The 72,089-nt window shown below is 32.7% G+C and overlaps 3 protein-coding genes and 1 long non-coding RNA gene across 8 annotated transcripts; 3 read left to right on the forward strand and 1 right to left on the reverse strand.

The window, feature by feature from the left end:
- Positions 1-16,527: 16,527 nt before the first annotated feature.
- Positions 16,528-18,141, reverse strand: LOC137835512 (B-box zinc finger protein 21-like). The gene is made up of 2 exons (XM_068644049.1): positions 17,300-18,141; positions 16,528-17,077 (listed from the first exon to the last, which is right to left on the reverse strand). Exons 1-2 carry the CDS (start codon positions 17,786-17,788, stop codon positions 16,898-16,900), a joined length of 669 nt encoding a protein of 222 aa, XP_068500150.1. The 5' UTR covers positions 17,789-18,141; the 3' UTR covers positions 16,528-16,897.
- A 924-nt stretch (positions 18,142-19,065) lies between these two features.
- LOC137835513 (uncharacterized) lies at positions 19,066-23,042 on the forward strand. Of its 2 annotated transcripts, XR_011085095.1 has the most exons (3): positions 19,256-19,793; positions 20,232-20,804; positions 22,665-23,042. It is a non-coding gene; the product is annotated as an uncharacterized lncRNA (long non-coding RNA). The 2 variants fall into 2 exon arrangements; XR_011085094.1 differs by lacking the exon at positions 22,665-23,042 and having other exon boundaries at positions 19,066-19,793; positions 20,232-20,857.
- A 13,970-nt stretch (positions 23,043-37,012) lies between these two features.
- On the forward strand, positions 37,013-49,289 carry LOC137835514 (G-type lectin S-receptor-like serine/threonine-protein kinase At4g03230). 4 transcript variants are annotated; one of them, XM_068644050.1, is made up of 8 exons: positions 37,013-38,349; positions 38,523-38,984; positions 47,402-47,530; positions 47,637-47,839; positions 47,929-48,139; positions 48,246-48,483; positions 48,590-48,740; positions 48,822-49,289. In XM_068644050.1, the coding sequence occupies exons 1-8, from the start codon at positions 37,089-37,091 to the stop codon at positions 49,122-49,124; spliced, it is 2,958 nt and encodes a 985-aa protein (XP_068500151.1). In that variant the 5' UTR covers positions 37,013-37,088; the 3' UTR covers positions 49,125-49,289. The 4 variants fall into 4 exon arrangements, with proteins under 4 accessions (XP_068500151.1, XP_068500152.1, XP_068500153.1 ...); XM_068644051.1 differs by lacking the exons at positions 37,013-38,349; positions 38,523-38,984 and adding exons at positions 45,219-46,495; positions 46,636-47,091; XM_068644052.1 differs by lacking the exons at positions 37,013-38,349; positions 38,523-38,984 and adding exons at positions 45,219-46,495; positions 46,636-47,091 and having other exon boundaries at positions 47,405-47,530.
- A 17,378-nt stretch (positions 49,290-66,667) lies between these two features.
- Positions 66,668-67,021, forward strand: LOC137834354 (calcium-binding protein PBP1-like). Its single transcript, XM_068642413.1, has one exon. It carries the CDS (start codon positions 66,668-66,670, stop codon positions 67,019-67,021), a length of 354 nt encoding a protein of 117 aa, XP_068498514.1.
- Positions 67,022-72,089: the final 5,068 nt, after the last annotated feature.

The raw sequence follows: 72,089 nt of genomic DNA on the forward strand, positions 1-72,089 counted from the left end.
TTATCAAATCTTAACAAACTCTTAATTGCATTTAAAACAGATTGGTCAAAGCATTTAATGACTGGAGCGTATAGAGTTAAAGCATTTAAAGCTCAGTCAAAGAAAACAGTTTTTATGTTATGGTTTCAAAACAAACAATCGATTGTTTCCTCGAATCAATCGGTTGTTTTGTTACTTAACAAAATTACCATTCAAAAACAATTTTCAAACTTTCTCAAAACACCTAAGTGTAAACAATCGGTTGTTTCGACAAAACAATCGGTTGTTTCAACTTAGTTTGAAAAAAATTTTGCTTTGATAAAATTGAGATGCTAATTGCTTTGAGATTTAATCTAAGGGTTGATTACAACATTGAACTACCCCAGAACAAAGCTTAAACCAGCACAACAGCATCAAGCAAAGCAGAGGCTTCATCATCCTTCAAAGGATTGGATTCTTCAAAACATTGAACACCACTTGGTTCAACAGATATCCGGTCTGAAACAGCCAGGGAATGATATTGATGCATAACTAAGTCCTCTAATTGAAGATTTGAAGTTAATGTGGGACCAGGGTGTTGAAGTATTTGACGGATTTGCTAATGAAACTTTCAAGCTTCATATCATGTTATTTTGGACCATCAATGACTTTCTGGAATATGGTAACTTATCAGGTTATAGTGTTAAGGGTCATAAAGTATGTCCAATATGCGAAGAAGACACTGCTTCTCAACAATTGAAACATGTAAGGAAAACAGTATATTTTCGGCATCGGAGGTTTCTTAGAAGTCATCATCCTTCCCGGAGGTTGAAAAAAGCCTTTAATGGACACCAGGAGGCTAGTGGTCCACCAACTCCATTAACCGGTGTTGAGGTTTACGAAAAGGTAAATAACATAGACCACACCTTCGGTAAGTAAAAAAAAAAAGTGATTTGTGACAAACATTTGGAAGAAGAAATCAATCTTCTTTGATCTTCCGTACTGGTCGAGGTTAGAAGTCAGACATTGTATAGATGTAATGCATGTTGAGAAGAATGTGTGTGATAGCTTAATTGGTACACTTCTTAACATTAACGGGAAGACGAATGATGGTCTAAATGTTCGTTTAGATTTGATTGAGATGAACATACGCGGTGAGTTGTCACCCATAGAAATGGGTAAGCGTACATATTTGCCCCCAGCCTGTTACACAATGTCAAAAAATGAAAAAAATTAGTTTTTGTCAATGTCTAAAGGGTGTGAAAGTGTCACAAGGACATTCCTCAAATGTGAAAAGCCTAGTGTCAATGCAAGATTTGAAGTTAATTGGGTTGAAGTCTCATGATTGTCATATCTTGATGCAACAGTTGTTACCGGTAGCTATCTGTGGGATCTTACCAAAAAATGTTAGACATACCATAACCCGTTTGTGCTCATTCTTCTCTTCCATCTATTGTAAAGTCATTGATCCCTCAAAACTGGATGAACTTCAAAATGAAATTGTTGTTATTTTGTGTGAATTGGAGATGTTTTTTCCTCCGTCTTTTTTTGACATCATGGTTCATCTAGTGGTGCATCTGGTAAGAGAGGTTAGATTGTGTGGACCAGTGTACTTAAGATGGATGTATCCTGTTTAGCGGTATATGAAAATTTTGAAAGGTTATGTGAAAAATCATTATCGTCCAGAGGCTTCAATGATTGAAAGGTACATAGCTGAAGAAAGTATTGAATTTTGTTCAGAGTACATGACAAAAGCAAATCCAATAGGTCTTCTAGCTAGTTCATGGCACCACAGGCGTTCTACAAGTAAATGTTTACGTGGTGTGAATATTGTAAGCAAATCTCGATCAGAAGTCTTGCAAGCACATTTGTACATATTGAATAACACAAATTAAGTTATACCTTACATAGAAGCTCATAAAGCCATTGTTAAGGCAAATAACCCAAGACAAGCAGAGAAATGGGTCTTGATGGAAGATAATAGAACTTTCATGCCTTGGTTTAAAGACAAGGTGTTCAAGGATTCAACGACATCAGAGACCTTGACCTGGTTGGCTGCTGGATGGATTGAAGTTTGATGTCATCTCATGTACAACGTACGAAGTGAATAATTTTATATTTTACACGAAGTCTATGGATGAAAAGAGTACAGTTCAAAATTCTGGTGTTACTCTTGAAGCCGAGTCAATGCAGTTTTCAACTTCGAAAGATACAAATCCAGTACTTGGATCAATAACATGCTATGGGTTTATAGAAGAGATATGGGAGGTTGACTACACTAAGTTTTTTGTTCCATTTTTCAAGTGTAAATGGGTTGACAATAAAAGTGGGGTTAAAATTGATGAATCAGGATTCACACTAGTGGACTTTTGAGCCATTTATAATGGTTCAACAAGCATCTCAAGTTTTCTACGTGAAAGATCCTACGTCAGAACATTGGTATGTCGTTTTACACGGGAAAAAACAAGGGGAGGCCATAGATGATATTGAAAATGGTGACCCCCGTTCATTCACACCAATGATAATTAATAAAGATGACGATGTACTTGATGATGTACATGCAACCCGTAAAGACCACAGTGAAGGAATTTACATATGAACTTTCAACCCACATGCAACCCGTAAATAAGCATTTAGAATTTTATGTATTATTTTTATATGATTTTAATTCGATGCAGATTAACTAATGTTTGTTACCTAATTTTTTTAACAGAGACATGGATGACGATCAGACCCCACTCAGACCTCGATCCAAACGAGGCAGCAGAGGACCTACTAGATTGAAGCGTCTCGCATTGAGACGTGCTACTGGTGAGAAGACACGTGTTGACATTGACGTCAACACTGGAGTGGCTTTTGGTCCTAAAGCAGATGAGTTTATGAGCTATCTTGGAGTTGTTTCTCGTGAGAGACTCTCCATTTTGATTAATTCATGGGATGAGGTGTCAAAGGTCGACCGGAACATGATCTGGGAGGATGTTCTGGTAAGCTTTACATTTTGATATAATGCTTTTTAATATTCATTGATTAATTTTAATTTGGTGTTGTTATTTTGCAGGCAAACTTTGAAATTCCTGATGTGGAACCGCTTCGATCAAAGATTATATCCAATATCGGACTTAAATTTTGTACCTTTAAGTCAAGACTGACTTCGAGATACGTTTTTGGCGACCTTAAAGACGAAAATCCATGTTTAAAGTACAAACATATTGATGAAGAGACATGGCGTCTTTTTAAAGAAAGTCGTCAAAATGACGCTTGGATGGTAAGTGAAGTAACTTAACTATTTTTGTTTATATAACATTAATAAGTTTATCTTATTTACTTCACTTTGTTTATTTCAATTATAACAAGATCGTCGGAAGAAAGCTCAAGAGATAGCTTTGAAGAATGTTACCCCGCACGTTATGTCTCGTTTGGGGTATCGAAAACTTGAGCAAGCACAGATGGTGGAAAAGGAGCAATCTAACCAGGAGACGTTGTCTGAGAATGTGGAAACAGGGGTCACTTCTCCTCCATCACCACCTTTTCGCCATGTAAAATGGAAGAGGGCCCGAATTAAAAAGTCGGGTGCACCAAGTTCTAAGCAATCCATGGTTATCATCGAAAAAATTGTAAGCTATTTTTGTTATTTTCATTTATTTTAAAGCATTAATTATATTAAAAATTGATATGATTTTTGTCTACTCTTGTAGGATTCCTTGGAATCCGACGATAAATTTGTTGTTGAAGGTCGTCAGGATATCCTGGTTGAAGCAATTGGACGAACTGAGCATTGTGGTCGTGTTCGTGCAGCTGGACAAGGGGTTGAAATTAAACTATATTTTGGAGTTTCATAACGACAGTCATCCTCCTCCTCCAAAGAGAACGAAACTCAAATGAAGACTAAGATACGTGAAGAATTAATGGAGGAGATGAGAAAGGAGACTGATTTGATGCGGCTAGAGATGAGAAAGGAGAATGATCGAATGCGACAAGAGTTTCTATCGCAACAACTTTGTGCTGAGCCGATGGAATCCCTTGTTAGTCCCACTCCCAAGAGCACAAAGGGGAGTTGTGCAGCTCCTCCAACATCAGGGGATGATATCATTGAGCAGACGAAGGATTATGAGCTACTGGTAGTGGGCGACAAACTTCCTCGGGTGGTTGCCCTTAGAAAAGTCTATCAAGACGCCACCACCTTACATAACGTTCCTCTCTCCTCTGATGTGGCGAAGGTAACAGTTGAAAAAGTACGATTTCCTGATGCTCATGTTCCACTACCTTCAGATGAGGTAACCACTGTGGCCGATGCATTTCAGACATTCGTTGCCTAGCCTAGAGACCTCATTCGATTTATGCCCGAACCTCGTGTAATAATTTCATTTCATTATATTAATTTTTATTTATATTTATATATTACATATAATTTAATACAAATGTTCTTTATCTTGTAGAAACCTTTTCGGGCACCAAGTCCGGAGAAGAAGCGTGACGTTCCAGTTGACAATCCTATAGCTTCCTTACATCTCATTGCTAGTCAGATTGGTAATGGACCTTTTGCAGTTCCGTGGGATGATACATTTTTCAAATAAACACTGAACTGCCACTGATGATGTACAACACAGATTTATTAGAATTTGTATATGGAAATCAGGAGCTCAATATAAATATAATTCAATTTCTTATGATGTAAGTATCTTTACCTATTATTCAATTTACTTTGTGTTAAATTATTATTGATTATGCTTTAACTAATAACTTGAAGGTTTTTGCATGGAGTCTGTCTCACCGAGGGGAAGGAAAATGTGTATGGATTCTTAGATCCTGCATATACTAATCCCGTTGGACCAAGATCATATGAGACTGAAGCATACATCACTATCACCCTGGAAAAAGAGGGAAAATAAATTTATTTATGCCCTTATATTAATGAGTAAGTTTAATTATATGTCATCAATTATTACTATTTCATGTTTTAAATATTTACTAACTCTTTTCATGGATGATATAGGCATCATTGGCAGTTACTTGTCTTATCAATGGTTGATAAGACTGTTGTGTGGTTCTGTTCCCTACACAAGAAGATACCCACAAAATTTAAGGATATCATTGATACGTAAGTACAGTATAAACTTAACTTTGTATGTTACTAATTAATCATCTACTAATGAGGTTTTTTGTATTAACCAGTTCATGGCGTGGATATAACATCCTAAAAGGTCGATCCAGTTCAAATAATTTGAACTACATAAGAATAAAGGTTTGTAATTTTTTTCTTTCTCTTATCATTGTTTATCAATATACTAACATATTACTTTTTATTGAATTATAGTGTAATAAACAACTAGAAAGCTATGAGTGTGGCTATTACATTATGCAATGGATGATTATCATTATAAGACTAGGTGTTAAAACTGGTTGGAAAGAGGTAATAACATGATATGTTAAATCATTTTTATAATTCTTGAACATATATATATATCTAAAAACTAATTTATGTCAACTATATTTTGCAATGCAGTTATTCACGGAAGAAACACCAATGAATTCGAAAGCCATTTCATATGTCAGAGATTCTTGGTCCACATATTTCATAAATTTTTATAACTCTAGGATAGCTGATCAATAGTGTAGGTTTTATTATGTAATTTGATTACTTGTAATGTACATTTTGATTCTCTCAATTTATCTCTATATTTCTGTATTTGTCTGGCTGGGTACATTTTGATCATTATGCAGGTTAATTTATATGGTTTAGGGACAATACAGATTGCACTGGAAAAAAAAACACTATTTACAAGTGCGGTTATTTACCAAAGTCGCATTTGTAAATAAAAAAACATGATTTACAAATGCGGCTATTACCAAAGCCGCATTTGTAAATGTGATTTACGAATGCGGCTATTACCAAAACCGCATTTCTAAATGTGATTTACGAATGCGACTATTACCAAAGCCGCATTCGTAAACCTTAAACCCCTAAACCCCTCATCTCATTCAGAAGAATATACAAATACGGCTATTTGAAATAACCGCATTCGTAAATCACATATACAAATGCGGCTATATAGCCGCATTTGTATCTCTCTGATTTACGAATGCGTGCTGATCAAATGCGGCTCTATAGACGCATTTGTAAATGTAAAATAGCTGCATTTGATTAGCATTTCTGCGCTAGTGTTTGGTAAACGATCTAATCGTGATAACAACAATTTTAGTTATGGTTGGAAATCTCAAGGTAGAGGTAGAGGAAAAAGTTAGGGAAGCGGTGCACATATTGTCACAAGATGAATCATATTGTTGAAGAGTACTACTCCAAACATGGTTATCCTCTTTGGATGAAAAGGAATAAGTATATTATCAATAATCTTAAAGCAGATATGAATAATCAGTGCATCATGCTTGAAAATAATCTCCAAGATAAAAGCAACCAAAATAAAGCTCAAACTTCCTTTACTATTGAGCAAATCCCACAACTCCTAAGAGTCCTCCAAAACTTCAAAAATAAAATAAATCAAATTAATGCTACCAGTGATTCTTCTCTTCCTCAAAATAAGATAAAAAAAATTAATTCTTGAATTCTTGGCACAGGTGCTACAGATCATGTTACACATGAAAAATATTTTTGTTAGTTTTCATAGAATCAAATATGTTTCTATGAAACTGCTTAATAATACTCATGTTGTAGTAAATTATGAAAGAACTATGAAATTTTCAAAAGATTTTGTTATTTATGGTGTTTTCTTCTTAATAAAATTTACCCTGAATATTATCCATGTTTAAAAGGTCATAAATGTTTTGAATTATCAATTCCTATTCTCACATAATGCTTTCCAAATACAAGATATGACTACATTGAAGATTATTGGACAAGCTAAACTATTATATGATCAATAGGTTATTGGACCGTCTAACGTGTATAAATACATTAAGGTAAATAACAACATCAACTACAACTTTGAAAGCTTGGACATACGACACTGTAAATTGGGTCATCCTTTAAATAAGGTTCTTGAACATATTTGTAAGGATTTTTAAAACAAAATTTACTATAATGAAACAATAAGTTGTGATTCTTGTTATCTTGTTAAACACCATAGAATACCTCAATAGGAAGAAGACACAAGTTAAATCTCCTTATTGAGTTTAATAGGTATTGATAATATATATTTGATTATTCTTCGTAAACCGGACAAATTTGTATTAGTTAACATAAAATGAACCAATTAAGATTTTAGATTGACCTTAGACTTCCATATAAATTCTACAAATGACCTAAAAGTGTCCTATATAATTGGGTAGGTCGATTCGTCTTCATCATCCACCTTCCTTGACTCACATTAGACCGAGTAGAGTTAGACCCACATTGGATTAAGTCGAGTTAGGCCTATGTTGGACCTACATAAAGCCAAGTCAAGTTGGATCGCCCTCGAGTCAAGTCATTTTCAGACCCACCTTTGGCTGAGTTGAGTCTGGCCCACCTTGAGACACAATCTATTCAGGCCCACCTCAAGCTCAATCAATTTGGCCAACCTCGGGTTGATTCGGGTTGGGTCAACCTTAGGTCGAGTCGGTTCAAGCTTATATCAAGCCGAGTCAAGTGGGGTCCACGTGGAGTCGGTCGAGTCAAACCCACATCGGATTGAAACGAGACACATACCCACGTCATGCTGAGTTGTGTTAGGTCCATATTGAGTTGAGTAGAGTTGGTCTCACTTCTAACTAAGTCAATTCGGACAACATCAAACCGAGTTGAGTCAACTCACTTCGAGTTGAGGTACCTACTTCAAGGCAAACTTAATGTGTTCATTTCGATCCAAGTTTAGATTAGATCATGTTGGTTCAGGTTAAGATAGGATCGCCTAAGATCGAACCCACCTTACATAATATTGAGTTGGGTTGAATCCAAATTTGGTTGGGTGGCTCGATTGGGTAGATTGATTTAAACTCTAACTTTCCGATTAAGTTGCATATAGTAAAAAATATTTAAAGATCAACAATTTGTAATTAATATAAAGTATTTAAAAATTAATTCACAATTTAAAATATTTTTAAAACAAATGTAATTTTAAAAAGTCTTTAAATTTTAATTCTAGTGGATAAAGCCACTTTGACCTAGCCGCTAACTCACTTTATGTTGGTGTTTTGAGAGTTAAAGGTTTTTTTAACTCACTTATTCAATGATTCAATGGATCAATAATAAAAAAATTATTTTAGGAGTGAGTTCATGTTAATCCTTAATAATGAGTGAAATTAAAAGCTATAATATTGACCTAGGAAATTGAGAGCTATAATATGTACCTATTAGAATAAAATTTTGACCTTTCAATGCATCAAAAGTAGAATGAACATTGGATGTTGTTTCTTAAAAGACTAGTTATATTTATCGTAAGCATCTTTTCAGATATGCACAAAATTCTTTTATTCCTGACCGTGCATTCAGTAACTTGAATCAAGGGAAGAAATAGTACTTTATTGAGTGGTAGCACCATTGCAGATAAAATTTATAACATAAATAAACAAATTGAGATTTCAGTCTATGTTTTATTATTGAACTTTAAATTTTGCAAATGTTACCGTCTATATTTCCAAATTATACCTATTTTATTGTGAAATTAAAAACTGAATAGTAAAATTTGTAAATTTTGTAAAATGACAAAAAGCTCAATATTTAATTTAAAATACAATGTATATTGTATCTTGATTAAAAGTTTCCTCATATTAGTCAAGTCCTTACAAAAAAATATTTATGTTAATAAATATATATATATATATATATATGTTCTATTATGTTACAAATATTAAAATTATGTTCCCTATGATGGAGAAATAAATTATTATTAAAAAATAATAAACAAGCCAGAAGCATTATTTTTTAAAGATTTAAAATATTTATTCATTACAAAACTATCTGATCAGAAAACTATTTTTGCAGCCATATTAAACAAGAATAAGGAATTTTCAAAACACATTAAATGAGTGACATAAATCATCGTCAATTATGCAAAACTAGAGTCTAGATATAGTTTTATCAATTAGATAATTATTCAGATTTTATTATTTTTGTTAAAAAGTTAAGAATATTTCTGTGAACAATAGTATAAAGATAAAAATCCACTTTTTTTCTACATCCATTATATAACTTTTATATCATTTAATTACAAATTTATTATTTATTATATTTTTCTTATGGAATAATATCATGAGTAGAAGAAATAATTAACAGAAGATTGACGTGGTAGTGGCGAGGAAATGTTGAATTCAACGTTTGTAAACAAAAGAAGGAAAGAAGCAGAGAGTGTTGTTAAAAATTGTGGTGTGGTTTTGGCGCCACGTGGTAATAGGTGAGCGGAAGTAAGGAGATTGCAATGCATGGATGAAAGAAGGGAAAATAAAGCATAAGAACAAGGTGGATAGTGGTGAACAAAATCAAAGAGAATGGAGTACAAACAAACCGCAAAACCACCACCACACAACCCAACACACACTTCACACAACCAACCATTCTCCACCACAAGATGCATAAGCTTCCCTTTACCCACATACACATACACATACACAACATATATCTATCTTTTTATTTTATTATTATTATTATTATTATTGTATAGTTTTTGTTCCTTCTAGAGAAGAGTAATTCTTTTATCATTTTTCCATATGTGGTTGCTGGTGACTTGATTACATCGCCCAAATTAAAATCACAAATTTAAGACCCATAAATTATGTGTGATTAGAGTAGGTTGCTTCCTCTTCAATCCTATGCATGTTTCTAAATTGGATGATTGGTTGATTTTGCGAGAGAACCTCCCTCAGCCACAACCTCTCCTGAGGCTATTAAAATAGCCTTTTCTAGCTTCGTACGACTTTTTTTTTCTGTGTTACTACTGTTAACTTATTATTACATTTTTGCTTTTTTATTATTCACTTACAACATTTTTGTATCTCTTATGTAAAAAGCAGTTCTGCCCCCACTTGATGTGATTGCCGGCCATGATTTCTTCTGCACACCATTAAGATCATGCATGCAAAGCGATTCAATATTTAATAATTAATTAATTATTAATCAATGTTTTATTGCATTTTTTTAATTTTGAAATGATGCTAGTGCTCATCCAGCCAACTAATCTTGGCCCAGGAAGACTCACTCCCAGATATTTAGCCACACATTTAATGAATAAAAAAATGAAAATATCTTTCTTAAAATAGTGTGTAGGCCATATCAAAATGTGGCTATGCGTAGACAGCGCAGTTACGACATTGACCATGTACGAACACTCCCTTGGGTTGGTGAGACTAGTCTTCAACCAACTCAAAATACACCACCTCATTAATATCATATTTTTCTTACCAATTTTATTTCAAGATATATATTTCCCTATATAACCCAACTCATCTCACAAATAAAAATCACATTAACACAAATATTATATCAAATATTAAATAAATCATTTTACTTTTAAAATATATTTCCGTAGGTTGAGAAAGTAAAATATATATAAATTATTTTCTGCCTCAATTCCTAAACAATATAGAATTATATTAAGCGATAAGAAAAATATACATGAATTAGATATGAAAGTATGTAATGCTAAAAGTAATTAAGTGAAATTCCTGAATAATAAGTATAGAAACAAACTTATAAGTTGAGAACGGGATAATATAATAGTCATATCTTTACTTAAAATCTCCTTAATTAGTTTCACCAACATGAAACTTTGTCAGCTTTAGCCTGGTGATATTAAGAGAAAAATATTTTTTGTTTTAATTCATTTTTTTTTTAATTTTATGGAAATAAAAAAGATAAACAATCCGTTTACTTTTAAATAAATTAAATTAAATCAAATATAAATTTGTATTTATGCACGCAAGAAATAATTCATTAAATAATGTATCAGATAAAAGAGTTTTGAGTCTATTTTAACATTATCTTGTGTTTTAAAGAGTTTTGAATCTAACCTAATGTACCAATAAACAGTAATTTAGGAAATTATTTATTGTTTATTTATTCAACGACATGATTATATTTATTGTTCCATCCGTTTTGTTATATGTTTGATGAAAGTAGTATTAATGAGATATGTAAAGTTATTGAAAGAAATTATATATTAATTAAAAACAATGTTAATGCTTAAACTTTAATTAATTATAATTTAAAATTAATTAATATAAATCTATTTGATAAAATATTAAAATTGTACATTTAATGTAAAAAATATCGTGATCAAATTTTGACAAATATTAATACTTGTTATCTTGCTTTTTTTTTTATTGTTGACAATTCAACCCATCTTTAGTTTGAGTTTGAACCAAATTTCCGCACCAGTCATAAAATAGTGTGTTAAATAGACTTCAAAATAAGATAAAAGAGTAAGCATTAGAATGTATAATTGAGAAAATGAAGGGAGTGTTTCACTTTTTAAATTTTATATTTAGATTAAAAGAGTGAATAAAAAAAAAAAATCTCTAAAGACTAAAACGTGTAAATTTAAATATTAAAAAAAACATTAACATAATTGAATAAAAATAAACCAATTTTAAACTAACCAACTACAACTAGTCCTATTCACATTCAAAGTAAATAATTTACCCAAAATTAATAATTGATCTTGACAAATAATTTTTGGATTCAACATAATATACTCAAATTAAATATAATTTTAATGTTTAATCATTTATATAAAAAAGTTATTATAGTTAATTCTCCAAACGTTGCAAGATAGTAGGAGTTAACTTTTTTTTTCCCTTACATGTATTACATCACTCTTACCTTACATCTGAAATTGAACTTTCCTTAATCATAAACAATATTGATCTTGTCTTTACTCTTCAAAAAAATAACAAAATTGGAAGGTTCAGACTCGTCATCTCTAATAACATTGTATAAGTTCATTATTATAAACTTATTATAATGAACACTCAATTTTATAGTGAAAATATAATTTAATATTTTTTTAATAAACAACAAATATTATATGTATATATATACTAACTACATGATAATTTTTTCTAAGTATTTAATACAATTACGTGCTTGATTTATTTTTAACTAAATTTATCTTCACACCATCGGGTTGGAAGTTATACTCATGTTTTGGTTAAAAAAAATATCAAACTTATGTATTACTATAGTGTATATCTGATTAGATATTCAACATTTAATAGAGAAATCTTTTTAATGTTATTTATATTTTGATGTAATGCATGTTAAAACGTTATAAAGATAAAATTGATATTTAATAGTGAATAAAGACTAGATACAAAAAGGAAAGGGGAAACATAAAAGGAAAGCAATGAGATCGGAAAAAGAGGGAACAAAAACTCAATATCTTTGTGTTTCTGGCTAAATTGAATGTTTTAGTTAAGATTCATACTTCTTCCTAGAATATTTTGGCGCTCACCGTGGGGTAAGTAAATCAATCCTGCGCAGTTTTCATAAATTCAAGTGATAAGAATGACGATGTCACGAGAGGAAGGAGAGACAATATATAAAATCTTGGACATGAAATATCGTGAACCTTTGTGTTTAAGTTATGCACTATTTTCCTTATAGATTTTTTACATTTTGTTTTTTTCTATAAGGCTTTTAATGAGGTATAATGAAGATAATTGTAATGTGTTCAACATATGTTCGGTTGATATTTTTAATGAAATAATATCGTGTTCGTGAATGGGAACATATCATTTGGAATCATTTGACTGTGGTTTTATATCGAGAACAATGAATGTGGCTCATCTTCGTTTCTATTTTAGTTGATTATGTACTCTTTTTTACTTATGCGTTTTTATATTGTTAATTTTTCCTATCAGGTTTTTAATAAGAATAATTATTATATGTTTAGTTGATATTTTCAGTGAAGAGAATAACAATCGTTCCACTGTCAAGAACTTGGATGGTGCCAAGTCTAATAATCAACTCAATCAAATAACAATCATTTCACGTAAAAAAAAAACTTGGATGGTGTCAAGCTTAATGCTTGGTGCAATCAAATAAAAATCATTTCAAGTCAAGAATTTGGATGGTGCTAAGTTTAATGTCTGGTTCAATCAAATAAAAAATATTTCAAGTCAAGAACTTGGATGGTGTCGAGTTCAATGTTCAATTGAATAAAAAAAATCATTTCAAGTTAAGAATTTGGATGGTGTCGAGCCCAATGATCGACCTAATCAAATAAAAATTATTTCAAGTTAAGAACTTAAATAGTGTTGAGCTCAATGCTCGGTCCAATCAAATAAAAATCATTCTTAAGTCAAGAACTTGGATGATAGTCTAACATTTGGTCCAACAAAATAATCACTAAGTCGTACATTTGGATGATCACCTATATTCCAAGGTACATGTTTAAATCATTTTGGTTGGATCAAAAGTAAGATATTATAAAACTTAGAAGTTTGAAAGATAAAGGTTTAATTACCTTTTTCGTCCCTATATTTATAGCCAATAGTCAATTTGGTACAGTGGTTTTTAAAAAATTCAATTTCGTCCCTAAGTTTTTTAAAATGTATTCAAAATGGTCATTTCTGTTAAATATCACCAAACGACGTTAAGTGGTGCTTATGTGGCAGACACGTGTAAGTTACGTGGATTGTGCTTACATTACTTTGGTGAATACTAAATCAGGGTTTAGGTTATTCAAATTGGGGATTTCGAATTTCTGATTTAGGGTTTCTGATACGAGGATTGCTCCCTTGGTTGGATTTTGTGGTCTAATGGACAATTCCACAATGGTTGCAGTGAGCAAAGTAAACTTCATAATTGAAACTATGTTGGTTAACTGATTAATTAGGGTTGCAGTTTCAATTAAGATCGCACCTCCGAATTCACTCCACTCGCACCACATAATCGAATGAGGGGAGCATACCTCCGAATGGAATCGAAGCAGGGAAGCACACCACAGAATCCAACCAGGGGAACAATCCTCGTATTAGAAACCCTAAATCAAAAATTCGAAATCCCCAATTTGAATAACCTAAACCCTAATTTAGTATTCACTAAAGTAATGTAAGCACCATCCACGTAACTTACACATGTCTGCCACATAAGCACCACTTAACGCCGTTTGGTGATATTTAACAGAAAGGACCATTTTGAATACATTTTAAAAAACTTAGGGACCAAATTGAATTTTTTAAAAACCACTGTACCAAATTGACTACTGGCTATAAATATAGGGACGAAAAAGGTAATTAAACCAAAGATAAAAAAATTACATAAAGTTAAGTTAAAAATATAAAAGAAGAAACGTCGACTTGATTAAAACAAGTATTCACTTAGACTTGAGAGGTTGTGTAGTGTTCAAACCCGATGTCTTTTTTAATTTTTCTATAGGTAGTTAGCCGACTTATAAGGTAAGATACGATAGTTAAATCAATTTAATAAGTAATTGCGATAATATCGCTAAGGCATTTAAACCAGTTTAATACAGATCATGATTTTAAAAGGCGTATCTAGTAATCAATATAATGAATGAAGACTAAAAACAAACCTCATACAAATCATATAAAAGGGGTGAATAAATATGAGATTATAAAAAATAGTGAAAAAAATGGTGTGATGTTATAAGTATGGTCCGATTATAAGCCTCTAAGGCTTAAGATCTTAGGTCGGGGATTATGTGGTGTCATAGGTAGGGTCCAACTATAAAACCTTTAAGGCTCGAAGCTTGAGACTATGAGTTTGTCTAGTGTCATAGTTAAAGTCCAATTCGTTTAGGGATGATTTTGATATAATAAGAGTTGATTTCTGGAAAAAAAAATGGTCAAATATTGAATATTTAATAGTGAAATCTCGTTAATTTTTCATTCACATTCAAGATGTCTCATTCACATTCAAGATGGTTTTAATGGAAGGTTAAAATGTTATAAAGATAAAATTGATATTTAATTGTGAATAAAGACTAAAGTCAAAGGAGGAGGGGGCGAGGGACGAAATTGGTATAGCATAAGATAAGATAGAAGGTACCATGTTAAAAAATGGAGGAACCAAAACTCGTAAAAATCCTTGTGTTTTTTTTTTCTAAATTTAATATTTTAGTTAAGATCCATCATTCTTGTCTAGAACAATTACAATATAATTTTATCATGCAGATGAAGTTACTTCAACCCAATCCAATTCCATAATTTATTTTAAGAGATTTACTTTTTTAGATAATTATGTATTAATAACCCAGCCTCTTAATTTAATGGATACTAATTTAAACACATAAACTTATTTATTTTAAAATATATTATAAATTTTAATTTGGCTATTATTGTATACTTCTATAATAAGTTTTACATTTTAAAATTAAAGTTATCAATCCTCCAATCTTTATAAGAGAATACATAATTCTTAACATTTCTTATATGTAGATTAAAATAATTAAGAAAATTTTAATAGAAAGAAAGCTAATGCAAATAACCATTGTAAGAAGTCTTATATATATAAAAACAATGCTTTATTTAGAAATATAAATAATACTATTTATTTTTTATAATGTTATTAACCAATCAAATTAACTTTTTCATCTCCCAAGTATTAATTAAATTAAATTTTAAATAAATATAATTATTAAATCTTCAAATAGAATTGAGATATGTATAAATGATCTATTATCTTCAACTCCAAACTAGTCCACTCTTATAAGTATGGAGTGATGAATTTAATATACCTAACATGAGATCAACTCTAGACCCACTATTATCTTGTAATTTTTTTTTTTATGTTTTGAACTAGTTTTACTAAATTTGGTATAACTTGATTTATTTATTTACTAGAAGTTTTGAATTATTTTTTTAAAAATTGTATTATTTTTTAGTTAGGTTGATATTTAAAAATTACATTTCTTATTTTACTAATTTTTGTAATATTTTAACTCGATTGATGTAAGTGAATCTAAACTACAAGTACCAAATACTTTTTTTAAAATAAATTTCCCTAAAACCTACCTCTCTCAACAGTGAACACTTGTGTTCAACTCACCTAAATTCATTCGCACCAAGAATGTGGCTATTTAAAAAAAACGCGTGGCACGAAGTCTCAGTGGCTTAATAAATTAATTAACATGTAAAAAAAAATATCTTAAAAAATAAACAGCTACAACAATTTCGGTCTAATTTTTACTTTTAGGTGGGAAACTGCAGCCTTATTCATCTCTCTACGTGTCAGAATTCAACGGTTCATGCATTGCATTATCTAATTAATTGACTTCCGAAAACCAAAAGAATCACCTCAGAAAGATAACTGCACACTCCACACACAAAAAGATGATAAAAGCATAGTTATAGCGTCTTCTTGTTCTTTATGCAAAGAATCCCATTATTTTAAAACAATTCATTTACTTTTTCATTTTAACAAGTTGTTTAACTTAAAAATGCTTTATCTATCTAACATTTTAGAGTCTTGTTTATACTTAGTATAAATGTTAAATAATCTAAAAATAAAATAAAAATTGTTTGCATAATCAACTTTCTTAAAATTTAAACAATTTAAATCACATGTGACAATATTGTTGAACATTTTCTGTTATCGAGATTCCGTTATAGAAGGAATTGATAATTAATTGATTTCCGTAAACTAAAGAAACTATCTAAGAAGGGATAAACTCAGAGTTAGAGAAATTGATGTATTGAATCAGGAATCACATTCATGTGCCTCGTGTGTTTTTCCTATCTATTCATCACATAAAACATCCTCACCTACTTATAAACAGAAAAAATGTTATTATTTTACAACAATAAAATAGAAGTAAAAAGTTACAACACCCCCACAGCCTTCAGCCTCAAAATATCGAAACCAAAAACAATAAAAAAAACAATAATAAAAAGAAAAAAAAGAAAAAGATTGATACACTTGAGAGTCATTATCAAAAACTTGAGTGCTGTTAGAGGAAGTTAATAATCAAAAGAGCCCATAAATAATATCCAATGGTACGGCCCCGAAGATCACGCGGCTGAGATTCCCCGTGTCTGTCTGTTCAGATCAAAGGTCTTCAGAGGCTCTATCATCATCATCACAACCGTAGGGAGCCACCGCTCTGCCACTCCGTCGCTCAACAGCAAGACCGTTACCTTTCGCGGCGGTTCGCCGCCGCAACCGAACTAACCAGCCTTCTCTCTCCACATCGCTCTGTTGACATCCCCAATTATTCGAATTCGAACACTGAAACGAAATCAACAAATTAATTTTATATAAAGTAAAACTCCTAGTACTTGTTATCGCTAGAAAACGGGGAAATCACCAGATTAATCAATAAATTGACTCTGATTATGTGACTTGAGAATAGATAATCATAGCCATACAATTTACATGTTAGGTTATAAAATCTATATAGTTAAATCATGGATCTTAACGCACAGATTAAAGCATTAGTTTAATGTAAACCTCGAAATCATTGTCCTCACGACGTCGTTTGAATGTGGTCGAAACATCCTCGTCGGCGTTGTTGCACCGGCTAACCGACTCTTCGCTACTGGAAGAGCTCGAGGGAGGCGGCGGCGGCGCGGAGGACCAAGGGACAACCTGGTTGTCTCCATCCTCGTCGGCGGCGACCTCGTCGTCGGTCTCATCATCGTCGTCGTAGTCATCTTCGTCTGTGTCTATGTCGTCGTCATTGCCTCCATGGCTCTCCTGACCTTGTTCAGCGGTTCCGCCGGCGCACCTCTCGCAGAGGGAGACGGTGTTGCCGAGGGCGGCGCCGGAGGCCTTCCAGGGCGTGAGTGACTGGCAGGTGTGGCAGAGGAGCGTGCGCGTGTGTCTGGCGACGAGGAAGTTGGCACCGTGGACCTTGGCGTCGCAGTCCCAGCATAAGCTGGCCTGGTCCGACTCGCAAAAAGTCCGAGCCGGAACCTTGCAGAGCTCGCAGTTCTTCATCTCTAAAGCTATGAGTTATGATCCACACTCTTCTGCTTTTCCTCTTTCTCTCTTCTGCTTTGCCTTTTTTGTCCCAAATTTTCTCTCGTTAGTCTCTCTCCTTTTCTCTCTCTCTCTTCTTCTGGTACGATATGGTTGAATGGGCGTGAGAAGGAAGAGAAGAGGAAAGAAGGTGCAAGTTGCTGAGATATATATAAAAAAATATTAATCCTTCGTTTATAGTCAAAACCCCAAACTACCCTCTCTATTTAATATTTAATACTCGAGTAGTTTTCACTCCGATTCCCCCGTCTGCCCCTATGATTTGTAAATTTCAACCGCTTTTAATTCAATTACAAAAATGGTTTCCCCAGTTTATTGGGTTGGCTTTCTGCCCTTTTGGATTATGCGTGAATAAGGAAATTTGACCTATCAGTCTTTTTTGGCTACTTCAATTTTAATATATACATTGATGAAGCTATGATTTTTTTAAAAAAACTTTTATCTTGCATATCATATTGTTAGATTTACTCTATAGAATTTGGTTGGTAACAATTTAAAACTTATTGGCAAGGTAAATGGGACAAATTGGTTGTGACTCTAACTCAATACGTTGAACGGACACAAATTTAGAAAAGTGTGGTTCCATTGACGAAAGAGAGAAGCTCTTGCCTTATCATGTCGTTACCACACATATTGTAGCAAGAGGATCGCAACTCATTACTTTTGTTGGGAGCTCAGATGGAACAAACTGGTGTATGCATCGTCATGCACACCAAAAGCAATGACACAGTGTCAGCAATGCCAAACAGACTAAGAATTATTTATTCTCATATGTTCACAACAAAGTGGGAACACTCGAAGGTAAGAAACATTCCTCAAATTTCAATTTTTTTGTACATTTACGTTTTAATAATTATATCTGTTTTCAGGAGAGATGGTGTAACGTATTATTTTTATTTATGGTATACTAACAGCTGTAGGATCCTATTCCAAATATAACTAGTTTTTAAAATAAAGGAAATGAAATATACATAAACTAAATTGTTTATGGAAGCACACCTTGAAATTCACTAAAAACAAAGAAAATCATAGGTCCATACCAGGCAGGTGCAATGTATGTGGACCTTATGCAAGGAGGGTCTCATCACATCTAAAAAACCATGCTCAATGGTACATTAACTGAAGTGATAATATATAAGAAATGAAGTTTTGAGTTTAGTTTTAGTTTAAAAAAGTGAACAGAGTTTTTGGTAAGATTATTTGGATGTAATAGTATTGTTGGTAATGAAGTTGATTTGAATTGGAAGATAAGATTGTATGAGAAGATTGAAGAAGTGAAGAGGAATTGAAGGAGGGAAGAAGAGGGTGTAGTTTTGTGGTGTGCGGGGACGCCAGGTGTCTGCTGGGAAGGGAACAAGAGGGTTTCCGTTATTTGTGGTGTTGGACCCATATATGGCATAACAAAAATGGTTATTTCCTTTGGGTTCCTTTATTTATTATTGGATATTTTTCTTTGGTTGTGTTGTGGGAAGAAGGTGGTTTTGTACGTGGCGCATAGGCATCATGGAGATTCCGATTTGAATCACTGGGTGGAGACTCCGCCATGTGGATTTAGATGTGGTCATCTTTACTTCATTTGATTTTCCTTCTCTCTCTCCTATCAACACTCATCATTCATTCACCAACTCCATAACTTCTCATCACAATCACAAACCCCTTTCCGCCGTTTGCTATTCACGCGCCAGCTGCTCGGCCCCACACCCACGTGCCCTCTGCCACCTCGCCATTCCTTATTCAATTTTCCTTCCTCTCTCACATTCTTCCAAACTCCTTCCTTCCTGTTACGACCAATCTCCACCACGCCGTTTCTTTTCCTCATCGCTCTCTCTCTCTCTCTCATTATCATATCATTCCAGAGAAGGGAGGTTTACGCCGCCAGCTGGGTCGACATTGATGCTAGTTTCCTCCTGCCGGAGAATTTAACACTTCATTCACACACAAAAAAAATTCAAGAAAAAACAAGGTTTGTCTGTGAATTCTTTGTAAGGAAGTTTCAGGTTGTCGGTCCATTATCTTCGCATAATTACTTTTTGTCTACATATCTTTACTGCTTTATTCGTCCACCACTGTTATAGAATATATTTCTTATTTTTTAATTATTAAATTAGGGTTATTTTGATTTGTCTACGGCTTAATTTGATGGCTAACGAGTTGAATGCAGGGCAGGTTATTTCCATTTTTTTTCTTTCATTATGACAATTCAAAAATAAGTACGAGAAGAGTTTTTTTTTTTCAATGCTAGTTCCGTGGTTTTTTTTTTTTTAAATGACTAACAACCTAAATGGCATGACATGTTGTGTTCTAAAATACTGCATGCAGTGATACATAGTTTGAATTTTTAGTATGTTACAGAAAGACAGAATGACACTAATGCTCACACAAATCATTTCTACATTGTCAGGTTCCACGAACTACATCTTCTACAACAAAGAGACAAGGTCATTCAGGTTTTCACATTTAATGAAATTGATAATCAATTAATACTACATGGTACAAGTATTTAATTATCAATTATGATATCACGTAAATATCGAGTTTGTAGCGTGATAAGTTAATGTGGTATCATGTGTTATTCCGGATCATACAGTCTAGTTATCTCTTGAGGCTTGGTTGGCTGTGGTGTCATGTATTATTCCCAAGACAGCTTCTCACTACACTTCCATATTATTTTCTGCACCTACATGTAGATGGTGAAATTATTATCTGATCCTTAATGAAAAAAAACCTCCAACACCACCCCCTCATCTCTTCTACGCTTTCTCCATGCACCAATAATCTCATCATTCAAAATTCAGCCGCAGATGTAAACAGTGGTCAATACCTTTTCTTGACCGTGACGAGCAAGATTGACAAACGGGTGAAGGTGAGATGAGAGAGAAGGTCGTGGTGGTCGTTGAACATGTTGTGGTAACTGTTGAAGATGTCGTGACTGAGAAGGTCGTTGAAGATTGTGTGCAAAGGTCGTTTCCTAAAGGTCAAAAACCCATTTATATTTGAAGTCATCAAAGCTTGATTCACGAATTTAAATATATTCTAAATTTTAGAATTCGAAATACATTATATTTTAAATTTTATAATTTGGAAGATATTTCTAAATAAAAAAAACAAAAAATATACCTTTTACCAAAGGATAGAGTTGGAAATAAAAAATTTAAGGTGTAGGAAAAAATTATTAAGGTGGAGGAATAAATTGCCTATTCCTAATAATTTGGGATGACAAAGTGGGACGGTCGTCCTAGGATCACTCCGTACTTAGTCCGTAAAATGCGGATCGGGTTGGTCCACCTCGCGTAATGAATGCGAGCTAGATTTTCTATCCCATCCCGCATAAGGGTCAACCCACATTTGTATTTTTTTTTATAAAAAATTCAATGAAAATGTTTTTTATTTTTGTTCTTGAAAAATTGTCAAATTGAACCTCTATATTTGCTACTATCAAACATCAATATTTTTTTTTCTTTCATTTCAAACATAGTCAAACATCAATAATTCAATTAAGATAAAAATCAAATATAAAAAACATTAAATATAAACACCACTACAATTAACATAGTTAATTCAAAAACATTAATATTTTTTTTCAAATCCAAGTTATCACTGCCAAGCTCAAGCCAAGTTAACACAATTTTTTTTTTGCGACCTAGCGGGCAGGCCTGCCTTGCCCCATTGTTGGCCCGCGCGGACTGCGGGTTATGCAGGGTGGGCTGAAGCGGGTTTAAAAAATGGGCTCGCCCCGTGTTTTTCACTAGCAGGCCGCGGGCTGGCTCGCATTGCCGATCCTGTTTTGCCACCCCTACTAATTATAATAATTTTTTTTATCAACAATAAAAAATAAATAAATAAGAACCACTTTAGGGGTGATCTAACCCATGTACAAAATCGTACAGAAACGAACGATCCTTCCTCTTAAAAACTTGTCCACTAACTTCCTACTAGAACAAAATACAGTTTAACTCAGTTAAATAAATCACTTATTTTTAATTGAATACATACAAACTAGGGGATCCAAAAACTAGTCAGAAAAGGAAAAACAAGCAGAAGGTAGAGATTACCTAGAATCAGACCTTTAGTTGAACCATTGAGAAAATTTCAAAATAATCAATAGTTGTGTTTATTCCTATGTCTGAAAATCTCACAATAGAGTGTTGTGTTTTTTCCTGATGATATAAAGATACCTGAACAAATAACCTAATCTTATTAAATATCGGCATTAATGTATATAAATTCCATGCCTCTTTAGCAGTTAAGGAAATTTAAGAAGAGAATAAATGTTATAAAGATAATATAGACATTTAATAATAAATAAAGACTTAAAAAAAGACTAAACATAAGACAAAAAAAATCTGAAACGAGAATAGAAAGGGACACCCTAGATTGGGAAAAGGCAGACAAAAAAAAATTAGATTAGAAATTCACTTGTTAATTTGAGTGCTCTAGTTGAGATCCATATTTTTTGCTAGATCACTTATCAGATAAAAAAACATCCTTATATTTGTTTAAAATTCCTGATATTTATTTAAAATTTCTTAAATATGGGATATCTGCCTATATATTTCCATTAGTTGGTGAAAGAAAGAAGTTTGAAAAGAAGATCAGAATACTCATTAAATTTGTATGTATTAAATATAATCAGGTCTAGGAACTAATTAAGTCGTCTTATTGATGAATAACTGAAATTTGCCTAACAATCAACAGTCAAATAATTAGGTTATTCTTAAATTAATAGAAGAGTGAAAGAATAAATTATTAAAATAGATAAGTAGAGAATTTCAAATTAAACAGTTAAGTATGTATAGTTCATTGTGTGCAGTTTTGTTTTTTCTCTTCTCTGCAGGGTGACAAATAGAATCAGTCCAAAGAAAGTTTTAGAATTTTTGTAGATAAAGGGTTAGGAAGTGGTGGTTGAATAATAATAACTTGAAGGTGCTGAAAATTTTGTGCTGAAGGTCACAACATTGCACCTGGAATTTGAAATTTTGTGTTTGTTGATGTAAATGTGTATTATTTAGAAAACTGTTATCTTTCTTCTGCTATGTATATTCCAATTTTAGTTTTCTTCCTACAATAGTTAGTTAGTGTTGATAAAAGGGAAATGGGTTTTGGAAAAGTGAGTGTGCGTCAATTCTCATTGTCGGGGAATGAAAATTTTCCACAACCACAAGTTGAAGGAGAAGACAAAGAGAAAACAAAAGTATCAAAGTTCTTCGCTGTTTCTTCTCTCACCTCCATAATTTTTTGTATTTCCAAAAATATTCCTTTATAATATTCTGCATTACATAATTCAGAAGTCTTTTTTCAAATTCGTAATTCGCTTTCGTATTACGTAATCTGGAAACCTTTTTTAGATGCATGATTAGTTTTCAGATTACATAATCCGGAAGTTTTTTTTAACTTTCGGATTATGTAATCCGGGAGTCTTTTTTCAAATGCGTGTCCGGATTACATAATCCAGAAACTACTCTATGGGAGTGACTCAAGAATGATAAAAATGTATTTTCACGTTTTTATTAAGGGTGACAGAAGAACCTATGGAGGTGTAGGAAGAAACAATCATGTTCTTGACGTGTGATGGCATGTAACAGGGCCCAATTTATTGGGTTGAGTAAGAAAATGTAGATGGCTCACCAAATTCTTCATCCACCTCCATAATTTCTTTTCACACCTTATATTTTCAAAAATATTAAAAATATCCGTTTTGGAAATTCTAATTATTTGCGCCCCACACACACATGCAAGTATTTTACATTCGTGAGAATCAACCATATCTCGTAATGCTTTTGTAAAATCTGCACTAGGCATTATTGATAAAGATCCTGATACTAAGCATAAGACAGTCGCGTCGTTTCCTGTGATGACGATAAGTCGCAATACAAAACCCAGCACAAAGAAAGGGCAAGTGACGAAGCAGAAAACAGATACAAGGGAATGCGAAAAGGAGTGAAGCCCTAGCAGAGAAAAGGGGGAAGAAATGTTTGAATAGGGAAATAAATTTTTTATTGAATCAAATTTTTAGTGAAAGTACAAAGCAACGTATAAAAAGGAAAAAATAACATTAGGCTATTTGCAGTGACAATAGCCCAACATGAGCCTAATACAGTCTGATGGGCCTGCAACCCAAGAGAGAAAGAAAATGCAAAAAGAATCTAAGAAAATTTCATCAGCCCCCCTCAAGCTGGGAATAAATGTTCTTCATTCCCAGCTTGGAATGTATTAAATTAAAGGTATTGGGAGGAAAGGGTTTGGTGAAGATGTCAGCCACTTGCATTGAGGAGGAAATGGGAAGAAGTTTGAGAAGCCCAACTGCAACTTTTTCACGAACAATATGTCAGTCAATTTCGATATGCTTGGTGCGTTCATGGAAAACAAAATTATTGGCTATTTGAATTGCAGACTTGTTGTCACAATAGAGGATTGCAGGCTGAACATAAGGAACCCAAAAGTCTTGAAGAAGGTACATTAACCACTGGATTTCACATGTAATCGCTACCATGACTCTATATTCAGCTTTCGAAGAGCTTCTTGAAATGGTCTGCTGCTTCTTGGATTTCCATGTGATGAGCGATTTGCCTAAAAAGATTGAAAATCCATTGGATTTTCTTGTAGTAGAACTGTTGAACCAAGTGGTGTTCAAGCTTTGAAGAATCCAAACCCTTTGAAAGATGTTGAAGGCTTGGTTGTGCTTGCTGTTGCAGAGCTGTCTTAGTTAGGATCTGGGGTATTTTGAGTTTTGTAATCCACTCTAGATTGAATCCAAAGCATAGGCATTCTCAATCTTTTAAAAGAAAAGTATTTTTCAAACTAAGTGAAAAACAACCGATTGTTTTGTCGAAACAACCGATTGTTCTATACTTAGGTGTTTTTAGAAAAGTTTGAAAACTGCTTTTCAAATGGTTGAGCTGTTAAAACCAAAACAACCGATTGATTCGAGGAAACAACCGATTGTTTGTTTTGGTACCATAACAGAAAAACTGTTTTGTGCTTTGACTGAGCATTAAATGATTTTCTAACTGTTTACGCTCCAATCTTTAATGCTTTGACCAATCTTTAAATGCAATAAATAAGTTTGTTAAGATTTGATAACAAACATCTTTGAATAAATTCAGAAAAACAGATTTGAGAAATAACAATCTGTTGAGAACAACAAGATTCTGATTTTCAAAGAGTTGAGATTGCTTAGAGATTGAGATTGATCAAAAAGTGTGAGATAGGATTTCTGCTTGTATTGATTTCAGATTTACTTCTGTAACAAGTGTAATCCTTGTATCTGTTGAACAAGTTTCTTCTGTGTGTTTGCTGAGAAGTGTTGTGTGTTCTTGAGGGGATCAAGATCAGCATTCTTAGTGTTGGTGTGTTGGCCAAGAGAAGTGTGTGTCTTGAGGGGATCAAGGTCACTTTCTTGGTTGTGTTGTAAGTGATCTAGGTTTGATTGCTTAGTGGAATTCCTCAGTGGTTTCTGAGAAGACTGGATGTAGCTCTGGGTTTAGAGTGAACCAGTATAAACATTTGTGTGCATTCTCTCTATCCTTAACTCTTTAAATTCAGTTTTGATATTTGTTTACTGGTATAAACAACCGATTGTTTATGTGAAACAACCGATTGTTTTTCTGGTGCTGTTGTTTTTGCTTATTGTTTTGGCAAACTGGATTCCTTATCAATTGTTTCTTGAGATAATTTCATTCTTGACTTAAAAGTTTTCGAAATCCCTCTTTAAACCATTCACCCCCCCTCTAGTTTAAAGCCATCCATTCTAACAATTGGCATCAAGAGCTTGGTTCTTGAAAGTTATTCAAGTTGATCCTAAAACTGTTTTTAAATGGCTGATAGACTACCTTTTGGGGAAGGTGCTTCAATCAACAGATCACCTCTATTTTGTGGTTTGAACTACCAATTTTGGAAAGTAAGAGTGAAAATCTTTATGGAATCACTTGACAAAGGAATTTGGGATGTAATTGAAAATGGTCCTTTTGTCCCAAAGTTTGAAAAAGATGGATCTTTCATTGAAAAGCCTTGGTCTCAATGGACTGATTTAGAAAGCAAGAAGGCCAAATTCGATTGCATTGCCAAAAATATAATAACCTCTGCTTTAAATTCTGATGAGTTTTTCAGGGTCTCTCAATGCAAATCATCAAAAGAAATGTGGGACACCTTGGAAGTAACTTATGAAGGTACAAATGAGGTAAAGAGAGCTAGGAAGCATACTCTAATCCAAGAGTATGAGATGTTCAGAATGCTCGAAGGTGAAACAATTGCTGAGGTGCAGAAAAGATTCACGCACATCATCAATCATCTCATGAGCCTTGACAAGACCTTTGAAAAGGAAGAGATAAACATCAAGATCTTGAAATGTCTTGATAGAGCATGGCAACCCAAGGTAACTGCTATTTCCGAATCTAAAGATCTAACATCCTTGAGTATGGCTTCTGTATGGTAAGCTTAGGGAACATGAGTTAGAGATGAATCGACTCAATGTTCAAGAAAGCGAAGACAAGCACGTAAGGAGCATAGCCTTAAAAGCTTCCAAGCACAAAGGAAAACAAGAATCCAGTGATGATAGTGATGAGGAAAACCTTAGCTTGCTGTCAAGAAAGTTCAGCAAATTCTTGAAGAGGAACTGCAACAAGGACAACAACAAAGATAGGTATGGAAACAATAAATAAAATGATTTTAATTCCAATAACTATACTTGTTTTGGCTGTGGTGAACAAGGTCATATAAAGGCAGATTGTGCAAACAAGAGCAAGGAGAAAAAGCCTAGCAACAAGGAAAAGAAAGGCAAGACAAAGAGAGCCTACATAGCTTGGGATGAAAATGAGGTATCATCATCAAGTTCTTCATCAAGTGAAGATGAGAAAGCAAACATCTGCTTGATAGCTGAAGAAGATGATGAATCTTATAGCTCAAGTGAGGTAAGTTCATGTGCTTCTTTAAATGAACAAAATTATAGGGAATTGCTTGAAGCTTTTCAAGAAACTCATGATGAAGCTAATCGATTGGTTCTTTCAAACAACTGATTGAAAGAACTTAACAACTGGCTGGAAAAGAGAGTGAAATCACTTGAAGATGAGATTGAAAAATCTAAAAATGATTTCAAAAATCTGGAAAATCATTTCAAAAATTCTTCTTGCAAGTGTGACACTCTCATTTGCGAAAATTGTGAAATTCTTGAGAAAAAGGTTCATTATCTTGTTGACACTGTGGACAAGCTTTCAAAGGGGAAATCTAACTTTGAGAATGTCTTGGCATCTCAAAGCTGTGTTTTTGGAAAGGCTGGTTTAGGTTTCAATCCACAGAACCAACAAGATAAGTTTTCAATTTTTTTTTAAGAAAGCCAGTAAAACAACCGATTGTTACATGCTTTTATTGCATGAAAAAGGGCCATTCGGTTAGATTATGCAAAATAAGAAAGTTCTCTGTTCCTAGAGGCTACATGAAATGGATTCCTAAAGGATGTGAGGTTCCAAATGAGAAAAAGAAATCAATTGGACCCACATTTGTGAAGGGACCAAATCTTGTTGCTTGAACTCATGCTTGTGCAGGAATTCTAAAGAAGTGTGAAGGACTAAGTCATATGATCAAGTTCTTGGAAGAAAAAGACCAACATTGAAGCTGAATCAATGTTCTGCATCTGTCCAAAGGCCCTCAACAGTTAAAAGAGGCTTCTTTATCACAAAGCACATGGCTCATTGAAAGAACAACATAAAGGATAAAACCTTCCTTTCTATGTTCTTAATTTCTGTTTTAAAGTTCTTTTTCATGTTTAAATATCTTCTTTAAAATGCTTAACTTCATCTGCTTTGAACTTTTTCTGCTCATGGTTAAAATTCAAAATCAATTTTAACTACTGCAGAAAAACAATCGATTGTTTCTTCGAAACAACCAATTGTTTTGAGCCTGACAGCATTGTAAAGAAATCAATTTAATTTCTATTTTGAATTTTTATCCGTTGCAAATCAATTTAAAGAGAAAATCCTTGGTCAATGAACCTATGTTGAAAGCTGATCACGTTCAGAGAGAAGTTACAACAGTCATAAAGGAATATATTCCAAAATCTTGGAAATTCAAGAGCCTTAATGACTAGTCAAAGATCACATGTGAAGACCATGTGATTTTTTGCTTTTTTGACGTTTTTTGTGCAGGGCAGGGTCAAGTCCTCTCTCTCTAAAAATCTGGTACCCACTCATGACATTGAATGCTTTTTAATTCTATTACTGCTATAAAATCTGTTGCAGCTGATCTCTTCCACAAGAACAACCAATTGCAACATCTCTTGCAACATCTCTTGCAAAATCTGTGAGTGAGCTTTTCTCTATTTTCTTCTCTGCCATCACGGACTCAACTCCTCCCACCTCAAAGAGAGTCAAAACCAGAGCTGTAAGATCTGGAGGAAGGCTAGAAGGATGGTTTTCTGGTGATAATGATCTAATTGAGAGGTATAAGTTTGAAACAAGCACCAAAGTGATAAACAACCCCAAGGTTGTGTGCTTTGATTGGCTGAAAAGCCAAAAGTTGGACAATGTAAGGAGGCTGCTCAAAGATCAATCTCTCAGAAAGTTCCTGGAGATGAAGGGAAACATCTACCCAGATTTAATAAGGGTGTTCTACACAAATCTCAAGTTTGAGGGAAACAACCTAGTTTCTCATGTAAAAGGTGTAGATATGGAGATAACCCATGAGGTATGGGCTGCTGTTGCTGGTCTAAAGTACTCAGGCCTCAGGATTAACAAGGGAAACCGTGGAGTAGTGGATGATTTCAACAAAATCCAATACTACAAAAGTTGCTTGAAAAACCAACATGCTCAAGTTAGGACTTGCTTGGTTGGAGGCCTAAAGCTTGATGAAAGGTTGCTAGCCCTCATTTTGACTTGGATTCTAACACCAAGGGGGAGCAATCATTCTGTTCTTACTGAGGAGGATCTGGTGTACATTTTCTGCATCATGAAGAAGATCAAAGACAATTGGATCCACATCATCAAAGAGCACATGCAAAAGACAATGAGGTTAAGTGACTATCACTATCCATATGCTGTTTTGGTATCTAAATTTCTACTCTATTTTGAAGTGAACCTAGAGGATGAAACATCTGAGTTGGTCAAGTCAACTCAAGAGTTGAACAATGGATCACTCAGCAAAATGGGTTTTACTAAAGTAGGTGACAAATGGATTAGCAAAGATGGTGACTTTGGTGCCTCATCTAGTGTTGTTGCTGATCATGAACAAGATGAACCTGCTGATATGGATTTTCAACATGAAGATCTACCTGAAGCACATCAAGATGCTGGACCTAGTGCTGGTGCTGGGAATCAAGAAGAAAGGATGCAAACCATGTTTCCTTTTGAGAGACTCATGATGAATAGGCTTGATAGCTTTGAGGAGAATCAAAGGAATCTCCATGATCTCTGTGTCAGCAATTTCTAGAGGATTAATAACAGGTTTGACAGCATGAATGCACGCTTCATGACTAGATGAACAGATTGAGGCTGTACAAAATCAAATCTTTGATCTTCAATATGCTGATGATGATGAATGAAGAAAAACAACCGGTTGATGTATCAAAACAACCAATTGTTTTTATGGTCGATGTATCAGTTTTTCTTTTTGCTGCTTTTGCTGTTTAATTCTGATGTATTCAAAACTATTATCTTGTTTTATCTATTATCTTTGTCTATTTGTGAAGACAAATAGGGAGAGATATATGCTGTGTTTAATTTCAGTTTTTATTTTTTTCTGCAAAACAGTTTGGATGAGTGAAACCTTATAGGTTTTTGCTCCTATTTTTGTTTGTTGTTTACTCTGATATTATGCTCTGAATTTCTGTATTTGTTTCTGTGCTAACCAAATATCAGAAGTTCTATGCTTTGCTTAAAACTGTATCTTGCAGGAACTGCTTCAGATTCAATCAGGTACAACACAAGCATCAGGGATTTGTCTTCATCAAATAGGGGGAGATTGTTGAACCAAGTGGTGTTCAAGTTTTGAAGAAACCAAACCCTTTGAAGGATGTTGAAGGCTTGGCTGTGCTTGCTGTTGCAGAGCTGTCTTAGTTAGGATCTGGGGTAGTTTGAGTTTTGTAATCCACTCTAGATTGAATCCAAAGCATAGACATTCTCAATATTTTAAAAGAAGTGTTTTTCAAACTAAGTGAAAAACAACCGATTGTTTTGTCGAAACAACCGATTGTTTTATACTTATGTGTTTTTAGAAAAGGTTGAAAACTGTTTTTCAAATGGTTGAGCTGTTAAAACCAAATCAACCGATTGATTCGAGGAAACAACCGATTGTTTGTTTTGGTACCGTAACAGAAAAACTGTTTTGTGCTTTGACTGAGCATTAAATGATTTTCTAACTGTTTACGCTCCAGTCTTTAATGCTTTGACCAATCTTTAAATGCAATAAATAAGTTTGTTAAGATTTGATAACAAACATCTTTGAATAAATTCAGAAAAACAAATTTGAGAAATAACAATCTTTTGAGAACAACAAGATTCTGATTTTCAAAGAGTTGAGATTGCTTAGAGATTGAGATTGATCAAAGAGTGTGAGATAGGATTTCTGCTTGTATTGATTTCAGATTTACTTCTGTAATAAGTGTAATCCTTGTATCTGTTGAACAAGTTTCTTCTGTGTGTTTGCTGAGAAGTGTTGTGTGTTCTTGAGGGGATCAAGATCAACATTCTTAGTGTTGGTGTGTTGGCCAAGAGAAGTGTGTGTCTTGAGGGGATCAAGGTCACTTTCTTGGTTGTGTTGTAAGTGATCTAGGTTTGATTGCTTAGTGGAATTCCCCAGTGGTTTCTGAGAAGACTAGATTTAGCTCTGGGTTTAGAGTGAACCAGTATAAACATCTGTGTGCATTCTCTCTATCCTTAACTCTTTAAATTCAGTTTTGATATTTGTTTATTGGTATAAACAACCGATTGTTTATGTGAAACAACCGATTGTTTTTCTGGTGCTGTTGATTTTGCTTATTGTTTTGGCAAACTGGATTTCTTATCAATTGTTTCTTGAGATAATTTCATTCTTGACTTAAAAGTTTTCGAAATCCCTCTTTAAACCATTCACCCCCCTATAGTTTAAAGCCATCCATTCTAACAAGAACACGTTGCCTAGTCAGAATCACTAAAACATCTTAATTGAATGAAATTAAAAGAATGGAAGAATATACCCGATCTTGGTGCAGCTTTGAGATACCGCAAAATGCGGAAGGCAACCTATTGGTGTTCTTTGGTGGGTGCTTTGACAAATTGACTAAGATTGTTGACACTAAAAGTGATGTCGGGTCTAGTGTTTGTAAGATAGAGGAGACGACCTATGAGACGGTGGTAGGCTGAAGCATTCGCATCCGAGAGAGGAGAACCTTGGGTTGGAGAAAGCCGAGAAGAATGGAGCATAGGAGTGGGCATGGGTGCACACTCCAACATGCCAACATCATGTAATAGATCCAAAGTATATTTTTTCTTTGACTAAGATGAATACAGGTGGAGTTGCGTGCAACCTCAAGGCCCAAGAAGAAGGTGAGGTCTCCAAGATTTTTGATTTTGAAATGTTGGTTCAATAGATTTGTAATACGAGAAATTTCCTCAACATCATTGCCTGTGAGGACAATATCATCCACATACATAAGAAGAGCAGTGGTGTTAGTGCCATGATGTTTTAGAAATAAAGAATGATCAGCAGTAGATAAGATATAATTATGAGATAACAAAAAACTAGATAATTTTGCATACCATTTTCTTCCTACTGGTCGAAGCCCATATAAGGATCACTGTAATTTGCAAACATGGTTACTGTTAGGAAGAAGAAGACCCGGTGGAGGCTTCATGTAGATATCCTCTATAAGATTCTCATGAAGGAAAACATTATTGACATCAAGTTTCTTTAAAACCCAGTTTTGTGCTGCAACAAAAGCAAGTAATAGGCGAAGAGTAGTGAGCTTGGCAATCGGAGCAAAAGTGTCTAGAAAGTCAAGTCCTTCTAGCTGTGTATAGCCTTTGGCAACAAGGCGAGCTTTGTATCTTTCTATAGTACCATTATATTTCCTTTTTATTTTGTATATCCAGCGGAAACCAATTGGAGTTTTACTTGGAGGCAGAGAAGTGGTCACCCATGTGTGATTGGCTTCTAGAGCATCTAGCTCTTCTTTCATAGCTTGCTGCCATCATGAATATTTTGATGCCTCCTCATAAGATTGTGGTTCCATATGAGATGAAACAGAACTAACAAACTTTTTAAAGTTTGTGGACAAAAAATTATAAGAGATAAAATTAGAGATAGGATATTTTGTACTTACATGATTTGTATGTATGGATGAAGTATGCAAATTATGTAGATACATGGACACTTTCCTTTGACGAGTTGGTCTTATGAGACTGGTGTTGGGTTGTTCTTCAAGAACATGATATTGTGTCTCATTAACAGATTCATCATGTGCATCCGACTCATCACTTTCACTAGATTAGATATGAATAGTATTATTGTCAACATAATCAGTATTACCAGTCATGAGATTCTCGCCAGTATTGTGAGCAGTGTTATTAGGTGGATTATCATAAATAAGATCATTAGCAAAAGCATATTTTTGGGGAATGAGAGGTGATAAAATGTTGGGTCTTTCATTACTATCAACATTCAATTTATAAGGAAATTGATGTTCATGAAAAATTACATGCATTGATACCTCAATTTTGTGATTTTTGAGATTTAAGAAAATATAGCCATTAGTATGAGGTTGAAAACCTAAGAAAACACCAGATACAACACAAACATCAAACTTCTTTCTCTTAGTAGTGATAATGCTAGAATAACATAGACATCTAAATACGCGAAGAACAGTTAGATTATAAGATTTAGTGTACAACTTTTCATAAGGAGATTTATTATCTAATAAAGGATTGGGTGTACAGTTTATTAAAAGAACAACATGTAAAGCAGCAAAATTCCAAAATAAAGGACGCAAGTTTGCTTGAAAAATGAGAGCCCGAGTAACATTTAAGATATGTTTATGTTTCCTTTCAACAATACCCTTTTGTTCAGGCATCTCAACACAAGTAGTTTGATGAATAATTCCTTTAGAAGAGAAAAAAGTTTTTATAGCAAATTCTGCCCCATTAGTACAAATTATTTTAACATTGTTTTCAAACTGATTTTTAACATAAGCAATAAAATTCTCAATATGAATTCTGGTTTCAGATTTAGTGACCATGGGTATAAGACAAGTAAAATGGGAAAAATCATCAACAATAGTTAAAAAATACTTATGACCATACATTGAAGAAGCATAACAAGAAGCCCAAATATCCATATGAAGTAATTCAAAATAGCGACTAGTATGTGAACTACTCAAATTAAAAGGCAATTTCTTTTGTTTGACTCTATGGCAAGTATCACACACATGAGTTTTATTTGCAATAAAAGGAAACTGTGATCTCAAAATAGATAATCTCTCATCAGAAATATGACTCATTCTATTGTGCCACAAATTATTGTTCTTATCAGTAGTACTGTAAGAAGAAGCAACATATTTGAAACTAGAGTTACAAAAAACAGTAGATTCAAGAATGTACAAGCCATCCGTTGCTTTAACTGTACCAATCTTCTCGTTGGTAACATTGTCCTGTATATCACATTTATTTGAAGAGAAAATTAATCTGCAATCTAAATATGAAGTAATTTTTGAGACAGATATCAAATTAAAAGTAAAGTTTGGTACATATATCACGTTGCTAAGAAAAAAATTTCTTATTAAAAACTACAGTGCCAAAGTATTTAGCAAGGACATGGTGACCATTTGGCATATTTATAGGAACAAGTTTAATAGGTTTATATGAGGCAAAATGTGATAGGGAAACACATACATTATCAGTGGCCCCCGAATCAAGAACCCAACAAAAATTAGCTTTGATAGAAGAGTTACCTGTTGGAGGTTGATCAGTCACTTCTGTTAGGATAAATGGCTAAAACAAGATGGGGGGGTGTGAATTGTTTCTAAAACCTTTTCGCAAATATATGATTAAGAATGAAACTTTAATCAATCAATCACAGATAAACAATTCAGAGAGTAAATTAAATAAAGATTCAGAAAACAGTTTCAGTATTTTAATCGGTTAAAAACACGATATAACCGGTTGTTTATGTTACAGATACAAAAGCAGTTTGTAAGGCAGGAATATTAACCGGTTGAAAATACGAAATAACCTGTTGTTTATGACAGCATATCAAACAATTATGAAGAGAAGAGATAGAGAGATTTACACACAAGGTTTATACTGGTTCACTCAATCCTGAGCTACATCCAGTCCTCAGTCAAACCACTGAGTATTTCACTATGTAATCAATCACAGATTACAACAATACACACCACAAAGATGTGACTTTGATTCTAACAAAGCGTACTCACCCCCTTTGCACCAGCACACACCTCAAGTCAGAATCACACTGGCTTTACAAGATTTTACAACAACGTTTACAGAATGTAATTTGAACAATTACAAGAAACTAAGAAAGGGTAGAAAACACCTGGATTACAAAAGACCAGAAACCCTATGATCAGTTCTTGAAACACAGCAAAGCTTAAAGGAAATCTTGCTAAACTTGGAAAACTTCTTTCACAAATAGTTGGTAATCTCTCAAATCAATCTCAAATCAGAGTATAAAACTTCTCTCTTTTTCATCATCCAAACATTTGAAGGAAGGCTATATTTATAACCTTTGAAAAGCTACCGTTGAAGGCATATTTGAACAACTGAATCAGTTAAAACAGGTTTTCAAAATACTGTTATGAAAACTCACATTTAATCGGTTAAAATTGCGATTTAACCGGTTGAATGGTTTTGAAAGTTATATAATTGATTCAAAAAATAGTTTTAAACACTCCTTTGTCAGCTAAGTGACAAACAACCGATTGTCTCAAAACTTTAATCGGTTGTTTTTCCCTTTGCATGGAAAAACACTTTAATCTTCAAAACAGATTAAAACAGGTTTTGTTTGAGAATCAAGACTGATCTTACATAAATTCTAAACACTCTAAACTACACTCAAACCAAAAGCAGCAAGGCTTCAAGCTTCATCTTGAATTTGATACATCAAAGCTTCTATCTTCAAGAACTTCATGTGCTGAATGTGTGGAGAAAGATCCCACCTGATTAACTTGTGCTGAATTAACCACGTTGTTGTCATCAGTATTGTTTCTATTTTGCTTGAATATGTTCGAAAGAATCTGGTACTGCAGAGGTGTGAGACTAATGCTGCCTTCTTCCTATCCTTTTTTATATTTTTCAGAAGAAACATCATTAATAGACATAATACTATCTATCTGACTGGGTTTTCCACTATTGGAAAATTTATATCCAGGTGGGTAACCATGCTTCTTGTAGCAATTCTCTACAGTGTGACCATTTATGCCGCAGTGAGTGCATATTTTCTTATTATTGTTATTTTTGTATATCTTATTGTCCTTATTGGGAAAACCATTTTTCCGAAAACAAACTTTTTTTTGTTTGACTTGTCTTACCACAAAAGTTATAAGTTATAGGAGCAGAAGAATTCAAGATGCGACTAACACTAACATTACTAACAACACTGTTAATATTGGTGACCAAAGTATTACTAACCAACTGATGTTCTTGCTGTACCACTAGAGAAAAGATCTTCGATATGGGAGGAAAGAGTTCCTTCAAGAGGACGAGAGACTTGATGTTGTGATATTGTTCATTAAGCCCACAAAGAAACTGTGTTGCCTAATCTTCAAGCTTTCTCTGATTGATAAGAGTCATAACAACACAATAACAAGAGCAATTTGTCTTACATGCACAAGTTGGGTTAGGTATAAAATTCTCAATTTCATCCCAGATAATACGAAGCTTGGTAAAATAATCGATAACAGATTGATCTCCTTAACATAGGGTGGCAGCTTCCATTTACATATAAGAAATTCTAGAAAGATTACCTTGAGAATATCTAGTTTTGAGGTCGTTCCACACATCAATTGTTGAATCCATCCAAATGATGCTCCTCCTGATCGAACAGAGACAGAGTGCACAAGCCAAGATACCACCATGTTGTTACAACGATTCCATGTCGCATAAGTAGGGTGATCCTTTGTTAGGCAGGGATGTGTGCCAAAAACAAATTCTATTTTATTTTTCGCACTCAAAGCCGCTATGACAGATCTACTTCTTGAGTGATAATTTGTCGAATTGAGTACGGGTGAAACCAAGCAGATTTCGGGATTCTCATTGAAATGCAAAGACAGATAGGTCTGATCAGATGTTTGTTGATTAGGTGTTGGTTGATCGGATGTTTCTTCTACTACTTCTGCCATGTCTCTCAAGAAAGAAAACTTAAACAAAATGAGATGAAAACAAGAGAAAAAAAGACCCAAGAAAATCGAAAAGAGTCAAGAACTAAAACAAGAACAAAGACAAAATCAGAAAGCACAATACAGCTCTTCAAACGAGGAGCTCTGACACCATATTGAAAAAGATCATGATACTAAGCAGAAGAGGGTGACGTCGTTTCCTATAATGACAATAAGTTGCAAGAGTCCTTCCTGCAATACAAAAACCAGCACAAAGAGGGCAAGTGAGGAAGCAGAAAACAGATAAAGGGAATGTGAGTGAAACCCTAGAAAAAAAAAGGGAAAGAAATGCTGGAACAGAGAAAGAATTTTTTTTATTGAATCAGCTTTTTAGTGAAAAACAACTTATAAAAAGGAAAAAATAACCTTAGAATATCTACAGTCACAACAGCCCAACATGGGCCTAATATAGTCTGATGGACCTTCAGTCCAAGAGAGAAAAAAAATGACAAAGAATCTAAGAAAATTTCTATCAGCCACGAAAATTATACATTTCTTTGTTCCACTAAATGGACATTTCTGATTACAATATTCCAAGACAAAATTGAAAACAGGAGGTTGAAAGAATGCGAATTGACAGAGATAACGACGGGGGAGAGTAATGACAAGGCGTAGACCTTGACGAAGTACCAAGTCTACAACATCAATAATCAATAACAAGGACATTATTAACGTTTTAGGCTTTTAACACTTTAATCTACTCTTTCCTTCAACTTTATATTTCATCACTATCCCACTCCAGAGAACCCACTTAAATTACCACTAAGGTAGCTCTATCTTATCGCATTGGTGATCAAACATTAAGACCACCAAATTAACGTGTGGTTCGAGTACAACTTTCTTTGATAAGGATATTTTTATTATCATTCTTTAGAGAGACCATAGTTATTAAGAAGGTTTGTATTAGCAATGAGAAGTGAAGAGGTGGTGTTGTCCTTCTCTCTTCTTCTTCTCTCGGTGCCGCTATTATGCTTCCAAATATGTTTGGGAGTTGATACTCTGAAGGGTACCCAGAGCATAACTGACTCCGGAAAACTTGTTTCATCAAACGCCACATTTGAGCTCGGCTTCTTTTCTCCTCCTGGTGTGAGTGGCGAGAAAAGATACCTGGGGATATGGTATCACAAGCTGGAACCACAAACAGTGGTGTGGGTTGCCAATAGAGATGACCCTGTTGCAGATTCTAGTGGAGTTTTTCGAATTGCGGAGGATGGAAATGTGGTCGTTGAATATGCATCCAAAAGCCTCTGGTCCTCCAAACTTGAACCATCCTCGTCCACAAATAGAACATTGAAGCTCCTAGATTCGGGGAATCTAGTACTAACAGATGACTCTGAAACGAGATGCCTGTGGGAAAGCTTCAAAAACCCAACAGACACGTTTCTTCTCGGCATGAAAATGGACGCGACTTTGTCGTTGACTTGTTGGAGAGACCCCGCTGACCCAGCCCCTGGGAGCTTCACCTTCAAGATGGGTCATCGTGAAACCTTGGTAGTGGAAAACCAATCGCAACTTTACTGGACGGAGTCACTGGATGGATCCGGTACAAAGATCTCTGGGTTCTTGGGCTCGGATACTTCATTACTCAAGAATTCAAGCAACTTGTCATGTCTATCATCAAAACCATACAACAAAAAGGAAAGGCTGTTAATGAATTCTAGCGGGGAGATACAGCTTCTGAAGTGGGACGAGGACGACAGGCAATGGGATAAAAAATCGTCGGAGCCAGCTAGTATGTGCGACGTATATGACCATTGCGGGAGCTTCGGCATCTGTGACGCAAATAATTTGAATTTCCTCACTTGCAAATGTTTGCCAGGATTCAGACCCAGGGATGAAGAAATCCGTGGCCAAGGGTGTGTGAGAAAATCAACGTCTTGTATTGATACGAATGTGACGTTCCTGAACTTAACCAACATAAAAGTGCGTGACCCAGACGAAATGCATGGATCGGAAACAGAAGCAGATTGTGAATCCTTATGCCGTAACATAACCATTACCAAGTGTCCTCAGTCCCAGTGCCAGGCATATTCATATAGTTCTAGAGCGGAGTTTGGTCGAGATGATGGTAACTCTACATGCAAGATCTGGAGGGGAAATTTATCCACTCTTGTAGTTAATGGTATAGGTGGTCGCAATCTTTCTGTCCTGTTTAAGAGATCAGATATAGGTAATTTATATCTTCTTAATTCATCTCTTATGTGTTAAAGAAAAATCATCTCTCAGCAAACGAACTTCTAATCTGCTTAGAAAAATCACTTGCGGTTCTTTGTTTCTTTATGTGGGTGTTGTTTAGGTAGGTATTTCTTTACCCTAACACTGAATCAATATGTTGTTGCGCAGAAGCAACTGCCAAATCGTGTGATCCTTGCGGTACATACGAGATTCCTTATCCGCTAAGCACTGGGCCAAACTGCGGAGACCCCACCTACAACAAGTTCAATTGTAACGAATTGACGGGCAACCTTACATTCACGATGCCGGGGGGAAACTCATACGAAGTTACTTGGATCGATGAAGATAAGAGAGTGTTTTACATTAAAGTAGATGATTCATATTCCTGTGGTTCCAGAAATCAAAATAAGACTCCTAAACTCCCATTCAGTTTAGCTGAGCCAGAGTGTTCCAAAATTGATGGAATGATTAAAATGAAATGGGCAGCAGCACCAGAACCGCCGTGTCGGAAGCCCCCAGACTGCGAGAATAGGCCCCATTCGACATGCATGGTAACAAGTGATGGAGGTCACAGGTGCCTTTGCGATTCACACTATAAGTGGAATCCCACAGTTATGATATGTGCCAAAGGTTAGCGTTTTATTATTCTCTCTTTCACTTTTCTCTTTGTCCACCACTATTTCAACTTGTATGTATTACATGATCATTGTAAAACTATTTATATTTTTTTTTTCAAAATTTTAAAGTTTATAAAACATAATAAACATATATAACTAAATTTATTTAAATTTAAATTCAAATTAAAAATTAATTTTTAATATCATTGCATTAAAAATTTACTAATTATTGTTATTATTTACGTATAGGAATAACATTGCAATCTCATTAATTGTAAAAAAAATAATTCCTATATGGAACAATTTCCCTCTTTAATTTATGGAAAAAAATATTTATATTTTGTTATATTGCACATACATATGTTTCTTCTTATGGCTTTATTGGATATAAATATTTCAAAATTGTGGACTGAATATAATTAAATATGGATATATATGTTGGATTCACCACGACAAAAATACATAGAACATTGAAAATGAAAAGAAGCACTAGTTCCTCAAATAATATATATTGTGTATATGAAAACAAATATAGAAAATTAAATAAGCCTCTAAACCCTCAATGTATACATAAAATGTAACTGAAAGAATAAAAAATCATTACACATCTTCAACTTTTAGATAACACTTAAGCAAACAAGCACTATAGAACATCATCTCCTATATAGTCTAATGCATATATAATCTATTAGTCATTGAAACAACAAACCAATAATATACATGTTTTAAGTTTTACAAACACTTTGATTATTCTTTGTTATCTTTCAATAGATCTAATTAAGATTTTTTTATCGATCCTAATAAGACTATTTTTTAATTAATATTAATATAAATTATTTTTAGTTGACATTGTTGAAATTATTTATTTTTCGATGTAGACTATAACTATTCTTCAGTTGGTGTTTATCAAAGTTTACTCAACCAATATTGATAAGTTTTTTTTGTGTAGATATATTAATCAAATTTTTTTCTGATAAAGTCTGTAATGATTATTTTTTATTGATATTTATAAATATAAAGTAATAATTTTATATTTGATGTGGTAATTAAATAATATATCTAAATAAGAAAGTTAAAATGTAATAAATTTGAACTACATTCTCAAAATAAAATATTTAAAAAGTTAAAAGATTTGAAACAAAAGTAATTTAAAAATTTAATATATTTTTGAAATTTTTAAATATTTTAAAATTGTCAAATTTCACATATGATATGTAAAAGTCCGGAACAAGTATATGCTGCAAACATATAAGTGTACAGCTGCATTAGTTAATTAACTCTTTTTTATTATTGTGTTTTGGTGTGGTTAAGAAGTTTCATCTTGTATTTTTTGTAAGGATCTTTTCGATATAAGTGAGTTATTTTGGATGAGTTATTTTAGTTAGATGTTAAATTTGCTTTTAGGCCTTTTGAAATAACTTGTGTAATAGGATTGCTAAAATATTCTTATTTATTATATTTTTTATTGACAATAAAAAAGAAAAAATAACACTATGTCCAAAATCCCTTGTAGCAACAATTCAATCTAATAACTACTTTCCTAACAACTATTAACTAATAATGTTATATATTTATGGATAATGATACTTTGACTTCACTAAACACCTAAATAAATTATTATTTTATTATTATATAATGTTTTATTTTAAAAGATGATTGCAGAGTAGTTCTTTTTTACTATTAGAGTATTAAACAAACTTTATTCTATAATATATCAGGATACATAATAATATACTGTCTTATGCAGATATTGAATATGTAGTCATTTTGATTGATCCTAGAAACAAAATTTATACACAAAAGAAATTGCATGAATAAAAGAATTCAATCCTTATTTAATATAAAAAAAATATGTTATATAAAACGCATAAGTTATTAACAAAGAATAGAAAGTGTCATATTCAATTTCATCATTCATCCAATCAATAATCCTCCTTAAATTGAAACTATATATTCCAAACCTCTTTTATGAGAATTCAAATCTAGTCTTAAGAAGTACCTTTATTAGGATATCTTCATTTTTTGCAATATATTAATTTCACTTCTCATGTTTTTTTCTTCTATAATAAAATAATGTTTGATTTTTTTTTTCATAAAAAGCATTAATTACTATCAATTGAAATTGCAACTTGATTCTCCAAAAAGATATTTTCTCATATCAAGTTATTCCATATGCAAATTTGTCATGTGCTTTTTATTTATTTATGTTAAGAGTTTCATTAATTTAATAATTGCATTTACATATTATGTTTTTCTTGTAGATTGAGTTATGACTTCTTACTTCTTTGAATGCATGGTAAAAATTTGAGAACAAAGTCAAAATGGTAATTTGAAGTACTTTTTATATCATCAATACATCTCGTCAATCACTATCAGAGTAGCTAATAAGAATAAATTTTTTAACATTATTTTATTTCAAAATCAATTGTACCCGTAACATATCTAATGACTCTTTGCTGTATGGAAATGAATTTTACTAGCACAACTCGTATATCTTGATAACAAGGTTATTGCATGCAAGATGTGAGGTCTTGTACTACTTAAATACATTAAGCAGTCCTTAATACTCATGTATAACTTTTCATCACCTTTTTTGTAGCTCTATTTTCCATGTAAAAACTATCTTTTGTATTCATTGGAGTTACAATTGATTTGCTTATCTTCCATATTAAACTTCTTGAAAAATTCATTTGCATATTTTTCTTTATAAAGAAATATTTTATTATGATTTTGATATACCTACATACCAAGAAAATAAGTCATTTTTTAAAGGTCTATCATTTCAAAAACTTCTTTAATTTCTTCTTTGAACTTTTCAATATGCTCACTACTACTCCCTAAAAGTAAGAGATCATCAACATATAGGAATATTATAAGCATTTCACATCAATATTCTCAACATATAAAGTAGATTCAATCAGAATTCTTTAAAAGCCAAAGTTGACCAAGTGGACATCAATTATGTTATACCATGACCATGATGCCTCCTTTAATTTATAAAAAGATTATTATTTAGTAAACTTTCTCTTACAAAAAACCCTTTAGGTTGCTTAGTAAACATTTCTTCCTCCAAATATCCATTCTAAAAAAGTTGATTTTATATCCATTTGATGTATAATGCACCATTTTTGAGGTGCAATAAACAACAACATTCTTATGGTTTCTAACTTGACAATTGAGGCAAAAGTCACAGAAAAATCAACACTAAATACCTGATCATATCCTTTAACAAGTCATGCCTTGTTTTTGTTTATAGAACCATTTAAATCGAGTTTGGTTTAATAAACCCATCAGGCACCAATAATATTTCTATGTTGGGGTTTGTCCACAAGCACTTGTATTTGACTTTCTTTCAATCATTTTAAGCTCCTCTTTCATTACATCAATCCATTTTTTGTTAGTTGCATTTTTTCCATATCCTTCCAACTCCAAAACAACACACCTTTGGTAAATGTCTGAAAGTGATTTTGTTCCTCTTATGGGTTTTTCATCAACATCTTCATTTTCTCTTGAAATTTAGGCTTAATTTTTTCTTCCCAATTTCAATTATTTGATTCTAAAAATGTCACATGTCTACTAACTATTACTTTTTTGCTTTGTGGTAGATAGATTATGTAGATCTTTGAAGTTAAGCTACAATCTACAAATATTCCAAGTTTTGCTTTATTGTAATTTCTCTATCTTTATTTGAGGTATTAAGATAAACTAAGACAACCATTCAAATTTGTTAACTTGGGTTTGTAGTTGTGCCATGCTTCAAATGGAGTCTTCTTTTGCATACTTGTCAGAAATATATTTAGCAAAAACATTGTTGTGTTGGTATACTTAGGTAAAATATTTTTGGTAACCCTTTATCATGGAGTAAAAACCTTGTCATTTCCATAATTCTTCGAACTTTTTCTCTTTACAACACCATTATAGATTGTATGGTGCTGTCAATTGATATTCAATGCCTGCATCTGCAGAAAACTTGTTAACTTTTTCAAAGATATATTTAGTTCAATCATCAAATTTGATTACATGCAATTTGCATTCACTTTGAGTTTCAACCCAATATTTAAACTCATGAATATAACAACAATGTCAAGTTTAAGTTTCATATAGTAGATGCAACTCATCCTTGAATAATCATTAATGAACGCAATATAACATTTTTTTTTTCATTTAATGATGGTATTTTCGTAGGTTCTCCTACATATGTGTGTATTAGTTGTAACATTTTTGAAGTCCTCCAAGTTTTGTGTTGTGGAAAAGAAAGTTTGGTTTGTTTTCCATATTTAGAGTTGAGGAAGATCCAAATTTTAAAAGAAGATTTGATCGTTATAATTAGAGTGAAAATATCTTGTGTAGATAATAACAAACAACAAAGATATTGTCTTGGACTTTCTTATTTTCTTCTCCTTATGTTGGTAGAGGAGAAAATTCATACTCTTCCTTAAAGCCTCCCCACATATCATTTGCTTCTAGGTGGACCTTTGTTCTTATTGCCCAGATGCAATAATTATCATTATAGGTGGTCGCCTAGTGTTGTAGATGAAATTTCAAAATCTATCTATTTGATGAAATGGAATTAAGTGCTTAGACTTTTCTAGTGGTTTCACTTTTTCACTCAAAGGTTCCTTTAACAAAAGGACTATTTACCACTTTGTAGGATATTAAATTTATTGATTGGTCAATAACAAAATTTATACAAAAGAAATGACGTGAAGAGATGAATATAACTGTTTTAATGCCTAAAGATTTGTTATATAAAACAGATGAATTGTTACTATGGGTTCTTAAAAAAAACAACAAAAGGAAAAAAATTAAAATTCAATTTCATGAGTTATAGAATCAACCGTGTCGTCCTTTTTTTTTTCAATTTAGGCTGACATCTGGGTTTCCTTTAATAAAATTGCTCCATAAGTTTCACACACTTTGTTTCTTTTAATGCTTATATTTGAACACCCACCAACTGCTTGTTAGTTTTCCTGAAAGCATCACCCCTCCCACCCATGTTTCAACGTGAGGTCAGTCCATTGAAATTATCAAGACAAAAGAAAAATATGTAGAAAAGCAAAGAATCCAATATTTGATATCAAAGTAATTGTTGTAGATCCCACATCGACTAGAGATAAGGACATTTCATAATATATAAATGGGTGCAGACCTCAACCCTATGAGCCGGTTTTATGGGGTTGAGTTAGGCTTAAAGTCCACTCTTTAATATGGTATCAGAGCCATTTCGAGCCTATCCTAGCGAGTATTTGTTGGGCCTATCGGGCCACCCGCTATCGGGCCGCTATCGGACCACCCAAAATATATAGTCCCACGCACGAGCTCTATGAGCCGGTTTTATGGGGTTGAGTTAGGCTTAAAGTCCACTCTTTAATAATTTTAAAAAAGAAAATACTTGACTCAAAATAAAATATAATAATTATATAATTAGTCTATTTATTTTTAGAATTATTTTCATCATCATTTTTGCAACCAAACTATCCAATTTAACTCCATCATCTTCTTTCCTACCTTTCCATTTATTTGATACCAAAGTGGTAGGGAGAGAAAAAAAACTTCAAAAAACAATTTTAGAATTTAATTAAAAAAATTTGTTTTACAAATCGTTTTTATTTTATTTTAAATTAAATAAAAATTGTGCTATGGCCTACATTTTTTCTTATCCATTTCTTGTTATTTACGACTCATAACATTACTAGATAATTGCTGTAAAAAAAACACCATTAAATGGTCTTTTTGTCTATATCTGTTATTTCATTCCAAATATATATATATATATATATATATATATATATTTGTATATCTCTCCAACTATTTTTTTATACTGCTCCAGTAATTAAATATAAAAAAAAAACTTATTCAAAGAATGGATATATAATCAAATTACAACTGTTTCAAACTTATTTAATAATACTATTTTAAAAATGCTTAAATATTTAAATTTGGACACCATTTCCAATAAACGGGACTAAATGTAATATTGACAAAAATTATTTTATAAAATCAAGAATATTAAATAAATTTAGCTATGATTCTAAATGACTGTGAAATTAAAAAAAAATAAAAATTTATTTAAATTGGCCTAGTATTAGTTACTGTAACTATAATTCTGTTTTTTTTTCTGTAGAATATTAAATGGAATTTCAAGCAATAATTTTCTAGAAAAATTATACTCACTACAAGACAATTATTAATAAAAATTAATTTTAGAAATAGTTATTTATTATAGAAGGATCAGAGACCATAGAAGGTTTGTACTAGCAATGAAAAGAGAAGGGGTTGTGTTGTCGTTCTATCTTCTTCTTCTCTGGCTGCTGCTATGCTTCCAAATATGTTTGGGAGGAGATACTCTGAAGGCTACCCAGAAGATAACTGACCAAAGAAACCTTGTTTCATCAAACGCCACATTTGAGCTGGGCTTCTTTTCTCCTCCTGGTGTGAAGAGTGGCGAGAAAAGATACCTGGGGATATGGTATCACAAGCTGGAACCACAAACAGTGGTGTGGGTTGCCAATAGAGATGACCCTGTTGCAGATTCCAGTGGAGTTTTTCGAATTGCGGAGGATGGAAATGTAGTTGTTGAATATGCATCCAAAAGCCTCTGGTCCTCCAAACTTGAACCATCCTCGTCCACAAACAGAACATTGAAGCTCCTAGATTCGGGGAATCTAGTACTGATAGATGACTCTGAAACGACATACCCGTGGGAAAGCTTCAAAAACCCAACAGACACGTTTCTTCCCGGCATGAAAATGGAAGCGACTTTGTCGTTGACTTGTTGGAGAAACTCCGCTGACCCAACACCTGGGAGCTTCACCTTCAAGCTGACTCAACAGGAAGGGAAACAAAGCTTCCGTGTGCAAAAGGAAACACAAATCTACTGGGCACTTGATGAACCTGACACAGAAGCGGCTTCCCAGATGGTATTTAATTTGTTGAACAACGACATCTCGTCTAATAAATCGTACAGTTATTCTAACAAAACACTCTTCGTATCACAACCTTCCATGTACAATAAATCAAGGCTGTTGATGAATTCTAGCGGGGAGATAGTGTTTCTGCAGTGGGATGAGAAAGAATTCCAATGGAATAAGAAATGGTGGATGCCAAAGGACAAGTGTGACACGCATAATTATTGCGGGAACTTCGGCATATGTAACAGAGAAAACTACTTTCCGCGGTGCAAATGTTTGCCAGGATTCATTTCTAATGTAGAATCGAATTCCGAAGGGTGTAGGAGAAAATCAATATCGTGTACCAACAAAGACGTGACGTTCCTGAACTTAACCAACATAAAACTGGGGAACCCAGACCAACGAAATTATACTGAAACAGAAGCAGAATGCCAATCCACATGCATCAACATGTGTTCCGAAACACAGTGCCAGGCATATTCATTTAATAATTCTATATACGGTGACCGTGGTTCATCCTCGTGCAATATCTGGACGCGGAATTTACCTTCTCTTCTCGAGAACTTCCCGCGCGGTCGTGATCTTTCTATCTTGGTTAACACAGCAGATATAGGTAATTTATATATTCTTAATTGAAATAGTTGGAACTTGTAGATGATATTCACAGGTCTTATTGTATTGACTTGTCAGTTGGAGGGATGGATTGAAAGGTAAAGACATGATTTATGGCTGAATTAATATGTTGTTGTGTAGCACCAACTGCAAAATCGTGTGAACCTTGCGGCACATATGCAATTCCTTATCCGCTCAGCACTGGGCCAAACTGTGGAGACCCCTCGTACAACAAGTTCAATTGCACCAAATCCACTGGCAAAGTTAGTTTCATGATGCGCGGGGGAATATCATACCCAGTAACTGAGATCGATGAAGATAACAGAATGTTTTTCATTCAACCAGACTATTCCAATTCGTTAAATCCCAGTTTCAACCCTCAAAATAGCATTGATTTTCCGTTTAGTCTAGCCGAGTACACTGAAGGGGTCGTAATAAAAATCAATTGGCGACCAGCGCCAGAACCGCCGTGTAGTAAGCCTATAGATTGCCTGAATTGGCCACATTCGACATGCAGAGCAACGAGGGAAGGAGAAATTAGGTGTCATTGTGATTCAAACTATATTTGGAATGCCACAATCATGAGATGCACCCAAGGTTATAAGCCTCTCCAGCACTGTTCAAAATAATTGCTTGTGTTTAATTTGCTTGTGTTTCCTTCTTCTGCCAAGCATTCATTGTTGATTAAATTCCAAAGCTCCATTAAGAGCAAACTTTGAAGAGTTCTGTGTGTCAATTGGTAGAACGTAATGATGGAATTAGTCCTTCTCCTGGATTTTCCAAACTGCTTTAAAACAGTGTCTTGACTAGAATTAAATTGCGATGTCAATTAAAGGTATTTTGGTAGAACAATTATATTGGTGTTTGCCCTCTTACCCTTTTGAAGATTTTTTCCTTTCTGTGACAGAAGAGCCATCAGGAAATCATTCAACCCTACTGGAATTGATTCTTTTAGTAACTCTTTGTTCCCTGGCTACTGTGGCATGCATAACAGGATTTGGCATTGTGTGGAAAAAGAAAAAGGCCCGTAAGCTTGGTAATAATTTGTAGTTTTGCATGTTGAATTAAAAATATGTTATCTTCACACATGAAAAATATGTTATCTTCACACACAAATTCTGCTATCTTGTTATCGAGTTCAGATGGCGCAAGCACCCGAATTCAGGAGAGCTTGCATGAGAGTGAAAGACATGTCAAAGGTCTGATTGGTTTAGGAAGTTTAGAAGAAAAAGACATTAAAGGCGTTGAAGTGCCTTGTTACACTTTTGCAAGCATTCTCGCAGCTACAGATAATTTCTCAGACTCTAACAAGCTTGGAAGAGGAGGCTATGGACCTGTTTATAAGGTGATTTATTCACTTCATCCAACTCTATTACCTACCAACCATTGAATCCATGCAAAATTTTCTCACGATATATGGAAACTTTTATCCAGGGAACGTTTCCTGGAGGTCAAGAAATAGCTGTGAAGAGACTTTCAAGTGTTTCCACTCAAGGCCTACAAGAATTCAAGAATGAGGTTATTTTGATTGCCAAACTTCAACATCGAAACCTGGTCAGACTGAGGGGCTATTGCATAAAAGGGGTTGAAAAAATCTTACTTTATGAATACATGTCAAACAAGAGCTTAGACTCATTTATATTTGGTTAGACTCCATATTCAATCATACTACTTCCATAAAGTATTCTCTAATTATCACAACCATGACTTCACTAACCTTGTTCTTAATTTGAAATGTGAAATGTTTAAAGACCGAAGTCGAACTATACTCTTGGATTGGCCAATGCGGTTTGAGATAATTGTAGGCATTGCACGAGGCATGCTCTACCTTCATCAAGACTCTAGATTGAGAGTGATTCATAGAGACCTGAAAACCAGCAATGTTCTTCTAGACGAGGAAATGAATCCAAAGATATCAGACTTTGGCCTTGCCAAAATATTTGGAGGAAAAGAAACTGAAGCAAGTACAGAGAGAGTGATGGGAACCTTGTAAGTTCACCAACTACATGTGATTGTAAATGCTAATTGTTAATTTTCTGAATGTGATGTTTAATACATGCTTGGTACATATAACATTGATTTTGGTTTTTTGAAGTGGATACATGGCTCCAGAGTACGCTTTGGATGGATTTTTTTCAGTCAAATCTGATGTTTTCAGCTTTGGAGTAGTCCTACTAGAGATTCTTAGTGGGAAAAAGAACACAGGATTCTTTGAGTCCAAACAAATCTCTAGCCTTTTGGGTTATGTATGTTTCTTGTGCTGCAGTCTTTTGTTGTTTTTATGACTTGTATTGACCTTTGAATAATTGTTCTTGACATTGTATCAGGCATGGAATTTATGGTCAGGGAACAAGCTACTGGATTTAATGGATTCTTGCCTTGGTGAAACATGCAACCAAAATCAATTCATTAAGTGTGCAATTATTGGGCTATTATGCACACAAGATGAACCAATTGATCGACCCACTATGTCAAATATTTTATACATGCTTGACAAAGAGACAACAACCATGCCAATTCCCAGACAACCAACATTTTTTATGACGAAGCGTTATTCTAGCTCAGCTTCCTCTTCTACCAATCCAGAAATAAGTTTGCATCTTGACACCAGTTATCAAGAAGGTCGATAGTGCGTGATGAAACCTTAAGTTTTAATACATGAAAAATATATCTTTGTAATTTTAGTTGTATTTTATAACAAGTTAGGGTTTTATGTATTATTTTTAAGGATTAGTTTTAATATTCTCTCTCTGCACTCTAAATCAATATAAATAAATGTTTAGGTTTCTCTACCACATATTATATATATACAATATATATTTCAATCTCCTCAAATCCATTTACATAACATCATTAGGGTCAATCATCACATTTGAAATTCAAATTTCTGTCACGATTTTGTCGGTAAAAAACACATCAAAGATTTAAGAGATAAAGATGTATTTAAAGAGTTTTTAACCTCGGCTCTTAAATCACATTATATTATATTGGACATACAGTAACGTTATTTTTTTAAGATTACACTACATGTAAAATAGTACTCTTATATTTTTATAGTTTTAAAATTCTAATGAATGAGACTCATACTTTATTTTTTTTTAAAATATTTACATTCCTTATACTTTTAATACTCAATACTTGTTTATTTATTTATTTTAATAATTTGATCATTTCTATATTTTATTTAAACATACTATATTGACTAAAATTTGAATAAAAAATTATAAAAATTAATTTTAAATATAAAAGTGAATACTTTTTATAAACAAAAAATTGAATTATTTAATTGTTATATATTATAAATATTATAAAAATTACACTGTCAATAAATTATAAATTGTCATATAAAATTATATTTTTTTTTAAAAGTATCATTTAAATAAAAAATATCATTTTAAATAAAAAAATAAATAACTAAAAACTATATGATTAAATCTAAAATATTTTATTTTATTTTATTTTGCATTAGTATTGCAACTTTTTGCTAGTTTAGTGTATCAAACAATAATTACACTTCAAATCATGTGACTGGTGTTGATTGCATAAACTTTTGCACAAAGAAATCAAACAAAATTTTATGACTTTTATCAGAATCAAGAAGGTTTATGAGAATGTGGTTGACTCCTCGCAATGAACTCTTTTTTTTATCCCGAAGATGTTTGTTAGACAGTGTTCTAGTTGTCAATGAGGTAGTGGATGAATTGAAGAGGAAAAAAAGAGTGGGGTGATTGTACATATTGACTTTGAAAATGCATATGACTATGTCAGTTGGAAATTCTTGTATTACATGATGGCTAGGATGGGCTTTTGTGAAAAATGGGTGCACTGGATCAAAGAATGTCTGGAATCCTCTTCTATCTCTATCTTATTTAATAGAAGTCCATCTAAGGAATTCAAACCGACTAGTGGTCTCAAACAACGGGACCCAATTGCACCGTTCCTTTTCCTAATTGTGGCTCAAGGACTTTTAGGTTTAGTAAATCAAGCTGCTAGAAAGGACTTGTTCTCTAAACTGAAAGTCGACACCAAAAAAGATGACACCTTGATCATGTGTGGCCCGAACATCCAAAATGTTCGTGTTGTTAAAGCCATGCTTAGATGTTTTAAAATTTGCTCTGACCTTATAATTATTTTTTTAAGAGCAAAATTGGTGCCCTTGGAATGGAGATAAATGTGCTATAAATGTTCTTTGAGGTTCTTCATTGCAGTATTATGAATATTCATTTTGTTTACCTTGGTTTGCCTATTGGGTGAAATTATTCTAAAGCTTCTTTATGGAACCTGGTGATTACAAAGGTTAAGAAGAAGCTATCAATCTAGAAAGGTAAAAATCTATCATTTGTTGGTTGTGTTTGTTTGATTCGCTTTGTGTTGAATGTTATTCCTATGTATTATTTTTTGTTCTTCAAAGCCCCATCCTCTATATGCAAAAACATTATAAGGCTTTAGCACAAATTCTTGTGGGGTTGGGATGCTGAGGGAAGGAAAATCGCTTTGATTAAATAGGATAATATATGCAAACCTAAAGTGGAGGGAGGGTTAGGCATCAAGCAACTACACTCTTTCAACAAAGCTTTACTGGGTAAATGAAAATGGAGACTTGGGTCTCTAGAGAATGGTTTATGGAAAGATATTCTTGTTTCTAAATATGGCTCATGGAGAAATCTATATGAATCTAGAATCTTAATGCATTCATTTAGGTGGTGGTGTGACTTAAAGAAAGTGTGTGAGGATGGACAAGGTATCATTTGTTTTGATTCTAATATGAAATGGGCAGTAGGATCTGGTGATAAAGTAAAGTTGTGGGAAGACGTTTGGGTGGATAATTGTCAACTGAAAGTTAGATTTTCAAGGGCGTTTAATAATTCTCTCAGCATTGATAGCCCCCTGTGTTGTTTTGGTAAATGACATGGAAACATCTGGAGTTAGGAATTCAAGGGGAGAAGAGAATGATTTGAGTGGGAGAAGACCCAACTATTTAATGTATTGGTTGCTTATTAAAAAAAATCGCAAAATGTCACATTCTTATGAATTAATTTTTAGGATAGTACCATTTAATATTTGAATTTTTTTGAATAAAACCAGTTTTATTTATGTTAGAAAATTTGGTTTCTAAGAAATTGAAATTATTTCGCATTTCTAAAAAAAAATCAAGAATTTTGAAAATATGATTTATATACTATCCTGATGAAGGTAGTGGTAGCACACACGTTGTATCTATTGGAATGTACAACCTACATGCTATCTATATTGGCATAAGACAATTATGACTTGAAAGGTATAACGACAGTGTTTAAGGATTCCAAATACTTAAAAAATTATTATGCTAAACTTAAAATGTACATATATAATTATTAAAAGATGGATAATTAAAAGTGTAAGACTTTGAAGCTAAAATATATCAATTTGATAGAAAAAGTTTATGTTGCTTATTTTATTTTAAATGAAATGATGTGTGATTAACTCACTAGTGCATAAATGTAAAACAAATGCGGCTATTTTAAATTTACAAATGTGGTCATAGAACCGCATTTGATCAGCACGCATTCGTAAATCGGGCATATACAAATGCGGTCATAGAACTGCATTTGTATATTATTCTGAATGAGGGATGAGGGTTAGGGGGATTAGGATTTACGAATGCGGTCTTGGTAAATGACCGCATTTGTAAATAGTGTTTTTTTTTAAAGTGCAGTTTGTATTGTGCATAAACCATATAATTTAATAACCTGCATAAGATCAAACCCAGCCAGACAAATATAGAAATATAGTAATCAATTGAAATCATCAAAATGTACATTTACAAGTAATCAAATTACATATAATAAAACCACTATTGTTTACCTATGCTAGAGTTATAAAAATTTATGAAATATGTGGATCAAGAATCTCTAACATATGAAATGCCTTCCTCATTCATTGGTGTTTCTTCTATGAATAACTGCATTGCAAAGTTGACATAAATTAGTTTTTAGATATATATATATATATATATATATATGTTGAAGAATTATAAAAATGATTTAACATATATAGTACCTCTTTCCAACCAGTTTTAACACCTAGTCTTATAATGGTAATCATCCATTGCATAATGTAATAGTCACACTCATAGCTTCCTGGTTGTTTATTACACTATAATTCAATAAAAAGTAATATGTTAGTATATTGATAAACAATGATAATAGAGAAAGAAAAAAATTACAAACCTTTATTCTTATCCAGTTCAAATTATTTGAAATTGATCGACCTTTTAGGATGTTATATCCACGCCATGAACTGGTTAATACAAAAAACCTCGTAAGTAGATGGTTAATTAGTAACATATACAAAGTTCAGTTTATAATGTACTTACGTATCAATGATATCCTTAAAGTTTGTGGGAATCTTCTTGTGTAGGGAACAGAACCACACAGCAGTCTTATCAACCATTGATAAGACAAGTAACTGCCAATGATGCCTATATCATCAATGAAAAGAGTTAGTAAATATTTAAAACATTAAATAATAATAATTGATGACTGATAGCTGTCGTTTTGCTGTCAAATTAATATGATTCTAGCGTAGACTTGCCTAACACTAGAGAGATGATAATATAGTTGTGGTCAGATGACCCCAAGTCATCTCCCAACGAATCCAATAGTAATTTCAGTGAATAGAATTCAAAACCTATCTGCAAACAATGAAAATTAGCAATAATAGTAAAGAAATAGGGGTTGTGATCGCTTAGCAAGAAAATATAAATGATGATTTGAATCAGTAAAGAATGCAGATTGACTCCCAAGTTCTTCCACCAATGAATTCTTCACAGGCTCTCTAAATATTATTCTTTTCTCAATCCTCAGCAGAGTTAAACTAGATTGAACATGCGCCAAACCTAATTCAACTGAAGCTCACCAGTAAAGCATGCGTCTACCGGTTTAATCAATACCCACTTTGTTCCATGCGTATACTCCATGGGAATGCTTATCTCCTCTCTCTTGAATCATGCGCCCAAGAAATTAATTAGAACAATACGAACTAACTAAGAAACCAAAGTTTAAGATAAGGAAGACTCTCAATCATGCGTTCAAGTACAACCTCTCACAAAAACTAGTTTTCCAGGAGATTAGACAATAAAAACAACTGCTATAGAGAATTAAAAATAGAAACTTTTATTGATCAAAACCTCAGAACTCAATGGGGAATCACAAAGGAATCAACCAAAAGGTTTAGCTTTCCATGCAGAGGCAAAAAAATTACAAATAAGAAAAGAAACTAAGAAAACCCTATGAAGCTCTCTCTCTTTCTACTTAATGCTTGTGTCCTTTTATAAGGCTTTTCTGCTCCAAGGATCTTGGGAAAATATTGCAGTTTAGATTTTGTAAACAGTTTCCACTTTCCATAATTCTTTTTATTTTGCAGAAGATTTGCTTCCAATTCTGTTTCTGGAATCTTGTAGCTTTTATTTTCTCTTTCTTCTCCAACAGAATTTGTTTTCTGTTTTGATTCAAAGAAGCAACTTGGACTTTTGCATATTTGGCCCATTCACAAAGGTAGATGCTTCAGATCATTTACCCTAAAAACACAAAATTAACAATAATAATAGTTAAGGCCTAAATAAACCCAATTATAAGAATATTAATTAAAACAATGGATTTATTAATTATTATAGTCCAATAATCTATGATTAAGGCTATTAAGTGTGAATAAATATATGCTTGTGGGAATCTTCTTGTGTAGGGAACAGAACCACACAGCAGTCTTATCAACCATTGATAAGACAAGTAACTGCCAATGATGCCTATATCATCAATGAAAAGAGTTAGTAAATATTTAAAACATTAAATAATAATAATTGATGACATATAATTAAACTTACTCATTAATATAAGGGCATAAATAAATTTGTTTTCCCTCTTTTTCCAGGGTGTTAGTGATGTATGCTTGAGTCTCAGTTGAGTTTGGTCCAACGGGATTAGTATATGCAAGATCTAAGAATCCATATATATTTTCCTTCCCCTCAGTGATACAGACTCTATGCAAAAACCTACAAGTTTTTAGTTAAAGCATAATCAATAATAATTTAACATAAAGTAAATTGAATAATAGGTAAAGATACTTACATCATAAAAAATTGAATTATACTTATATTGAGCTCCTGTTTCCCAGATATAAATTCTGATAAATCTGTGTTGTAAATCATCAGTGGCAGTTCAGTGTTTATTTGAAAAAATGTATTATCCCACGGAACTGGAAAAGGTTCATTGCCAATCTGACTAGCAATGAGACGTAGGGAAGCTATAGGATCGTCAACTGGAACCTCACGCTTCTTTTCTGGACTTGGTGGCTGAAAAGGTTTCTACAAGATAAACAACATTTGTATTAAATTATATGTAATATATAAATATAAATAAAAAAATAATATAATGAAATGAAATTATTACATGAGGTTAGGGCATAGATCGAATGAGCTCTGTGGGCCAGGCAACGAATGTCTGAAATGCATCGGCCACACTGGTTACCTCATCTGAAGGTAGTGGAACACGAGCATCAGGAAATCGTACTTTTTCAATTGTTACCTTCGCCACATCAGGGGAGAGAGGAACGTTATGTAAGGTGGTAGCGTTTTTATAGACTTTTCCAAGTGTCACCACCCGAGGAAGTTTGTCGCCCACTACCAGTAGCTCACAATCCTCCGTCTGCCCATTGATATCATCCCCTGTTGGAGGAGCTGCACAACTCCCCTTTGTGCTCTTGGGAGTGGGACTAACAAGGGGTTCAATCGGCTCAGCACAAACTTGTTGCGATAGAAACTCTTGTCGCATTCGATCATTCTCCTTTCCCATCTCTAGCCGCATCAAACCAGTCTCCTTTCTCATCTCCTCCATTAATTCTTCATGTATCTTAGTCTTCATTTGAGTTTCGTTCTCTTTGGAGGAGGAGGATGACTGTCGTTTTAAAACTCCAAAATATAGTTTAATTCCGACCCCTTGTCCCGCTGCACGAACACGACCAGAGTGCTCAGGTCGTCCAATTGCTTCAACCAGGATATCGTGACGACCTTCAGCAACAAATTTACCGTCGGATTCCAAGGAATCCTGCAAGAGTACACAAAAATCATATTTTCAATCATTAATATAATTAATGCTTTAAAATAAATGAAAATAACAAAAATAACTTACAATTTTTTCGATGATAACCCCGGATTGCTCAGAACTTGGTGCACCCAACTTTTTAATTCGGGCCCTCTTCCATTTTACATGGCGAAAAGGTGGTGATGGAGGAGAAGTGACCCCTGTTTCCACATTCCCAGACAACGTCCCCTGTTGAGATTTCTCCTTTTCCACCATCAGTGTTTGCTCAAGTTTTCGATACCCCGAACGAGACATAACGTGCGGGGTAAGATTCTTCAAAGCTATCTCTTGAGCTTTCTTCCGACGATCCTGTCATAATTGAAATAAACAAATTGAAGTAAATAAGATAAACTTATTAATGTCATATAAACAAAAAAGTTACTTCACTTACCATCCAAGCCTCATTTTCACAGCTTTCTCTAAAAAGACGCCATGTCTCTTCATCAATATGTTTGTACTTTAAACAGGATTTTCGTCTTTAAGGTCGCCAAAAATGTATCTGGAAGTCAGTCTTAACTTAAAGGTACGAAATTTTCTCATAACCTTTCAAAATTTTCATATACCGCTCAACAGGATACATGCATCTTAAGTACACTGGTCCACACAATCTAACCTCTCTTACCAGATGCACAACTAGATGAACCATGATGTCAAAAAAAGACGGAGGAAAAAACATCTCCAATTCACACAAGATAACAACAATTTCATTTTGAAGTTCATCTAGTTTTGAGGGATCAATGACTTTACAACAGATGGAAGAGAAGAATGAGCACAAACGGGTTATGGTATGTCAAACATTTTTTGGTAAGATCCCACGGATAGCTACCGACAACAACTGTTGCATCAAGATGTGACAATCATGAGACTTCAACCCAATTAACTTCAAATCTTGCATTGACACTAGGCTCTTCACATTTGAGGAATGTCCTTGTGGCACTTTCACACCTTTTAGACATTGACAAAACTAATTTTTTCATCTTTTGACATTGTGTAACAGGCTGGGGGAAAATATGTACGCTTACCCATTTCTATGGGTGCCAACTCGTCGCGTATGTTCATCTCAATCAAATCTAAACGAGCATTTAGACCATCCTTCGTCTTCCCGTTAATGTTAAGAAGTGTACCAATTAAGCTATCACACACATTCTTCTCAACATGCATTACATTTATACAATGTATGACTTCTAACCTCGACCAGTACGGAAGATCAAAGAAGATTGATTTCTTCTTCCAAATATTTGTCACGGATGACTCTTTTTTTTTACTTACCGAAGGTGTGGTCTATGTTATTTACTTTTTCGTAAACCTCAACACCGGTTAATGGAGTTGGTGGACCACTACCCTCTTGGTGTCCATTAAAGGCTTTTTCCAACCTCCGGTAAGGATGATGACTTCTAAGAAACCTCCGATGCCGAAGATATACTGTTTTCCTTCCATGTTTCAATTGTTGAGAAGCAGTGTCTTCTTCGCATATTGGACACGCTTTGTGACCCTTAACACTATAACCTGATAAGTTACCATATGCCAGAAAGTCATTGATGGTGCAAAATAACATGGCATGAAGCTTGAAAGTTTCATTAGCAAATCCGTCAAATACTTCAACACCCTGGTCCCACATTAACTTCAAATCTTCAATTAGGGGACTTAGATAAACATCAATATCATTCCCTGGTTGTTTCGGACCGGATATCATCATAGACAACATCATGTATTTTCGCTTCATGCACAATCCAGGAGGTAAGTTGTAAATAACTAGTAATACAGACCATGAGCTGTGATTTGTACTCATATTACCAAACGGATTCATTCCGTCTGTAGCTAAACCAAGTCGGACATTTCTTGATTCTTTACCAAACTCTGGAAAGTCATCATCAAATTTCTTCCATTGAATAGAATCAGCTGGATGTCGGTACATGCCATCGCATTTCCTCTCATCTGCATGCCATCTAAGATTCTTAGCATCTTCTGGGTTTGCAAACAAACGCTTCATCCTTGGAATGATGGGAAGATACCACATAACCTTCATTAGGGGTCCATGCTTTTCCATTTCATCAATAGAATCATTATCTTTTTGTTTCAACTTATAACGTGATAACCCACACCTCGAACAACTTTTCAACAATTCAAAATCTTTCCGGTATAATATACAATCATTAGGACATGCATGTATCTTTTTGTACTCCATACCCATTGAACAAAGAATCTTTTTGGCCTCGTAATTACGATTAGGTAGACTATTTCCCTCTGGAAGCATATCCTTCAACAGCTGGAGCAATTCCGTGAAGCTTTTATCAGTCCATCCTTTTATTGCCTTCAAATTCATCAATCTTAACACCGCCGACAACCGTGTGAAGTTAGTTGATCCAGGATACAAAGGAGTCTCTGCATCTTTTGACATACTTCCATATCCATGCGCTTTTGCAAAACACTCAGCTCCCACATCACGAATCATGTCCTCCAATCGATCATCATCTCCATCATCGTGTACTGCTTCATCCATGGTAGAACCCACATATTCTTCAGTTACGGAAACACGTGGTAAATTTAATAATTCACCATGCCATGTCCAAGTTGTATAAGATCGAAGAAACCCATCACATAGCAGGTGTTCCCTCATGATATTCACATCCAGTATCCTTCCATTCAAACAATTAACGCACGGACACCTGATATTTGCTCCATCATGACCACTAATAATCGCGTTACGTTGCGCAAATTGTATAAATTCCTCTACTCCCCTTTCGTACTCATCACTTATACGAACATCATTAATCCAACCTCGATCCATTATATATTCTGGAATAGTTAGGATTTTCTAATAATTAGTATTCTATCTCACACATTTGCCGAGGGTCGAACACCCCCGGACTCAATCCAAACACGATAATTCTATTCTAAAAGTAACAATAACTAACATAACATAAAACTTTTATTAAAATGTAATTAACAACTAACTAAATATATAATATAAATTTAAGAAAATACAAATTATATAATACAAATTTATATATAATAATATATAAATTAGTTGTTTCCGTAACTAATTTATTAAATTATATATAAATTATAATAAACAAAAATTCAAAATACACACAAATATATAAATTATTAGTTATTAGTTATAAATTCCAAGTTGTATTAGTTATTAATTAAATATATATTATAATACAGAAAAATATAAATTCAAAATATTAAATACAAAACCAACCTTTCCGTCGTGAACAAGCTTGATGGTGATCGGAGTGGCAGAGGCACAAGACAAAGGCGAAGGCGACGGCGGAAGCTGTGGCAGTGGCAGAGTAGGAAAACCAGCGAACACCAATGGAACAGTAACCTAAATGCCACAAACGAAGTTAGGAAACGAAAATGCCAATGTCAACGAAGTGAATAATGAATGATGCGAAAACGAAAAAGAAAACGAATGAATGAAACTGAAACTTACAAAATGGAGAGAGAAAAAACTGAAACTGAGCGCAAGAACGTTGAAACGAAGAGCGGAGAAGAGGAAAGTGAAAGTCTGAAACTAGTGGCGCGCTTCAAATTTTTAGGGTAAAATTGATTTACAAATGCGGTTGTAGAGTAAAACCGCATTTGTAAATCAATTCCAATGATTTACAAATGCGGTCTTTAATATGACCACATTTGTAAATCAATATGTAATGATTTACAAATGCGGTTTTACTCTACAATCGCATTTGTAAATCAATTTAATTTCAAAAATGCCACCGCGTTTTTTACAAATGCGTTTAAGCGCAAAGCCGCACTAAATAAAGGGTCGTTGTTTTTATATTTTGTACTAGTGACTTGATTTATTTTTAGCATGATTTCTTATCTCAATATTTATTTTAGAAGTTGTTTCATTCAACTACAATTCAGTGTAAGAGAACGATGACACAATTGTAACAATGTCCTCTACTCCTTATATTCTTGTAAACGATATTTTGTCATAATTATCTTATATCTCTACATTCTCTCTATATATAAAAACTTGTTATACAGAATACTTAACAAAGTACATTTTTGGATTGAGACACTCTTTATATATATAACCTTTTGTTGTGATACAATTATTTTCTTTCATTTTTTGTTAGATTAAGGAGTTAGTGAATCAAAGTTGATGGAAAATATGTTACTTTATGAACTCTTGTCCAGTTTAGACTCAATTATATTTGGATAGTTTCAGAATCTATTTATAGAAATGTTTATTGAGTTTTAAATACAGCATAATTTCTTATTAGATTGTTCTAACGTGAAATGAGAAATGTCAAAGGTCCCAAACAAAGTGTAATATGGAATTTGCAAATGTAGTTTGAGAGCCTCTTCCTGTAAACCAGAAACGATTCTGCAATTTGACAGTTCAAGATTCACCTGTAATTTCTATTACTACTATGAAAAACATTGTCGACTATGGTAATGTTCTTTGTAGAATCGAGAATAGGTGAAATTTTTGCCTAAGTTAACTGATTCAACCAGTTAAAATATTTAAGTTAAATGCTTTTAACCAGTTTTTGGTTTATGCTTGTCTACATAAGAATACCTTATTACCAAAAAAAATCCTTCAAAATCTTCATTTTTAGTTTAAACAGTAACGGGCCGTTTTTCTTTCATTAATGGGCCTTTGCAAACCATAATTTCAAGTTTATGGGCCTTTACTGTACTACCTGAAATTAGGGAGTTTCTTCCTGCACCCCTACGGAATAGGGGTTCCTTAAACAAAAATGTTTCCAGAATAGAGGTTCTGTAAGTAAAGGGTATTTCTGAATTAGAAAATCTAGAAGACAAAAAAATCATTCCAAAATATCCTTTCCAAAACACATTTCTTTTATTTCCAGATTGATAAATACGAAATTAATAAAATATATAACAGTCAAAAATATTCCAAAAAAAACAATTTGGAAGTCGTTTTTAAAAGAGGTAAACTAATCTTCTACAAAAATATGGGGTGTAGAAAGAAATTTATTAGGGTACAAAGAAGAAACAACCCTAAAATTATCATAAAGGAAATTCTCCCTTCTCCATATCAATTCAAAAATTTACTATTCAAAATGAAAAATATATCCTTATGAAATAAGGAAAATAACCTTAAATAAAAAAAAGTTGTTGATACAAAATTACTTCCAGAATTTTTTTCTAGAAATATTCGATTTGGATTTTCAAAACATATTTTTAAATTCCAAAAATTCTTTTTTTTTTATTCTGGATTTTTTTTTCAAAATGTATATTTTAACTTTGAATTATATTTATTAAATTTTAAATTTTCAAATTCAGAATAATTTTAGAAATTTAAAAAAAATGATATGATGTGGGAAGAAGTTGCCTTATCATAAAAGATAGAAAGCAATCCCCACTATAAAAAAAAAGCCATTTATTAATTAATAAAACTGTTTCTTTTACATAATGATGAAAAAATGACAAGTATTGGAATTACCAGTGACCTTTGTTTGTTGGAAATCAAATTATCAGGTAGATATTATGTACATATAGTAACAACAAACATTTGTGTGTCAAAATTACATACATAAGTATTCAAGTAAATGTGATATATTTTGCTTAGCGCAAGTATATATATTCAAAATTTTAATTTTTTTAAACAATAATTTCTACGAAAGTTAATTTAACCTCAAACCTTTATTTCATGAATTTATTTAAAATAAAAAACAAAACTAAATGAGAAAAAATATTATTATTTTTCTAGTTAAAATTAACTGTTGGAGCTGATGAATAAAATAAGATTGAATATGTTTATTGTCTTTATAATTTCACATGAATTTTTTTTTAAACTTTAAACATTTTAAATATTTATAATAAAAAAATAATTAGAATAAATTTTTTTCATTTATTTTTATTTATGTGTCAAATAGAACTAACATATTAAAATATTTCAATGCTGACTTATCGGAAATATAAATGTTATAGTATTATAATAAATATTTGAAGAGTCTATTTATTTACTTAAAAGAAACTAGTAAAGACTTAATTTAAAAAATTATAAGTTTTTTTACTATAAATACTAGAGATAAAAAATTTATATTAAAAATAAAAATCAATTTTGAATTATGATAAAGAAAGAAAAAACATATTTAAACGATAAATTAACTTTATACCTATATTTGGTGTTAAAAGATATGATAGTATTCAAAACTTTTCTACAATTTTTTTTTTACAAATCTTATTTTTGAATGTGACATGATCATATTAGTTTATATGAAAGTATTGACTTTTCTCATTATTAAAATCTAAGATTGAAAGATAATAAGAAATTAGTAATGGCGATACCATATTCATGTATAACAACAAACATGTATTACAATAATTAGATAGGGATATATGGTTCATTATTAAGTACTTTTTCAATCTATAATGAAAGTAACATTAACAATTATCTTGTGACATGATTTTCTTTATGACAGACACAATGAAAAATATGATTCCTCATTTTATGTTTAATTTATTTAAAGCAAAGGAATAAAAAACTGTTTTAGTTTTGATTTTGATTTATATCTGATGTTATTTTCTATATTTCATCGCATAATTTATTACACTTTTTATTTTCTCACTCTTCTTCTTTGTCTCGTCCCACTTCATCAAAATATTCACAAAGCAGTTATTTAAATACAATACTAAATCTAAGTCCAACCAAATAAATCTTTTTATTATCTGGTTTGCTAATTTTTTTTATTTTATTAACATAACGCAATATATAATTACTGAGTTTATATGACTTATGTTAAATTTATTTTTAATGGATTGGATAACAAAAGTCATTGGCCTTTCTATATACTAATTTTTTTGTTATTTAATAAAGTTTCAATATAATATTTTATAAATGAATATCCAATCCATCCATAAAAATAAGATATTTTAAAAAATAAAAGTAAAATATAATTCATAAATTATATAAATAGTTCAACTCAATAATATCTAAATTAAATAAATAAAATTTTATTAAATTGAGTAAACAATTTTATAATTGAGATTGAGTCAAAGAGGCGTTTAAGGTTGACATTAAGATAAAAAAAAATGTCTTAGTTGAGGTTAATATTTTGGTTAAGAACAATGTCTAAATAAAAATAATTTGATCAAGATTAAGCTCTATGTATCAAGATAACTAAAGATATCATGATTTGAGTGAGATCTTAAAATAATGATTTTTCTATTAAAGATAAGATTAAAAAAAAAAAAACATAACTGAAACCAAATCAATGAATTATTTAATAAATTCTAACTAAAGATGTCATAGCTAAAATTAAGTTGATGATGTCCTAACTAAACATGACTTTTGAAAAAAAATAGTGCATAAATTCCATAGTCGGGAGTTGAACCCGGAATTCATCATTGAATTATTCTAAGTGTGCTACTGTGGACAATATGATGACAAAGTACAACTAATAGATAAATAACTTATCAATTAAAAGTAAGCAAATAAAATTAATTTAATTTATTATTTATTTTAAATAAATATATGAAATGAATTTAGTTTATAGATGAACTAATAAATGAGTTGTATAAGTAATATATATAGTTATGCAAAATAGTTACATATTGAATCTAATAACTTATATTGAATCTAATAACTTATACTTATATTGAATCTAATAACTTATACAGATGGGTTAGAGAATAAGGTTTCCCTATATACAAGGAAGATTGACCTTGTGTTAATAATTTAACTATATTAGCCTTTTAAAAATAGTGGTAGAGATTATTTTTAAAATAAAAATTTTCAAAAATAGTGATAAATTCTTTTAAAAATAATTTTTTTTTATGTCAGTATCATTATGCAACTTGATATCTCAATCAAAGAACAACAATTCCATCACATAAAAAAATATTATTAAAAAAAATAATATATATATATATATCAATATTTTCATCGTTATTTAACCATAATAATGATTTTTTTTTTACGTTTTTAGCCTTATTTGCTAGTTAGAGAGATGGACACACTCCAAAAAGTAAGAGGAATACCTGACACGTGATGCTTTTATTGGAAACTCTGAAAACTCTTTTTTTTTTCATTGAATGATCTGAGATCTGAAAAGGCCTTTATGGATGTCCAGGACAAACTAGATTGGAATAAAGTGGCCCAGTCCCAAGATATGCAATATACTAAATTGGACTTCCATACAATTGTAAAAAATAAAATAAGATGTACTAAAAAAACTAACTTAAAAAAGTATTTATAGCATTTTAAATAATACTTTAAATAATCTAAATGTGTTTTATTATAATTGCTTGACATGTTTAAATATTATGACTTTAAAACAAACTCTAAATTTGAAGTGTAGCTATTTATGTGAACGAGATTAGGAGTTCTTGCAATGGCCGGTGGTAGAAGCAACACAACCTTTAATGAAACATAAAATGTTGGTACCTCTAGTTTTATAAGGAAGGTGGTAGGTACTAAAAACAAGACATGTAATCCGTGCCGCTGAATTTCAATTCCATAAATTTCAACCATCAGTGGTTATGGTCACATGAATTTGATAATGTTCACATGAAGTTGATGAGAAACCTCCACTACTCTATGTGTTGATAATTCTGACCAACACCTATTGCTGTTATTTACGTGTGGTTGACAACAATAAAAATCTCCATAGTCAACAGCAAAAAACAGTGTTCAGTCTAGGTTGTTAGTCAATCACGAACCATTCACTCCACACGGTCTTAGATTAATTAATCAAATAGCATTGTGCTGCCAACACACGTTCACACTACTACCCTTTTGGGTTCTATTGTTTCCATTTCTGAACATGAATAGCATTATTCCTCTTTTTTCAACAAAATATTCTTTTACAAAGAAAATATATTATATACTAAGATGTTTTCAAATTTTTTTGCGCATGGTGGCTGAGAATAAATCATTTTTAACATGCCTTATTTTTTTCTATTAAAAGTTATTCTAAACACGTTGTCGCCATGGTGATAGAACTCCTAAAAAAATTCGGTGCACCGTCACGTCTTTCACTTCAAAATCACAATTGACCAAAACGAGTGATTTTCATATTAAACTCAAACATTTTATCGATAATACTAAAAAAAAAATGACTGAGTAAAAAAAATCAAAGTATTGATAAATGAACAATTTTAACGTAAAATTCAAAATGGTTTACCTTTTTTTGTCTTCTAATAAACCTCTTTTCTTATGCGACAATTAAGCATCAGTTTCCGTGTACGAAACGACGATATCATACATTTTGTGCTATGTTGTTACCTTAAAATTACTTTAAGTAGTATTTTGAATATTTTTCAATCAATTTCCATAATTTGATAATAACTCCTATCTTTTTACACCACTCTCGTTTGCCCATGGAAATAATTTCAAAATTAGGGAAAATATATTGCAGAAATAGGTTAGAACAAAAATGATGACTTCCAAGGAACATGTATTTAAGTTTTTTTTTCTTCTACAAAAATTTTAAGTTTTTTCCCTTTTATTATTTTCTTTAACACGATGCTATCAATCTTCTTAAGTTGAACTATCTGAAGTGTTTACACAGGAAATGGTTGAATAATGGACCTACAACTCCATCTGTAATTGATGAGTTGAGTATGGTTTGAGCAAATTAATTTTTCTTTTACTTTTTTACATTTATCTGTGAACGATTGATTCTTGATTTTGTATGAAAAAAAAAATACATACTTTAATAATTCTTTCGTCTTAAATTGACGATGAAAAAAGCTTGTACCATTTAATTACTATTATATGATAACTTAACAGTATAATTAGTTTTTCTTTCATCATTAATTAAACTTTATATAACAGCTATAAGTTCTGTGTACATCACTATACGGAGAAAAGGTGGCGTATTTTCATGGAAACTTGTCTCTATTTTCTGTTTACTTTTATTTTATTGATATACATGAAAAATGTGTCTAGAAAAAGAAAACACTTGATGAAAATAAGTACACCGACAGTTAACATAAATTATGAGGTATAGATTTTAATAATATTAGATATATTTCTATTATATAATCAGTTAAAATTTATATTTTAATTATAATAATAATTTCGCATAATTAAGGAAATATATTGAAATAATAAATAAATAAATAAAATTATTAATAATAAAATTTCTCTCATTGATTACTCATTTTTATACCTTTTCATCAATTTTAAACAATTATTACTTTTATTTATTATACCTTTCTTTCTTTTCCCTTCCCACCCTCTTATTTGTATCATCTAATCCAAATACCAAAGTACATTGTTATAAGTATTCTGGTTGAGCTCAACTTTTCTGGAACACCTGAGATCGCATTCATAATCTTTTGTGACTCAGAAATATTTTAATTAATTATCCAACCTCTATCAACATAACAAAGCTTAAATACAATATTATAAACAGTATTATTTTCTACTAAAATTTTAAAATGAAGTAAATTTTAATTTAGTTTTCAATTATACAAAAGAGCACCGCATTTAAGTTTTGTTAAAAAAATCCACTAACAATTTGCACGTTTGACCTGATGTCTTGGTGCCCCTTTGACAACAAAATCCACGGTCCCATTTCTTCAAAAGTCAACCATGATGAAAATGGTTAAAAAAAAAACCAGTCATAAAACCTTTTAACTGTTTAAAGCGTTTAACTTATTTAAAAAAAAATGAAATTCTCTTTGATAATTTTTCGAGAGAATTTAGTTAATAATATTATTCCTTTCCAAAAAAAATCCCAAAACCTACCATATATGTACTTAATTTAAGAAAAATAGGGTGTTGAATAAGGTTTTATTATGCAGCGTGGAAGTGTAGGCGTTGGGGAAACTTAGTCAAATGTGATTTGAGAAAGCATGGAATGAAATTGACAGAAAAGCCCCTGACAAAGTTCTCGGAAGCAGGGAAGCACTTGCGGCTTGTTCCGCAGCAGAATCAAAGGCATTGAGATAATAATTCCCTGTTTCTTAACTGTCATGGAACCAGGCTTCACCAACTTTCTAACCTCTTTCCTTCAACACACCTAAAATGCATCTATATAAACACCCCAATACTCATCCATCATCACCTACAACACATTCACATTCTCAAATCTACACCCTTTATTTTGTTTGACCTTGTGATGGCTAGGATCGGCAAGGGAGTGGAATTCGAAGACTTGTTGCCGGTGATCGCCGGTAAACTGGGGGGTGAGGGTCTGATTGATGAGCTCTGCAAGGGGTTTCAGGTGCTGATGGACAAGGAGAAGGGGGTGATCACGTTGGAGAGTTTGAGGAGGAACTCTGCTGCGATGGGTCTGCAGGATTTTAAAGAGGATGAGCTTGCGAGCATGATGAGAGAAGGAGATCTGGACGGTGATGGTGCACTCTCTCAGATGGAGTTCTGCGTTTTGATGTTCAGATTGAGTCCACAGTTGATGCAGGACTCTTGGTTTTGGCTCCAAGAGGCTCTGCTGCACCACAACGATTCCCTTTGAACTCATTTCCATTTTCACATTTCAAATCTGATTGTAGAGATACACACTCACTCAATAATCTATTATTACTACCTCTTATTTCATATAATATTTCTTGAATCATACTCCTCTCTGTTTAATCTAACACCATTTGCAGTGATTTTTTGTGTATTTAACATATGATTATGAGTTATTTTCTGTTATTGCTTTTTTTTCTCTAAACAAACCCTAAACAGTAATGAATAAGCACTTGATTAGGGAGAGTTAAAGATCAATTACACTTATCTCACAATTAGTAAGAAAACCATACCTTGAATAATGTTCTATTCTAGATTGGTTGCTGCCAGATTTATACCCAAACATTTTTCATCATTTGCAAGAGCCCTCTCTGATTTTCTTAATTAAATTTTTAGCTGGGGAAGGTTTCTTTTGGAGTTTTTTGCTGTCGTTTACCTCAATGAATATTTGGTGCACTTGCTTTCAATGGCGAAATTATTTTTCAGTTTTTTTCTTGCTAAGGAAAGAAATGAAGATTCTTATATATATATATATATATATATATATATATATATATATATTTTGTTTCGTTTAAGTTCAATCCTAAATTTTCTACTCATTCCAAAGAACAATCGCACCATTCATTATGATTAAAAGTAGGAAGCCATTTTATCTTTTCGGCTAAAGAGTGTGTTCTTATAAAAGAAAATCTAATCTACATTTGAACTTTTCTCATTTGAACTCTTTTTGTAGTTTTAGTTTTCGTGATTTAATTTTTAAAATTTTTTAAAGTATGTTTCTTGTGTTAAACTTCGTGATTTTTTTTTTATTTAATGCGTATTTAACTACAAATATATTTTGTTTGCATTTAATCCTTTTGTTATCTCTTTGGATTTTTTTTTTTAAACTCGACAAGAAATTCACTTATAGTTATTTGAAAAATATGCGAGTTATCCCATTCATTCATTGGTGGACAAATTTAAAATAAAGTTAAGATAAATCTTGCTTAACTGCTATAGTTTTTAAATATCTTAGTACCTAAATAAAATTTAAAGAAAGATTTTGTGCAGTTAATAATAGAGAGAAATTCAAATCATCTAATAATTATAATTATAATATCATAGTTAATTAGGGGTGTCAAAGTGGGACGAACTGTAGGAACTGTCATTTGAATCGTATGGATTAACTCACAGTTCGTTGAAAAAAATGCGGGACGGGTTGTCTTTTTTAACCCATTGATTTGCTTATGTGTGTCCCGTATAACCTGCAATCCATGTGGGCTAAGTGTAGGACGGAGTGGGCTGAATTGCATAACCCGCATAACTTAAAAATCTAGAATTTTCTTTTTCACTTCTATATTTTCTTGATGCAACTTCATATTTTTAAATTATCAATTTCAAATTCTACAACATAGAATACAAATTTGTATTCTGAATTGTGTAATATGAAATATTGTACAAATTGAAACAAAAATTTTAACTTTCAAATTTTATAACTCTGGAAGTCTTTGAATTTCACATTCCATAATTTTTACTCATATCTTATTTGTGTTGTAAGAATAATATTTGCACATATATTTTCTTCTTTCAGATTCATATTCTAAAATTATCAATTCCAATCTTTAAATTTTGCATTCCAAAATTTTTACATATGTCATGATAATAATATTGAGAGAATATTTATCTAATTTATTTAAATAAAAAAATTATTTAAAATTTCTATTTAATTTTTTATTAATTTTTAAAAAAGTATTTTTTATGTGGCAACCTACGAGACAATCCTGATACAAGAGAGGCTAGTAAAATAAATTTACATATTTATATTGAACGGACCAAGTGTATGACAAGTCTCTCATGAAGGACTAACCGATTCATACTCTAAAGTTAATATAGCATGTTTCATAACAAAGATAAATTGCTGCAACGATTGAATTTATAAATATTAAACTTCGGAAGTAGTTGGCAGTGTTCCCAACAAGGTTTTTCTCATTTCTTGTCTTATTATTATTTTCATAAACAAATTTTTTTTATAATCATGTTAGAAATCTATTCGACGGAAATACAAGTAAAGGAAAACATTTATATATTTAAGAGAATTTTGCATATCATATGACAAGCCTACTCTGCTTGGGAGGTGCACTTATCAAGGTCGGATTTTGGAACTGGCGTTGCACTATGAGCCCAATTCTCATATTCATCCTAGAGTGTGGAGGTTGCAGTTGAGATTCCTGAATCCAGTTTTAGTATCTTTGTGGTGCTTCAGCCATGGTATGTGCTAGAGGCTGCAACAGCAATAGTAAGGTTGTAGGTTGGTTTTGATGTGAACAGTTGCTTACATAAGGATTTGGTGTGCTTGCTGTTGGAAACGGAAAAAATGTAGGTGCAGGTGCTGGATGGAGTCGGTGTGGAGGTGCTGGAGTCATATGTATACAATAGTGGAATAAGAGTGAAGTTTGGAGGCATAAATACAAAGCTGTAACGGTTTTTAACGTGAAATGAAATGAATGAACAAAAGGATGATGGTAAGGGGATGACAGGTTGCTGTTATTATAAAGATGAAGAAAAGAATTCAGGTACGGTTATTGTCTTCTGGTCCTATTGTCATGATTGATGCACCTTTTGTGTACTAATTGCTCTCTTATTAAGGGAGTGGGTTGTTGGGTTTAGGTATTCACTAAGTGATGTTGTTCATTATTTGTTTGGGTATTTTATGTAGGTTAAGTCAATTTTTGGTTGCTATCTCCATGTTTTATGGAGAACTATTTATATATCCTATGGAGAACTATTTATATGGTTGATGTATACGGGTTGAGTATCCCACTTAATTTAATTTATTTTATTATTGATAAAAGAAAAAATATATGATTCCGCATTTATGTTTAATTTATTTAAAGCAAAGGAATAAAAAACTGTTTTAGTTTTTATTTTGATTTATATCTAATGTTATTACACTTTTTATTTTCTCTGTCTTCTTCTTTGTCTCATCCCACTCCATCAAAATATTCACAAAGCGGTTTTATTTTATTTAATTACAATACTAAATCTAAGTCCAACCAAATAAATATTTTTATTATTTGGTTAGGTAATTTTTTATTTATTTTATTTTATTAACATAACGCAATATATAATACTGAGTTTATATGACTTATGTTAAAAAAAAATTAATGGACTGGATAACAAAAATCAGTAGCCTTTCTATATACTAAATCTTTTATTATTTAATAAAGTTTCAATATAATATTTTATAAATGAATATCCAATCCATCCATAAAAATAAGATATTTTTAAAAATAAAAGTAAAATATAATTCATAAATTATATAAATAGTTCAACTCAATAATTTGATCAAGATTAAGCCCAATGTGTCAAGATAACTAAAGATTTGAAAAAATATGGTGCATAAGTTCCGTAGCCAGGAGTCGAACCCAGTATTCATCAATGAATTTGTCCAGGTGTGCTACTGCAATAATATGATGGCAAAGTACAATTAATAAATAAATAATTCATCAATTAAAAGTAAACAAATGAATTTAATCTAATTTATTTTATTATTTTAAATAATACACACACTCTAAGTCGGTAGGCAGGACTCAACACTGGAATGCCCTCCCGCCTTCAAAATCGAGAACCTGCCCGAAATTTAGAAACAGAAGCATCGGTCGAAAAGGTGGACGAGATCCCAACAACCTTAGGATCAATATAGCCAAACTCTGCCCGAGAGATAGCTTGCTTGGGGGAGTCCGACCGCAGCGTTGGTCGGATCATCCCCCCTAACAACCTTTACTTGATGTGGCGCGTCAGCCACACCGACCTACATGGAATCGGTTGTAGAGGACCCAGAGGACGAGGAAGAAGAAGAAAAGACAAGGAAGAAGTATGCGCAGGAAGAGGAGAAGGGGGAGCAGAAGAAGAAGAAGTTGGCCGAGACAAGGAAGACCTCACTAACCTTAAAAGAAAAGTCGGGAATCGAGAACATAGCAGGAAGGCGAGAGAATGCTCGGATCTCAGAGCAAACAACAGAGAAGTAGCACAGTATCTCGGTACTGTTGGGACCACTATTTATAAGCCCCAAGGGCCTCGGAAGACGAAACCTCACAACAATTTAACCCGTTAGATCTCCTAGATCCAACGACTCACAACGCTTCGCGCCTGAAAAACCCCTAATTAATGCAGGTCACGCCGCGTCGCCTGAGGTCACGTCATACCTCGGGAAGCCCAACATTCACTAACCATTGGAGAACCGACCGAGGGTTAGTATTTGAAAGACTCATCGGATGTACCCATCCTCGAGCCTGGGGGGCAAGTGTACTGGTATGGACCGAGCGGTAAATGCCATAGCTCGGTCTCTTTGACCAAACTGACCGAGCCCAGCACGTCCGTGCAGGCCGACCGACACACCCAATTCATTAACGCTCAAATCAAGGTCAGTAAAGTCAAACCACCATTAAGAACTAGGTAATACGTCCCAAAGTGTGATCCACTCCACTAATCCAGCCCAATAAGGTAAGCCCATTAAAATAATATAAATAGTGCATATTCCAAGAAAATGGTACGTCATCAATCACTGTAAACCTTTGAGTGCCGAACACCCCCTTTGCTGACTAGAGCAACGAAGTGCCTTTTACAGGTACCTCCCTATTCGACATTCACTTGACACGTGATGCTTTTATTGAAAACTCTGAAAACTCTTTTTTTTCATTGAATGATCAAATCTTAAAAGGCCTTTAACTAAAGATATCATGACTAAAGATATTGTTTCAATCAAGGTTAAAATAACAATTTCTCTATTAAAGATGAGACAAGAAAAAGACCATAACTGAAACCAAATCAATGAATTATTTAATAAATTCTAACTAAAGATGTCAAAGCTAAAATTAAGTTGATGATGTTCTAACTAAACCTGAACCAATTCTAATAAAATTCAAAATATTTAATTATGAAAATATGGTTAAATTCATTTTATTTCATAAGATATTAATAAAAGGATTTCATGAATTTTGAAGTAAAATTATTCATATAATATTCCGCAGCCGGGAGTTGAACCCGGAATTCATCATTGAATTTTTCCATGAGTGCTACTGTGGACGATATGA

Source organism: Phaseolus vulgaris, chromosome 5 (assembly GCF_000499845.2).
Source record: "Phaseolus vulgaris cultivar G19833 chromosome 5, P. vulgaris v2.0, whole genome shotgun sequence".
NCBI classification, from domain to species: domain Eukaryota; kingdom Viridiplantae; phylum Streptophyta; class Magnoliopsida; order Fabales; family Fabaceae; genus Phaseolus; species Phaseolus vulgaris.

Excerpts from the sequence above, each read along its gene's own strand:
- LOC137834354 (XM_068642413.1), top strand. The coding sequence starts at position 66,668 with ATGGCTAGGATCGGCAAGGGAGTGGAATTCGAAGACTTGTTGCCGGTG.
- LOC137835512 (XM_068644049.1), bottom strand. The coding sequence starts at position 17,788 with ATGAAGAACTGCGAGCTCTGCAAGGTTCCGGCTCGGACTTTTTGCGAG. Across the intron at positions 17,078-17,299 it reads GTGAGGACAATGATTTCGAG|TGTTCGAATTCGAATAATTG; the intron begins GTTTACATTAAA and ends ATTTCGTTTCAG.
- LOC137835514 (XM_068644050.1), top strand. The coding sequence starts at position 37,089 with ATGAGAAGTGAAGAGGTGGTGTTGTCCTTCTCTCTTCTTCTTCTCTCG. Across the intron at positions 47,531-47,636 it reads GAAAAAGGCCCGTAAGCTTG|ATGGCGCAAGCACCCGAATT; the intron begins GTAATAATTTGT and ends TATCGAGTTCAG. Across the intron at positions 48,484-48,589 it reads GAGAGAGTGATGGGAACCTT|TGGATACATGGCTCCAGAGT; the intron begins GTAAGTTCACCA and ends GGTTTTTTGAAG.